This window comes from Sceloporus occidentalis, unplaced genomic scaffold (assembly GCF_023333645.1).
Source record: "Sceloporus occidentalis isolate IW3139 unplaced genomic scaffold, rSceOcc1.0.p SCAF_25, whole genome shotgun sequence".
NCBI classification, from domain to species: Eukaryota; Metazoa; Chordata; class Lepidosauria; order Squamata; family Phrynosomatidae; genus Sceloporus; species Sceloporus occidentalis.
The window spans coordinates 1,671,452-1,740,255 of record NW_028317005.1 but is presented as its reverse complement, the minus strand read 5'-3'; the positions used below and the strand labels follow the sequence as shown (position 1 = coordinate 1,740,255).

Sequence of the window (68,804 nt, the reverse complement as noted above, 5' to 3'; positions counted from 1 at the left end):
TTCAAACTACTCAAAAATTGTTTTTTTCCATCACATTTATGCCTGTTTTACAAATGTAAAAATATTTAACTGTACTATGCAACCTTCATTTCTTTATACATGCAGATATTCTTCTTCTCTGGCTAAAGTTGACATTGCATTAACAGCAATATTGTTGTATCTTGTTACACACATCATGGGTCATATAAATATTAAACTTTTTTTTCACATGTGTTTTTTAAATTCTGTGTGCTCTGCAGCAGTTTACCAAACCTGCACTGTATAGTGTGTTGTAGGTATCATCTGGGTAAGGGGAAAAAATACATTAAGGGAAGACTTAACTATACATCATGAAGATCAACACCATTGAGCTTTTGCTGAAGTGTTAATGAATAGGGTAGTGAGACTCTCCTCCTAACACTATAATTAGTGAATAGACCCCATTTTGTGCTTTTTTGTATTTTATTTAGGCTTACTTTTTCAATAATTTAATATACTCACTCACAATATCTAGTAATGATGCTCCACCAAAACAGTTTTTTATTGCCCTCTGCAGTTTTTTGGGGGGAACAACATCACTAAAAAGGGTTATTACAATCCACTGCCTTTTTTTGTTTACCCAACTATTTATCCAGCTGCATTTTTGTTATGCACATTTTGCTCACGTTGAATCACGTTTGATGTTTTCAATGAATTACAATCTAAACTGTGTTGTGTTTATAATCACAGTAGGTGTATCCATGAAACCCTTGTCACCAGGGTTTTTCAGACCTTGAAGTAGCCTTTGGGCATTGAGAGCAAATGCCTATTGGGCCACTGACCTTGCTTGTAGAGGTAGAGGCCCCGGCCAACAAAATGAATGGCTCCAGCGCTGTCATGAAGGCACCCTGGGAGAAGGGGGCAGATACCAAGGGCCATGCATTCCACAAGGGTTCAAAAACGGGTATCTGTGTGTTCGAAAGCCACTGTCATTTCTGGATGTAAGAGGAAGCTGAAATGTAGGAAGGGATGAAGGAGATGGGTTTGCTATGATGCAAATGGGACATAGGTGATGGAAGGGGGAGAGGTTCTTCAGTGGATAGAAGACTGTGTTAGATCTTTAAATCAGTTGCATATAATCTTAAAAGTGAACATGGCAATTTAACACATAATATGCATTTTAAAACATTTTATTTAATGCCTATCCCATGTAACCATTAAGGTATGTTCAGGAGATGTTTAGGTTTAATAATGTGCATGCAAATGAAAGGGTTGGATTCTCAATAAGCCGGACTAAGCATGTGCCATTTTTTTTTTAGACAAGGCAGAGTTGGCAAAGTAACAGTCATGTTAATACATGGTTAGTGATATGTTTTAAATGTTATATACCATGGTCAGCGAAAGAAGAAAATATGCTGGAACCCAAGGAACCAATGCTTCACATGGAGCAAACCCAGGGAGTTCCCACACACTGTATGATTATAAGAAGGCTGCCCACTGTATCTGCATGAATTCCCAGATAAATTGAATATTTAAAGGGTACCGAGAACCTGGCTGTAAAGGTTGTATAATATCCTAGGAGCTAGCATTAAGGGGTCTCCTTGACCACAAAATAATTCATTAAGATACAGAGTTATAGGTTAGGGTTGTTTGGCTCTAGAGTTTAGAATGTGTCCCCTGATTTGCATTATTGATAGGGCTGCATGACTGAGCATCCTCCTGTTTCCTTTCCTTGGTGTAAAAAACAAACAAACAAACAAACAAAAAAAATTTATATATATATATATATATATATATTTATCATTACAGCATATTAACCTTAAAATAAATTCCTCAAGTTGCAGACCTCATGAACCTACTACAGCTTGATGATTTTCTCTAATTAACACATTTTATTTTATCTATAATACCTGTATCCCAGGTATCGTTATCGATTCCCTGTGAATGTTAGCTATCGCACACCACCCCTCTTTTGGTGTGCTGTAAAGCCACAACCATCTAGAGGATTGTCAAGATAGCATCATGGTGATGTATTAAAATACAAGTGATGCAGATTTGGTTAAACAGACCAACCAAGGACCGCAACTCCAATCCTTAAACTCTTAAACAGATTGAGATTCTCAACAGGTTACTGTATGATTAACACAGGGAAAACATGTCAAAGTAAATACAAACATTTATATGACTTAAATTGATTGTAAATCATGTACTATTATTTATTGCACAGTTTCACTTAAATGTGCATGTTATGTGCATACATGAAAAATATATTGCGTATGTTGTTCAGATCATGTAGCATAGGCTTATATGTGTAAGGGTTTAGTTTTGAAAGCAGTGCCACCTACTGGTACTTTTACTGAATTGCAATTCCAGCTAAATAGTATCACATGCATAGACTCCATTTTAACTTGTGATATAGGGGTACATGTTGAGAGATTCAGTTTGTGGTAGGCAGCTGCTTGCAGTGTTGAACCCCACCGGTGGAAAAGTTAAACACTCCTGAAAACTGTACTGGATGTACTGCATTTTCTAAACAGGGATACAAACAATATGTTCTAAATTGGACTCCTGGAAGATTAGGTTTCAGGGTTTATAGAAATAGTCCATGTGGCACAATTCCAGTTAGATTCAAACACTTAACTATTTTCTAGCAAGAGCAGAAGACCTTGTGTCCAGGGGTCGCTCTAGGGATTAGGAGGGCTAAAGAAAACAATTTAAGGGACCATGTCATATCTGGTAATGTTTAGAAAGTTAATGTTTTAATATATGATGTCACTTTTACGTACTGTCTAGAGCTGGTTTTGGGGGAGTCTCCAATGAGCTCTTGAAGACGGCACATGGCTGTGCTAATCAGTGATGGAACTGCAAGAATAACGTTTCTAGTTGCTTTTACCATCTGTTCTTGAAAATGCTGTTTACAGCTAAGGTCTACGGTGGTCTCCAGTGAATAGTTAAGCTGAAGAACAACAGGACAGAACAACAGTATGAAAAGAAAAATAATCCTTTTGCCTCTTATATTACGTTTTAGGTATTTTAAAGATAAAGTGAGGAATCTGTCTCAACTCTCCCAAAACCTCTCAGGGTGACAACGGAGGCACTAAACATTTGATTGATCTTCTTATACGGTAGCGCAACCAAGGGGTGGGCTTATGGTAGGTACCTGGGTGGAGGATGTTTTGGTACCCATGTATAATAAACAGCTTAATATAACAAACACGATAAAATTAATTGTCATATTCCGGCGCTCAACATGAAATGCCGGCAGAGCGGGAAGACTGATGCCTCCCGGTCCCACTGCAGGACTCTGGCAACAAGGTAAGTGAGGATAATGAGAAGTAGGGAGAGGGAATAGATAGTTAGAAGGGGCAGAGGGGGGGGGTAGTGAGAAGGGGCAGAGGGGGGGATAGTGAGAAGGGGCAGGGGGGTAGTGAGAAGGGAGCGCCAGAGGTAAGTGAGGATAATGAGAAGAAGGGAGAGGGAGTAGATAGTTAGAAGGGGCAGAGGGGGGGGGTAGTGAGAAGGGGCAGAGGGGGGGGATAGTGAGAAGGGGCAGAGGGGGGATAGTGAGAAGGGGCAGGGGGGTAGTGAGAAGGGAGTGCCAGAGGTAAGTGAGGATAATGAGAAGTAGGGAGAGGGAGTAGATAGTTAGAAGGGGTTGAGGGGGGGTAGTGAGAAGGGGCAGAGGGGGGGATAGTGAGAAGGGGCAGAGGGGGGATAGTGAGAAGGGGCAGAGAGGGGGATAGTGAGAAGGGGCAGAGGGGGGGATAGTGAGAAGGGGCAGAGGGGGGATAGTGAGAAGGGGCAGAGGGGGGGATAGTGAGAAGGGGCAGAGGGGAGATAGTGAGAAGGGGCAGGGGGGGTAGTGAGAAGGGAGTGCCAGAGGAGTAGTCCGCACAGGGCACCTTAAGGCCAGCTTTGGCTATGCCGAATCATTAAGATTTCCATTCACTGGAAGTAAGGAAGCCTAGCCCAACCCCTGAAATACAGCCCCGTATCATATCCCTCCTCCACCAAACTTTACAGTTGGCACAATGCAGTCAGGCATGTAACGTTCTCCTGGCATCAGACTGCCAGAGAAGCGTGATTTGTCACTCCACAGAACTTTATGCCACTTGATCCGGCACTTAGCATTGTACTTGGTGATTGCATGCAGCTGCTCGGCCATAGAAGCCCATTCCATGTATCTCCCTCAACACAGTTTTTGTGCTAATATTAATGCGAGCAGAAGTTTGGAGCTTTTACTCACCATGCGCCTCAGCACTCGGAGACCCCACACTGTGACTTTACGTGGTCTTCCGCTTCGTGGCAACGTTGCTGTTGTTCCAAAGTGCTTCCACCTTTCAAAAACCTTCCAATAATACCACTTAGAAATATCTAGCAGGCATGAAATTTCATAAACTGCCTTATTGCAAAGATGGCATCCTATCACAGTACCACACTTGAATTCACTGAGCTCTTTAGAACGACCCATTTTTTTCACAAATGTTTGTAAATGCAGCCTGCATGGCTAGGTGCTTCATTTTATACACATGTGGCTATAGGTCTGATTGAAACACCTGAACTCAATAATTAAAAGGTGTATATAAAATACAAATATTTTCTTTTTTGAAGCAGCTTTTGCATATAATGTATGTATAATATATTTATGTGTCTTCATACTGCCTGCGCTAAACAATAGAATGGCTCAGTCTTTATAACCAGCTGTACACTATGTCTGGAAAGCATTGCAGTCGGCTCAGTGTGGTGTTTTAGGTAATGTCACCGAAAATATCACTTGACTGACAACAATGGCAGCGTCCAGGTCTGTAGGTTTTGCCATTGTTGCCATTCCAGGTCTGTAGGTACGCCATTGTATAGTCATATACAAGAAATATATATATTTTTCCCTTTAAATGTAAAACAGTCTGTTGCCCTTGAATAGTTACCAAACTCAATTTAGTAATGCTAAAAGCTGTGTAAGTAACAGTTCAGGGGAACAGATAGAGAGTTACACCCTTGACTTTAATTGGCAAAATTAAAGTAGGAAAGGCTGGTATATACTGCAGCCCTTGTGTCGTGTTTCTGGCCTGGAGCTGAGTTTACCTTATAGTTGGTCAGATTATAACACGCTTGTAATATTTTCTTTTGAAGAAATTGTAGATGAGCTGGTAGTTCCAAGAAGTGAAACCATAGGGCGTATTAGGTGAGCTTTCTGGGGACCCACATAATGTATGCCTTTAGTAGCGTAAAACATTGCTTTACTGTCCTGCCAACCAATAAAAGTCTCTCTTGAGGTTTTTTGATGTGTTTAACCTTATTGCGCGGTTAATGTGGTGGTTCCTTGTAAGGTAACTATAAATCAGATTTATTTCCATGGGATAAAAAAAGACGTCTCATTTCTAAGGTAGATCAGTCAGTTTTCAATAAATGGATATCTGTTGAATCATTGTTCATTTGGGTTATTATGTATGTATTTTTCTTATATAGAAAGTTCTCCATTGGCAGTTATAGCCAACTTTTAACTAGATTTTCCCAATTAACCTAAATTTACACTTCATGCTGTTTTTAAATGTTTTTTCCCCAAAATATCTGGCTTTGACTAATCCTGAATATTTAAGAAGGTAACATTTGTGCCTAGTGTAACTTTTATTAGCTTATTTACTGTAAATCAATTCCCAACAGAGCATTGAACGCATTTATGACTTAAGGGGAGTGTGGGCAGTATTTGAAGAAAGACATCCATCATGCCTGATAAAGGGAAATCCATGACACTATATTGGCATAAAATGTTCAGGTTCATATGATGAAAGAATTACTTTCTAGGAAAAGAGAATGTTCACAGTATGTGCTTTTCCCAAGGCTTGTTCTTTAACATTACTTGGAGGGCCAAACCATGCCACATGAAATCATCTATTTATCAGCTGAGTGCCTCATAATGCTTTTTATACAGATCAGCAACACATTGTTCTAATCTTACAGCTGGGTTGTTGGTTTTCAAAATGGTAAGGTGAAGACAAAAATTTAAGAAAGAAGATGCATGTTCGTGCAATTTAGTTAATTTGGGTGGTCCTGACCCTATTGAGAATGAGTACAATGTGGCACGTCAGTCATTTATTTTCTTATAAATACTTAGAGGGGCAGTTTATCGTCCTAAACAGCCTCGCCAAAGGCATATTGAAGTAATTTGTGAGTACTTTAATATGAATTCTTTAAAAGTTAAAAAGGAAAAAATACCATATGGAGAAGCTTGGAGTAGCCATTGGTTAAAATCATGCATGCAAAAATCCCCCTGAATGCCATCCTTGCATGCGTGATTTTAATTAATGGCTACTCTAAGCTTCTCCATATGGTGTTTTTTTTGTAAAATGTAAAAGGGCCACTCAGTTATCTTATGCATTAAAGTGCATATGATTGTCGGAGTGCCCCTTTAACCCATTGGTTAAGGAAACATACAGTTAATTGTTTACAAGTTAATGAGAGAAAATAAAGAAATCCTTGACCCCCCCCCCCCCGGCTGTGCACTTGGTACAATCTTCCTTCTAAAAGATCCAAGACAATATAACACATATAAGTAGTGTCCGTAGGGTTGTAAGGGGCACAAACGTGTAACGTCACGATCTCAAGGCGGGGGACTGGCATTTTGTCATATCTGCTCCTTACCCAGGTTATACTTACTGCCCTTGTGACGCTATTGGAGCTAGCCCTGCCTTTACCATGCCCTGCCTTTTTTAAGTAGTAGGAGAGGGAGATCTACAGAGGGTCTTTTTATCCGTGTGGCCAACCCATGTGCTATCTCCCTCCCAAAATTCAGCAGATTAAATTAAAACCCACATTACTTTTCTTTATGTTTTACCTACATCATGATACACTGCTATCGAATAAAACATTGAAAAGACAAGAATCGTGTGGATATTTTCCGGAGGTTTTATTGCATAGTTGCTCAAACCAAGAAACACAGCCAGCTTTTGGATTCCATAAGATAGTACATAGGAATATAAAGAGTATTTGATCTTCATTCAACCTCACACCTCCCTCCAAAACATTTGATCAGCTTCATTAAAGGCATACATCCGTATGCATAACATTACAAAATGAAAAACATGTCAAAAAATAAAGTAAATAAAAATACAAAAAAACAATGGCACATTTAACATAAACTGCTTCATTATAATGTAGTGTAAATTGTGTATTTCATTTAGTTAACATCTTAAATGACTGCACAGATAAATCAAGGGTCATTGTAGTGTTGAGGCTTACCACCATTCAGTGTCCCAATAAATCTTACATTACCTTAGGGTTTATTTAATACATTTTCACAAACATATGCCCTTTAGTGTTCATTAGCATCACACTCTTCTTTGAACAAACCTCATTCTAGATGATAGTCTGTCACATCTCCAGAGATACTGAGAACACTCAACTTTAATATACTGCTGCTGTTAGAATATGATCAGAAGTACAGCATTTCCCTTTAACTCTCTGGGAGACGGTGGGTTAAGGCGTCCTCAGAGATGCTAACGTGTCTTAATACGTAACCGACACTCCTTCTGGATCAATGACAACTACTTATGATGGTTGGCTGTGCCTTTTCCCAGTAGCGTCCAATACTGATCCACTAACACTTCCAACTTACTCTGGACCATTTACAAACTGAGGCTTCCACCAGCACACTTATGATCTGCGTCCATAGAGTTCACAGATAGACAAAAATGCTTATTTTTAAGAAAATAAAAAAATGTTATAGACATCAAGCAAGATTCACCTTATAAAAAATGCAATAACACTGCAGTATATATTTTTCCATAAGCTTGCCCTTTACAGGGTGGGATATGGTAGCCCTTGGGAGATCAATGTAATGTTGCATCATCAGCAAAAGAAAATAAAACTCAATGTGATGTCATGAAGAAGTAGCAAAGATTTACATTTGTCTATGATATCATAGGTTGCTGTTTATAACATATTTGTAAAACGAGTCCCAAGGTAACGTGGCAACTTGTATCATATAGTGTGCAGTATATGAAATATAGACCTGCTAGCATAATGCATAAATAAAGAAAGGGCAACTCAGTCCCCCAGCTATTGGTATATAACTCCATGACTCTCAGCCAGACTCTAGCTTGCTAATGGGGAAAATCCATCAGTTGAGCTGCCCAACTTCTGTCACAGTTTATCTGAACAGTGCAAGTAGCAATTTATAATAGCACTGACCAGTGTGTTATTATAGACTAGAAAACACACATATCCAGCTAGTTAATCTTAGTACTGACTATATTTTTAAAACACAATTTAGATGTCAGCTCTGTCTTTCAGAATGGGTTCAGTCCTATGACTTACTGTATATAGGTGTCATTAGATAATATCAGTTAAGGCAGAAGGGTATAACTCTCATAACAGCTTTAGAGGAACTCCATCATACTGATCTTTACACAAAACCTAAAATATTGTAATATTGTTATCTTAATTTTTTTATCATGTCTGAATCCCTACTGATCTCTCTGAAAACCTACCGATCTCTCTGAAGAAGCTACTCCTTGCTACAAAACAAAGTCTCCAACAAAATATTCTTCATTATCACATGATGGTGTCTAGTTAAGCAGTTTGAGTTACAGTAGAACAAAGATAGAGACAGTGTACTATCCCATGGTTTGACATAACACAAATATATATGGGGTATAATTTTCCCAGTCTAGAGTAAAGAATACTAAGCACAGAGGGCTGAGGGAAACAAAGTTTTTTTATACTTATTAAATGTAATCAGACTTTTCTTCTGATGTAGTTTTTATACTCATGTTTATAATGCTGTTACTTGGTTGTCAAGGTAGAACTGCTCCTCCTTCTCATATTTACTTATAAAGAAAGCTCGCCAGTCTGAGTTTAAGCTTGTGCCAAACATACACAAAACTATTTTAGCACTACTCATATTGCTGGACTATAAATATATTCACTTTTCTGCAGGCCAGTTGTTAGGACATTCATTCCTACGCTACATACTCTACTCTTCTTATAACCCATGCAACATCACATTTTTAGATACCAATTCCTGGCGTTAGATACTGATCAAAGCTCATAAAAAGATTCAGTTTAAAAATAAAAATAAAGCATTTCATTAAAAAAAGTTTAAAAACGTAATTATTATGCGGTGCGCGTCAACCAACAATGTCAAACTCCGGGAAGTAATTTAATAATTCAATACTAAATCTTGGTTGATCTATGGCTGCACTCTATTTAATAGGGCAACATTTCTATACTACTTTGTAACCTCAATATTTGGACAAAATTTGTATTAATACTTAATAATCATATTTAATTATTTTCGTGCATATGAAATGACACTGTGCACTTTCCAAACATTTCCATGGATTACTGGAGCAGATTATTTAATATCTTGTTATGCAATTCTGTAGAAGAGAATAGTTCAGACATTCACTCTAATCCTTCAAAGCTGTACAAATAAATACTTCCTTGTATCTCTTACTTGACCCTCATACTTGCCAACACTGGTAATGTAATGCCATAACATGTAGTCACCAACACGTTTCAAGTTGGCCGCTTCTCAGTTACCAGAACTTTGTGACTTAAACTGTCCCACACATGACATGAACTTCCTCATGTTTTGCCATGGACCCTGGTGTCCACTGAGGGGCTAACATACATACCTTGACTTGTGCTACAGACAGCCTATTCTCTGTAGTTCAACAGATAAATGATAAATATTTAATCGATAAAATCTGTAGGAAAGAAAATCCATAAAATGTCTACCGGTATATCCTACATTCTGAATAACCTAAGAGACCTTGTATATTAGAAACTTTTACTGAAAAACTTTGCTGCTTCTTATCATCTACAAATATGGCATATTACAACTATTCTGCAACGGGAGCCACTTGATCACTCCCTGGCCAACACTATCCATAACATTAAGCGGGTAGAACATCAGAAAGCTTTAGTTACTTAACAGCTGGACAGAAAATAGATTTGCCACTGAGAACCTAGTGATTCACCATCAGTTAACCATGGCAGCTACTTTTCTTTAAGTATACATGTGTTGTCATCAATGTCACCAAACCCCTTATGATACCAACCAGATTCCCTTCCCTTCTATATATGTAGATTCAATCAATCTGTCCAAATGAAAAACGTTGGGCAGGCTGCACACCTAGACAAGCATATCTACTATGAGATCTTAAAAGGTGATATTTGATGTTGGTCAACTTGCTACTTTTGCCAACTGCTAGAGACCTTGCAGGTCTTCTGCTTTTTGCTAAACACACATAAGTGCAAAATAATCTCTTGTGGATTATATAGGATTATATCAAGAGACTTCAATCAATAATGCCTTTAACAAAACAACATAATTTCAGTAAAAAAAAAAGAAAAAAGAAAAACATGTATTTTAAATATAAATATTATATGGTTTAAACACACTTAGGGATTTTGGGACGTCATTTGTATCTGCGATTGTGTTGTTGGTGCATATGCCTACTCAGTCCCACACCTCAGATGTAAAATTCTTTAATGATAATATAAAAAGTTATTAATATAGTATATAAATGTATCTCCTGTGTATGTTCCAACTGCTGAAAAAAAAGATTAATATCTCATTTGTTTACAGCATTGCTGGAAATATAAACAATTATATGATGATAATCTACATAGTGGACACATATACTATATGTAAATGAATTCCACTTCTAAAAACACCTTTTTAACACACGTTATCACTTTGAATATGATTTTCAAAATACTCCCTTTGATAGTGTCACAGACATGATTGCTTTGTGTATCAAAAAGGCTGATCTTTGTCAGTTGCAAAATTTGTAGTGCTTACTAAAACAAACAATAAAATCAATAAGGCATAAAATGGAAATAAAACAGTAAAAATGTGTAATCACATGTTTATACAAATAAGTGGTAGATAGTACCAATCTGTTGTAGTGTATAATTTTTTTGGATAGTAATGCTACTTTTAAATTGGAAATATCTATAAATGAAGTTATTGTGCTTCTGCTAAAAGAGAAAAAAAAAAGTCTAGGTAGCTTGACTTAAAAAAAACTACTTGTCAACCTATATCCAGCAAGATGTTTGAACAATACTATGATTTATAAAGCTTATGTCAAACACGTTAAAAGCATTAGGTTCTATAGTTATAAACATATTGTATGTATACTGTACAGACAGAGCTGGGTTTATATTAAAAGCGTCTTTAGGCATAAAGTCCCTGGTGTCATCACCCTGACCTCTAGAAAATTAAAAAGGCGTTGTAGGGTGGGATAGGCAAAGAGCAGGTCGTGAGCAACAAAATAGGGCAAGGTTGGCAAAAAGAGAGCATGGCATACTTGAGAGGCTACCATAAAGTCTCTCTACTCTTGCCTCCCAAGGTTGCCCTAATAAAGAAAGACAAGAATGATGGCCTGGCCCAAAGTAAAGTCCTAAAGTAAACTCCAGCCCAATGCACAGTTTTATTTCTATGCTTGTATAATGTAATGCCTAAGTCCTACTTAAAAAACAAACAAAACAAAGCTATCTGCAAAACCGAATACAGAAATGGAACCAGTAACAGCGTTAGCCTCTAGTAGGTGACCCAATTCTGAAAGGCTGCTGCTCGGGTACAGATACAGAGGATGTAAACCCACACTAGTAACAAATACATAACATCCTCACAGTGATGAATAGAATGACTACTGTATCATAACTCAAGTCAAACAAATGGCAGCATGTGGATGAACTTGCTCTGAGGCTCATTGTACATTTCCATATCAAAAGAAAATTTTGCTAGGTTATTAAACAAAAAATATACAAAGCAGTCAGAGCACCGACTAGAGCCAGGTGAGGTAGGATTCATTTTTGTTCAACACACACTCCACGTCATTGAGACTGGGAATCAAATCTTCAGACTCCAGTGTCCCCAGGTCGACGTTTGTCCCAGGAAGAGAGTCAAGGAAATCTGGAAAACGTGTTTGTGGGTTCAGATTCAAAGCTGGTTGGGCCAGAATTTCAGCTGAAAAGAAATGGATAGTAGATTGTTAAATTACGAGCAGTATTGCCTAGAATCCTGACAGATCCTATCTATCGATAACAGTAAGCCAATGTTATTCTGAGTTCTGTTCTTGTGAGGGTCTCCATAAAACAATGAAGTTAGAATGATGGTTAAACGTGGGTTTGCTGTAGTTCAGAATTATTAAAATCTAAATCAGATACTTGCATTGAGATCTAAACTATATTTACACAATCCCTACAGTCAGAATAGGGCTCATATTAACCTTTAAATAATTTGTGACTGACTATATGGCAATGAAGATGTTGATGCTCAACAATATAGCACAGTAATATAGTGGACAGCACACCCATAGCTCAATATCATGTTCTTAATACAAACATACAAAATGTATAATTGGAGCACAGAATGGGTCAAGTTATGGCATCGATACAGCCTAAACTCATTGTTGTTATAGACATTCTGGTGACTGTATGTGGAATCTTAAACATACACACAAAAAAAAAAAGCTTTTAATGGCCCAAAGTATTCAAACCTGAGCAGTATATGGGAAAAGTTTTCCTACGACTGGTAAACACATAAATGATCATTTTCCGTAGTGTTCATGAAGTCCATACCTGTGTCCATTTCCTCCATATTACTTAGAAAGTCTTCGGGAGTAGTCGGTATGCTGTAGCATCCCAGACCAAGGCCACTGTCTGTGCTTTGTTCTCTAGAGTGGTATGGCCCGCTAGTAAAGGAATGAGAAGACAAAGGTTAGACAGATTCATTAACTGTGCGCATAACATAAAGAATGTGTGCTGAAAACAGGTAAAGTTTACACTGAAAAAGGACTATTTGAGTCATAAACCATATTAAAACAAATTTATAGCTAACGCAAATATCAAAGGCTATAGTTTTTAAACTCTTTCTTTGTAGATGTTGCTTGTGTGTAGTTGCTGTGTGCAATGTCACATTCACAATTCAGAACATACGTACACACTATGACCCACTCAAAGCAGTTACAAAAATCAAGCATTCACAATAAAGTATCTGTCCACCTATGCTCTGCTATTAATGAACCCAGAATACAGGGCAGATTAATGGGGGTTCGCTGCCTATTGTGCTTTAACAAGAACTAAACATGACTGCCATCTTAAGTAATTCAGGTACGAGTCCGGACCAGAAGGTTAATAGAGGAGAATCAAGAATGCTGGTCATATGGATGCTTAACAGCGACTTGCCTGTTGAGGAAAGGGTCAGATCCATTGTTCGTTATAGATCGGATGTCCTGGGTCATGGTAGGTGGGCTCACCGTGTTCTGCACAGGAGCCATGCTCTCAGACTCCATGGGAAGTTGTCGGCATAATGCAGCTTCCTGGAAAAGCAAAACATGAGAAAGTGAATGAGACTTTCCTTACAGTGGACACCCAAAAACAAAGTCCACTAGCCTTTTATAACAGAACACCCCCTTTCCCTTAACTGCAAAATAAGTAATAGCTGCTCAAAGCTTCCATTTACAACACCGTTTTAATAAACTGCCAGTGCTGTGCCACATTTATTAGAGGACATTTCCCTTTTAAGACACTATGTACCTAAATAAAAGCTTACATTAATCTACTTAACATAATCTTGATTATGGTACACAGAAGAGAAACAGGGCCATGCGTACAGTATGGTTCATAATAGCCGATTTTCTATCGGAGACTATAGTGGGACAACTCCATTCAAAAAGAGATATATAATTATCTAGTCACATAAGGGAGCCTAAGTTTCTCACTCATTCATTTTTTTTAGCAACCTTTTATGGAACATGCAAAGCTGCTTCCCAGTTGGCTGCATGCCTTCTGTATACCTTAAATATTAATCTACTAATTACAAAGCAGTTGACCTAAATGCTGCAATTAGGCTGTCCTTATGACCTGGAGCCACTGGGTGGGGAAACAACAGTCAAGAATGATCATCTTGCACACTGAAGAATAAGGAAAGAACATGAATCATCACTGGGGAGGAACCACGGAGTACAGCATGTGAGTCTGTCTGCACGTGTTACGGGCTCTCCTAATAACAATATGGCCTCTGTCTACTCCAGCCATTGCTTCAGGTGGAAACATGCTCGTGGTCTTCGTGACTTGTAGAAAAAGCACCCATTTTTAGGTGTCAAACGTTAAAGCATCCACTTAAATTCATTGTGGGGAGAGTATAATGGTTAGACTGGTTACAGGACAAGGAAATAACGTAAAGAACCTTGACCACTAGAACATTCACAATCAACTAACCGAAATCACAAGGAGAAGGAAGCTAGAACTTCAGACAACATTTTAGGAAACAAAAGTAGAAAATGCTATTAAGCTTTCTAATAATTATCTTTTTTAAAGACATTTCCCTTAAAGCAATGTCACTCCAAGCATTGTCATTAGACAGCTTAGTTACCCCATGCAGACAGCAGCACAAAGGGAGCGCTATTATTTACAGGTAATCCTAACTAACTGATGACAATCTGTAGGCGGAGGTCGAGTGGAGAGCTTTGAGAACAACCGAGTACCTTCAGGGGGTATATTTGTGTATCTCAAGCTTCCAATATGGGGTATACTAATACTCAGCATATACTGTAGCTAGGAACTTTTTATGGTTATCAAATTATAACAAGACTTGCCTTGTTTATAGATGAGAGAGACTCAGTTTCAACCTAATAAAACTAATTATAGATTGACAATTTGACATCCATCAGCATTATAAAGATGATTATATGACAGAGTTTAGGAATACTATGGTATACTTATGTATATTTGGGAGGATTTGAGCGTACACCGACAGTATTTATAAGGGAAATAAATATATATTATACGGTGTACAATAGTACAAGACTATATGTAATAGTTCATTTCAGAACAAGAGATTTGTATTCAACAAAAGCATTTAAAAAAACTGGTGGCAAGAGGCAGATATAAATCATCATATAGATTTATAATGTGATGCATTTGGGCAATCAAGCCTGCAGATTAAACACTATATAAAACAGCTAAGGGGACAAAAATAAAGTAAAACTGCCTACTTCACAGGCTTTACTGCAGTTCATTGTTGAATATGTTGGCATTATAGTTTTAAAATAATAATAAAGCACACATTTCACAGCCCCTTTATATTACTTATTACAAATATAATTCCACTTTGCTAAAGCCATCGACGTGTAGTTTGTGATTGGTAAGACGTGCATCACAATAGTTGATCAAATCTGTGATGGCTCCATGGACAATAGTTTGAGGCCATGTGAATTAATAGGTTCTCTGTGTGGGTTGATATATTCAGCTGCTTTAAAATCAGCTTTTATAACGCCTACGATGTAACCAGAATTGTAAAATGTTTTTATATTGTGAGTGGTGTCACCTGTTTTTAGGTCAACACTCAAAGGAAACGGATGTGGCGCCCAAAAAAGACAAGTGTCGGGTGCTACAGCTGATACTAACAGGTGAAAGCACAGAGCATCACACTGTACTGGTGGTATTCTTCAAGGAAATAACATGAAAGGTAATTCCATGATGTGTCCAGAGCTATATATACATAGTGTGTGTGGTCCTACGGAGATTAGACACAAACTAAAATAAAATGAGGGTGACATTAAGAAACGGATCGAGGCGTTCAATCACTGATCCAAATAACAGTCTAGAAGCCGAAGATTAAGCTTCAGAGTAAAGATAAAAAGAAAATGATTTTAGAAAAAGGGCTACAAAGAAATCCAAATCAGTATTACCGACTAATCAGTATCACTAAACAAAAAAGTGATGGACTGCTGGCACACATGCCAAGCGTATCTAGTATTAATGCTTTAAACCAATGATAACAATACAGGGCTAAAGAATATCTTTGTGCGTCATTCAATTGCATTATAAATATCAGATAAAAACACTAAGGACTTCTTCACAAGTTCCAACTAGTTGTTTAACCTTCTATTTAAGGCTGTAGCAGCTGAGAGTCAGATGGAACCAGACCTCCTCCTGAACTTTCATCACCACAAAATACAAGTAAATTTTGACCCTAATGCTCTGGCATTATAAAGGATATTTTTTCCCCTTGTACCATATGGCGATTTTGGCATCTAACTTTTGTGATTTGGCTTCCAAACGTATCTGTAATGTTCTTAAATCTTGCTTTTTTACAATAATGTACACACACACATATATATATATATATATATATATATAAGTAAATGTAGGCATTTATGTATTTTATGTAATAAGTGTATGTAATTAACAGATATATATATATATATACACACACACACACACATACATACATATATATACACACACATATATATATTATATTCACATAATTTTTTTTGCCCTAATGAGTATTTATGTTGCTCTAGTCCTTCACGGTGTATTTATGTCACTGGCCATACAGAATAGCACCTAGTCCGTACTTTTTCATGCGTTCTTGTGGAGGCCAGCGTCTCCCGACCAGCACATTTACATATGGGATAAAAATAGACTTCCCCTGCTGCTTTGCATATACAGCATAAAACACACTTTAATTAACTTAATTGATTGTTTCAGGAGGAGTCCACTGGTTTCACCCAGTAAAAACACAAGCCCCAACGGGAAAACTCCCTGAAACTGGTATTTTGTCTCAGCTGGGTGCGTCTTTTCCCTGCACAGCAGCTGTCATGTTTGGAGTGATTGGAAAGCCAGCTAGTGAGTGTATTCGGGTTAAAAGGAGAGAGCGGAGATCTGGAATTGGAATTCCACACCCTTTCACCCAAACCCTAGGGCCTCATTCCAGTCGCTCAGCAACTACTGACTCGGCAATTTTCCTAACACAGGTCGCATTAAAGAAAATAAGGTAGAAGTGAAGGATTAGCGTGGAGTCAGCATAGCTGTTACAATAAAATAATTACGAAGGGAATTTTCCAGAGTCCAATACTCTTCCAGATGTTTGTATGTAAAAAAAACAGAATGATTACACAGTCAAAACTGGATATACTAAATAAGTTTACAAAGACAATTGTAACAACAGACAGAGCCTCTGCAACACAAAGGAGGACACCCCAACAATGTGTTTCGCTACTAAGTGCCACTTAGTCACGAGTGATGCTGTAAAGACTCTGTAGGAGGTGCTTTTAATTCTTGTGAAAGAGATTACTTTATATATATTTAAAATCCCGTGATTTTACACCATTGCAGAAGCCACAAAATCAAGGTAGCCTAGGAGCTGCTACTCATAAGTCTATGGAAAGAAAATCAAAGTATGTATATATATATATATATATATATATATATATATATATATACGATCAGGCAAGGGTTTCACGAACTGTTCCACAATAGTTATAGTAGTGCAATATATTAAATGAAGTCAAGGAAACCTTTTGCACTGCACAACTGGTGGAAGGTCAGACTTATTCATGGTTGACTACCTTATAAACAAGAGGATTTAATGGAGTCAAACAAGCTATAGGCAAATGGTAATGTGCAAGAGTCTAAATGGTTTTAGTCTACAATACAATAGTTTGGGGTCAGCTGTTTTCATGGAAAATATGGGAATTTCTAGCTATTTCACATAATTGCAAAAGGGTTTTTTCAATGATCAATTAGCCCTTGTAAAACTTGGATCAGCGAACACAACGTGCCATTGGAACACGGAAGTGCTGGGAATGATAAAGGGCCTATGTACGCCTATGGAGATATTCCTTTCAAAATCAGCTGTTTCTAGCTACATTGTTCATTTACAACGCCTACACTGTGAACCCAAATGTTTGAGAGGCAGTGTATAACTGGACAATAAGTAAATTACATAGATTGACATTGGAGTAGTAATGTTTTATATGGCATCTTAAGCATTACATAACAAGAATGAAGCGTTGGCCAAAACTGAGACAACTTAAAAGTCCTATTTGTAAATGCAGCTGAATACCTTGAAACGCCACAAAATTACACTTATGTGAAGCTTCTTCACAATGGCTTATGATTGAAGTTTATGTCTCTGGAAAGTTTTATGTACAAGAACATTACTGGAAATAGTGTGTCTATGGAAGTAGCATCAACTAAAAAACAAAACAAAAAATGCATGCCTGTAAAGTTACATACAAGCACAGATCATAACTAGGAATCCAGTAAAGTTGGATAGAGCTACTGCTTAACTGTACCAGTCCTCTATAAGCCTCAGTATTTTAATACTAAAAGAATGGCTGGTGTCTTAATTTTGAAAGCTATTTGAAGATGGATGCAACAAAATATGATGGGTGTTAAAAACATCGCATCCACCACACCTGTGGCTGGCATCACAGTGTCATGCATTGCTTACAGCAATGTTGAGCTATTCCCACATTAAAATAATATGCTGGATGTGGATAGAAAAAGTATGATGCTCTTCAGAGCAAGCCCATTGTGTAACTACACCTTTTATCCCAAAGCAAGCAAGTCACTGGATCTACAGTAGAAGGCAGGAAGACCCTCCCTATAGCGCTACTTCTATGTTTCAATGGCTGGAGTAAGAATGCTTTGAACATGGCCTGATGCAACAGGTACTTACATGGTAGATAGATGTACAGTGATGGGTTTACAGTCATGCCCTTGGGCAAATACTTTACAACAATAAAGATTTCTTATTTGCCAACTTTGTGAAAGCTCCAAACTTTGTCTTTAGTTACCTGTCTCATCAGCTCCTCTTGACGCATTCGGATCCGTTCTCTCTCTATTTGGATTCTCTGCAGCCTGAGTTTCTGCTGCTGTTGTTGCTGAGCGGTGAGGGCATTGGGCAAGTTGATTAGTGCTGTTTGATGATTCTGGCTGGGGTGGGTCTGTTGGGGTATAGCTTGGCTGGGAGTCATCTGTTGTTGATGCTGGTGATTCATCACTACACGAGAAGATAGACAGAGTTACCATCTTAGTGATGAAGGTTATAATTGCATATTATATACATCTCATCATCCAATCATCCATCATCATATTATAATATATTGAAGCTGTCACTTTTATCGAACCTGGGCCTTTTTCTCTCTGAAAACAAAATTATTAAAAATAATCTCATATTACACGTGGCTTGGTATAAAATGAATATCTAAAGCACAGTTTTGGGACACAGCGGGTCATTACACACATGTATCAAGGTCTTACGTCAAATAAACTTAGTTATACGTTGCCAATATGGACAAGTTCCATATAACTAATTCCCACAAAGAATTGAATGGACACAGAAAAGGAACAGTAAAAGACCAGTATACTGTATTTACTGTACTTATAGTGAAACCAATGGAGACATTTTTCCAATAGTGTACACCAAGCACTTCGAAGCTGAGTGTAGTCTCACCTACCATGTGTGAATTAACAGAAACAGCAGTGGTAGGGATACTTTTTCTTAATCAAGAAGGATGCATTATGCTTGAAACCGCCCCAGGCTATCCACCCTAGATCAGTACAATCCGATCTTCTGCTAAGCCCAGACATATTTCTCACTGCTTTAAATTTGTATTTGAAACCTTATCTACGGGAGTGTCCACATATTTTAACTACAGCCTGGAAAGCTGAAAAAAGATCCCATTAAGTAGTAACAGACTATGGGAGCAAGCATGCCTTAAAGGTGTACATGTCTCTTTTTCAAACTGAAAGTAATACACAGTGCATAGCTTCACATTAAGTGTCTTCAGTGTCTCATTTGCTAACCAAAACACTGTAAGATACTCAAATACAGTGGTTGTAACACTTAAAGATAAGCCTTTATAACATTTGTGATGGAAGTAATGGTAAGCGAGATGCTTCCTTGTGGCTGGCCCCAAGGGTTTACAGCATCCTGGGCACATTCTACTGAATGTCAGCACAAGAGACAACCTCATGGTAGCATCCTTTATCAGGCCAGCGTCACAGACAGCCATCTAGTTTGTCTATATGCTAGGGCCAGCCCACTGTGTCCTATGCAATTATGGAGATACCTCTATCCATTACCAAGGGCTAGCTTCCCAGCTTTTCTTGATCCACAATGGTCGTCATTCTCCACCTGTATGTGCCCAGTGAAATGCTTGATGAAATCATTGAGCTTTAGCAATGATAATAGGTTGTCACACAGCAAATGCCTTAGTTTCACAAAATCATATAAAGAACAGGTCACTTGTTGAGAACAACCTCCCCTGTCAAGAATGGACATCACACATGGCTTCTTCTGGGCTCTTACACCTTTGATTTTTGAAATGTTTCTGTCAAGAGGAAGGTCACACTGGTATAATTGGCTACTCAAGCAGATACACCGGCTATGCTGTAGAAATAATATTTTGATCGTATCCAAAGGATTCCCCAGCATATGAACAGGTTCCACGGGACAAATATAACTTGTGGTAATGTCAGACCATGCAATATATCCATGTCACCGTAAAACAGTAATTTAAAAATGGATTGATATGAAGTAATCTGGTTCCTATACAGGCCACTTTCCGCTATGTTTTTTTATGCTTGTGTCAGCAGTTGCAGTAATTCTGCAGAGAGACACATTTATCTATCCTACAATTAGTTTGTCTTCACCTTAACTTTTGTGAAATTTTCAGTGTCAAGAGTCAGGCAGCAGATCATGATGGAAAACACATGTAAGGAACTCTACATCCAGATCCCCACAGAAATGTTTATCAATTTAAGTAACAGTTATATCAGAGAGAGGCTAATTGCTTCTTACTCCATTTTTTTCTTTATTATTTTTTTAATTGGGCAACCATTCTTACAAAACGCTACAAGGGATTTTCTGAATAATAAAAAAATAAAAAACAAAAGAAACAATGCAATCCATTTTTTTTGTGGCTGCTTCAGAACCAGGAGCAGTTGTATCTAGCGAAGATATGCAGTCTCAAGCACAATTAAGTTAGGGGAAAACAATTTAATGCTTTTTAGAAAACAGTGTCAATCTTCATTTGTGCTCAGCCCAAAACTAAGGCACTTAATCCGATTCCTTGTTTCGAGGGTGCTCTTCTTCTTTGACTGAGCCAGGCTGGGGATTTTAATTGTGCTTCACAGAGTCATGGAGACTGATAATCAAGCACTAAACATAATTGAAGTTCTACATAAATGCTCAGTATACAAATCACAAATATAAAGTTTCTAAGTTCTATTCCTGGTACGAAGACTATATAAAACCACCAACAGAGACTCTTATACAGTTTACAGGGTGCTGTTCATTTGTGTTCTTCATCCCTATTTTTCTTAGAAACACAGTACTGTTGACATATCTAACACCAGCCATCACCATCAGTTATATTCATTTATAGAAAACATGTTTATTAGAAAACTCTTCTTAACTCAATGGAACTTGGGCTAACGCTGCTGCAAGTTAGAACAACCTCAACATCACCCAATATTTGCAAGGATAGTTATTTTAGGCTTCGCAGGGGAGCTGGCTCGGGAGCTGAAACGCCAGTAAGCTTGCCAAACCCAACTCAGCAATCCTGACTACATTTTTGAAATTAACCCACTGGAGTCTAATATTTCTAAGCATTCCAGTGAGTTTAGACTCTAGGATAGGACAAACAGGTCTTAAATGATGTCTGATAAACACTGGGCAGTGATCATTTTGTATATCTGCTCAGTTCAACACATTGTAGATAGACTCCTAAATATAACTTAAGGCCTTGCATTCACGAAAGTCTTTATTGTTGAGGTTAATTAAAATAAAAAAAGTCCAATGATACTGCCCCCACCCTCAATTAATCCATGGCAGGCAATCACCATGCTTCTTGTAGTTTACGTTGCATAGTGATTGTAAAACATGAATCTAGATATCCTAGGCAGCCATTATATTCCTCAACAAGAAATAAAAGGGTTAGAGATACCTGGAAGGGTGTTCATAAGGGAATTATGTAATAATTTAAGTTATACTAATTTAGGGGTTACATTGTTAATGTCCCTTTAACTGATTGTTACATACAAATATATTTTTACATATATAGTTACCAAATAGTTATAGATTATTAATCTTACTTACCGATAATGGAGACATGGAAGCAATGGGAAAATGTGAGAAATATGTTAGTTAAAATGATATTAGTATCAAGTATGCAGTTATATCCAGTAAGATAAATAAGATTAAAAAAAATACACATTTTCCCTTTAAGTGATTGTGCTGGTAAAAATAAGTGAGGCAGGAAAACAAACCCTGGGAAAAGAATATCTGTTTAATCAAAGCTTTAAAATTCACAGCCATGTGTATCCGTGAATACATCCAATATATCTCCCCACCATGTGTTGTGCTACATTTAGAAGGGGAAATCCTGGGGAGGAAGTATTCCAAGAACATGGTCTTGGGTATTTTTAAGAGAAACCTTCATCTCTACACTAACAACACAATATAAAACATGGTCATTATAGGAAACTGCAGACAGGCAAGTCAGTGTCATGCATTTGCTATACAATGTATCCATTACAATAATCCCATATCTCCAAACAGGTACACATATTTTATTAATTTTTAATAACCTAAGATAAGGAAAATGTTACCGCTTGATTAATGACCTTAATTTATAAACCCCAGGCTCTGAAAAGGGGTAATTAGGGAACACAGTAAGTATGATGTAAAAGGTCTTAAACTACTGACGCAGATGAAAAAAAGAATCATGCTCAACAGGGAATAACATGTCCTTGCTATAATTATTTCATTCGCATTGGAATTGACTTTTAAGGCTAGTGATCCAATGATATTACCGTGGGTCCCTTCTGCATCCTACAACACTAAATTGTGTAACGGTTATTATAAACAACTGCTGCACCAATCCAATAATCAAGGGCTAAAAGCAGACCACGTATTCTATGTATCTTTGCCTGAAAATAAACAGTTTGACGTACATGGTATATTTTTTAATTGAGATGTCCGTTTTCAGGTTGGGTTCCTCAAACTTTGAGGCCTCTTTGCTGCTCTTGAGAGCTGGAGTTGCACCAATAATATAATCTAAAACTAAAAGAATACAGAAAGTACAAACAACTGAATACCATTCCTTGCAGCATGGTTATGATTTAAGATTCTTCTGTTTTAACTGTGTTTGATTTATTGTCCATGTATTTCCGCAAAACATTCCAAGTAGCTCATCAGCTACTTTCTCGAGGACACATATACATTTGACATGTTGCGGACTAGTAGGTGTAGTAGCAGTATCTGGGATAGTTCACTAATTTATTAATTTCTTTTTGTGAGTAATTATAAAAATTGCAAAACTTTTTATCTTAAAATGCCACTTAAACTAAATTGGCATATATATAGGGAAATAGGACTACAAAATATAATAATTTCCACTTTTATCAAGTGTTCCACACAACTATCTGGAGCAGTCTTTCATTATATCCTCCACAAACAATAGGACAGCTACACCCTCCAGCAGGATATGGAAAAGTCTGAGGCCCGTGTTTATAACATTCAGGCCTGATTACTGTAACTCTTATTGTTTGAGGCTTCCTGGCCAGTTAGTTCCAACTAAAAGAAAAGCAGCAGGTGCAACACACAGTGATTGGTACAATCTGTTATTACATGAACTCCAATTGGAACCGACATATCCAAACAAAAGATCTTCACTTTTCAAACTGTCAAAATCATTTCTGGTGGTTAGGAGATCTGCAAGTACCAATCTAAGTGCACATGTACAAGTTACTAATAAATTTGGTCAACTGAAGGGGTATTGTTATGGGAGGGGGGGGAAGTAAAGTCAAGTGCCCCCCCCCTTACTCTTGCCCTTCCGGATATAAGTAACACACAAACTCTAACGCTGTTACCTCCTCTGTGGTCCCGCGGGTAGGGGAGCTGAGACGCAGCCCGCGCGTCCAGCCCCCTGCTCGTTCCGTTGGCGGGAGCCGCCACCAGGTCCGTCCGGCGGATAGACGCGCGTCCCCGCAGAGATCACTGGATCCTGACGGGGCGCGCGCCTCGACGTCAGGAGTGCCGTTCGCGCATGCGCGAACGGCTAACTCATAAATATTCATGTCGCTTCTTAAAGCGACATTTATCTTTTTTCCTCCTCCCCCTAATTAGGTGGGTAGGAGGATCCTGTGAGTAGAGGGATATTTAAACCCTCAGTAGGCACTTCACCTTTGCCTGTGATAGTGCCTAATAGCCTTCACTAGCGGTCCATATTCCTTTGTTATTTATTGGTTCTGACTCCGGCTAGTTTTTGACCTTGCTGTTTGCTGCCTGCCCTGACCTCAGCTCGTGACCCCGACTACTCTTTTGCCTGACCCCTGAATTTATTATTTTTTATTTATTATTTTCGTTCCTGGATTTTGTACTGCGCTACGCTCCTGTGTCCGTGATTCACTTTGGTGTTTCGTTGCTGGGCCCTTCATCTCCGCCAGGAGGCGCCTTCCCAATTTCTGCAGCGAGGATCCTCTGCTGTATTGCAGACGTGACAGTTATCACAGGCCCTACATGGATCCCGCAGACTTGGCAAGGATGTCCAATCGTCAAGACAGACAGGATCAAGTCCTGGCGGCTCATGCATCGCAACTACAGTCTTTGGAACGGAAACTGGATGATGTCGCTGACCTCCTCAGATCCATGGCCACCAATCTGTCTCCTCCCGTCGGCCAAGGTACAGCATCTGATTCATCTTCACCGGCACCTGGATTCGGCACGCCGGTCAAAGCACCCAAGATGCCTTTGCCAGATAAATTTTCCGGAGACCCCCAAGAATGCAGGGGTTTTTTGAATCAGTGCACTCTACACTTCCGAGCTCATCCTCACACCTTTGCCTCTCATAATAACAGAGTGACTTTTATTATCAACCTTTTAAAAGGAGAAGCATTAGCATGGGCATCACCTCTGTTGGAACAGAATTCACCCATTCTGGAAGATGCTGACGCTTTTATTGCTTCGTTCAGGGCAGTGTTTGATGCTCCCGGGAGACGAGAGGCGGCTGAATCCAATTTGATGGAGATTCAACAGGGAGGTAGAACGGTGGCCCAGTATGCCGTAGAATTTCGCACGTTAGCATATGAGACCGACTGGAATATCAGCGCTCTGAAATCCGCCTTTCGTAGGGGTCTTAATGGGTCCTTAAAAGATGCTCTTACCTATCGTGACATACCTCATGATTTGGAAAATCTGATTGCATTATGTCTGCGTCTAGAAGCCAGAGGTCAAGAAAGAAGTTTCGAGCGAGACAGAGAACGCGACAGAAGGCCACGTCAGTTTAGACCTCCTGTTCGTCCAATTTTTCAGACCCCTACAAAACCTGCTGCTGCTGCTGATGCTACTGTTACTGCTGATGAACCTATGGAAATAGGCCCTGTACTTCATCTAACAGCTGAGGAGAAACAGCGCCGCAGAACTTTGGGGTTGTGTTTGTATTGTGGCAAAAAAGGACATTTGATTTATACATGCCCCAGGAAGTCGGGAAACGCCAGAACTTAGTGAAGTTAGGAGGTGCTTCACTAAGTGCTACTGTTGCTACACCTCCTCAGACTCAGAGACTTTTTGTTCCCATCATGCTACAGTGGCCAGGCCACCAAGTGGCCACTCAAGCTTTCATTGATTCAGGGGCCGCTGAGAACTTTATAGACAGAACCTGGGCTCTGGAGAATAATGTTCCGTTACAGCCAAAATCTCTGAAGACTTCTATCGCTGCTCTTGACGGTTCTCCATTAGGTACTGGGATCGTGTCCCTCCAAACGGAGGTTATTGGTGCCGTAGGCGGTATCCTCCACTCTGAAGAAATACAATTTGATGTTTTGTCCAGCCCACATATACCCATTATATTGGGAATGTCTTGGCTTCAACAACATAATCCCAGCATAGACTGGAGAGAAGGACAGATTCTGGCTTGGAGTCAAAGATGTTTGGAGAACTGCTGCAAGACTCCCACTAAGTTGAATTTAATTCTAGAAGTTCCTGCTACAGATCCTCGTCAATTGGTGCCTTCTCAGTACTGGGAGTATTTAGATGTGTTTTCTAAACGACAAGCAGAGACTTTGCCTCCCCACCGCGCATATGATTGTACAATAAAGTTGTTACCTGGCACCAACCCACCCAAGGGACACACATATCCCTTATCTCAACCGGAGAATCAGGCTTTGGCTCAATATATTGATGAAAGTCTAAAAAAGGGGTTCATCAGACCTTCAGCATCCCCGGCGGGAGCAGGCTTCTTCTTTATTTCTAAAAAAGACGGCTCATTACGCCCCTGCATCGACTATCGTGGGTTAAATAAAATAACCATTAAGAACAGGTATCCTCTGCCGCTCATAACAGAACTGTATGATCAACTGAGGGATGCCACCATTTTTACTAAACTTGATCTGCGTGGGGCGTACAACCTGGTTCGGATTCAAGAGGGTGATGAGTGGATGACGGCTTTCAATACCAGATACGGACATTATGAATACCTTGTGATGCCTTTTGGGCTATGTAATGCCCCAGCGGTATTCCAGAACTTTGTAAATGACATTTTCCGTGACATGTTGCTGTCCCACGTTATGGTGTATCTCGATGATATTTTGATTTACTCTAAGAATCTGGTGGAGCATCGGCAACATGTTAACCAAGTATTACAAAGATTACGAGAACACTCATTATTTGCTAAGGCCGAGAAATGTGAATTTGAATGTGACAAGGTGAAGTTTTTGGGCTATATATTATCTGTGGGGCAACTGGAAATGGATCCTGACAAATTGGCAGCCATCAAAGACTGGAAGGAACCCTCTGATATTAAGGGTATACAGCGATTCGTAGGATTTGCCAATTACTATCGTCGTTTCATTCGAAATTTTTCTCAGATCATCGCTCCTATAATTGCTCTCACTCGGAAGGGGGCTAATCCTAAAGTTTGGACCCCGGAAGCTAAAGGAGCCTTTGAGAAATTGAAGCTGGCTTTTACTTCAGCACCTATTTTACAACGGCCTGATCCTGATTTGCCCTTTATTTTGGAGGTTGATGCATCAGAAACTGGAGCGGGAGCCATACTGTCCCAGCGGAATCAAATCTCCAATCGTCTTCACCCGTGTTCGTATTTTTCCAAGACTTTCTCTACCACCGAACAAAATTATGATATCGGAAACCGTGAACTATTGGCTATTAAATTGGCCTTAGAGGAATGGCGACATCTGCTTGAGGGGACGGCGATTCCTGTTACGATTCTGACTGATCATAAGAATCTGGTATATATCGAGAAAGCTAAAAGACTCAATCCTCGACAAGCTCGGTGGGCTCTGTTCTTCACTCGCTTCAATTTTTCAATTTCGTTTCGTCCGGGTTCCAAGAACACGAAAGCTGACGCACTGTCAAGGAAGCATGAGGCGCCTGATCGAGAGACTCCTGTTGAACCTATCATACCATCTACTAAGATAATTGCCACCATCCATAGTACACTTGTGTGGCATATTTCTAAGTCGCAAACGCCTCGGCCTAAAGGACATATAACCCCTCCTGGTAGACTCTATGTTCAACCCCGGTTTCGTAATGCTGTTCTCTCCTGGGGTCATGCCTCACCTGTAGCTGGTCATCGGGGAACTCGTAACGTCAAGTTTCTTCTACAGAGACATTTCTGGTGGCCTACTATGTCGCGGGACATATTGGACTATGTACAAGCTTGTAACGTTTGTGGTCACAATAAAACACCACGCACCAGACCTGCTGGATTATTATGTCCGCTACCGGTTCCTGAGCGTCCATGGCAACATATAGCCATGGATTTTGTCACGGATCTACCTTCCTCCAGGGGTCACACTACCATCTTAGTGGTTGTTGATCTTTTTAGCAAACAGGCTCATTTCATTGCTCTCTCCAAACTCCCATCAGCTAGTATCTTGGCGGACACATTCATGAAGGAGATTATACGTCTTCACGGAGTTCCACAAGTAATAGTTTCCGACAGAGGGTCGCAATTTATCTCCGGATTCTGGAGAGCAATGTGCAAACTCATGGGGATAGAATTGCATTTTTCTTCTTCTCATCATCCTCAATCTAATGGGCAGGCTGAAAGAACCAACCAGGTTCTCAAGCAGTATCTGCGGATGTATGTTTCCGAGGATCAGTCTGATTGGTCAATGCTGCTACATCTTGCCGAATGGTCCTACAATAGTTCATATCACGAATCCTTAAAAATGTCTCCGTTTAAAGCAGTGCATGGATATGAACCTTCATTTTGGCCTCAGGATACTAGTACCACAGGGGTTCCGGCAGCTGAAGCACAATTTCGTGTTTTACAGGACCATTGGGCAGCTCTTGCTGAACATCTGAAGCGCACTAAAAAGCTGCAAAAGAAAACGGCGGATAAATATCGCTCGCAAGGACCCGTGCTTAACCCTGGTGATTATGTGTGGCTCTCCACAAAATATCTGAAACTTCAACAAGCTGCCAGAACTTTAGGTCCTAAATATATCGGTCCCTATAAAATCAAGACAAGAATTAATGAAGTTACGTATTCTCTGGTCTTACCGAGAACATTACGCATTAACAATGCATTTCATATTTCCTTACTGAAACCTGTAATTTCTAACCAATACTCCCCCACGGTTCACACTCCTGATCCTGTCATTATTCAAGGGGAGGAAGAATATGAAGTGCAGGCTATTTTAGATTCTAGAAGGACACGAGGGAGGCTTCAATATTTTATCAGATGGAAGGGATATGGTCCTGAGGAGAGTTCCTGGATTCCTGCCTCCGATGTCCATGCTCCTGTTAAGATTCGTGCGTTCCATAAAAAATTTCCACAGAAACCTGCCCCTGATCGCCAGGATGTCTCTCATAGTAGGGGGGGTACTGTTACCTCCTCCGTGGTCCCGCGGGTAGGGGAGCTGAGACGCAGCCCGCGCGTCCAGCCCCCTGCTCGTTCCGTTGGCGGGAGCCGCCGCCAGGTCCGTCCGGCGGATAGACGCGCGTCCCCGCAGAGATCACTGGATCCTGACGGGGCGCGCGCCTCGACGTCAGGAGTGCCGTTCGCGCATGCGCGAACGGCTAACTCATAAATATTCATGTCGCTTCTTAAAGCGACATTTATCTTTTTTCCTCCTCCCCCTAATTAGGTGGGTAGGAGGATCCTGTGAGTAGAGGGATATTTAAACCCTCAGTAGGCACTTCACCTTTGCCTGTGATAGTGCCTAATAGCCTTCACTAGCGTTCCATATTCCTTTGTTATTTATTGGTTCTGACTCCGGCTAGTTTTTGACCTTGCTGTTTGCTGCCTGCCCTGACCTCAGCTCGTGACCCCGACTACTCTTTTGCCTGACCCCTGAATTTATTATTTTTTATTTATTATTTTCGTTCCTGGATTTTGTACTGCGCTACGCTCCTGTGTCCGTGATTCACTTTGGTGTTTCGTTGCTGGGCCCTTCATCTCCGCCAGGAGGCGCCTTCCCAATTTCTGCAGCGAGGATCCTCTGCTGTATTGCAGACGTGACAAACGCACACTCTAACACTCTTCACCAAACACACAATAACAAATGCTTACTTGCGACCTAATGCAACACTACCGATTAGATGCCCTCATTGAGACATGGGAACATAAGGCTTTAAGGTCAGATTTACATAGAATGTGTTATTGGAAGTATAGAACTAAAGGAAAGGATAGTAGGTTTGGCTGTTGCCCATTGCAACTGAGATAATGTTCATAAATGCACTGACTATCCCACTGTTACCACCAAAGAGGAGCAAATAACGTGATGTATTAGATAGCTGTTACCTTGTATTTGGGATTATACTGGCCTAGGTGCAGCAATAACCTACATTTTGTTAAAGACAGGAGGCTTCATATTTGCATTGACCTTCTTTACTGTAACCTCCAGCAGCAAAGAGACAGTAAACAATCCAAAGGGGGAGACGAAGTACCTGAAGACATATGGCCCAGGCCCTGCAGGAAGGCCGAGGCCTAACCACGCAAACTGGTGTTTAGGCCCAAGGTAGATAACGCCCAAATGAGTGAGAGCCGCAGCTGTAGGAAAGTTCTTGGATTTTGCGGGTAGTAGGCCGCAATCTTTGTTAGAGAGGTAGATTTATTGGAAAACCAGAAAAGAGGTAAAAAGAAGAAAGAGGGAACAGAGGGTATTGTCCCTTGCAAAACATGAAAAAACAAAGTGAGTTTTTTTATTAATACAGTAAAGCCAAAAAAGAGGGTGCTCATCTGGAAGTTAGCAGCAAAGAAGGCGGAAGAGAGAGATGCTCGCTGGGTTTTATATGTGCTGCTGGTCCTGGATTGGCTGTTTCTTTTACTGTATGTCAACTGTTCCTTTGCTGCCTGAGGTTACAGTAAAGAAGGTCAATGCAAGTATGAAGCCTCCTGTCTTGCTGGAAAATGGTAGGGTTCCATACAGGAAGTCATGCTTGCTGCTCCCAGTGGTATTCACGCACGGTGGGCTTGCCATACATGTGCATTACATTTCTGTAAACTGCATAACTTAGCTTTATTTAATGAACTAAATCACGCAATGTAATATAATTGAAAAGTGACCGATGTGTTCCAAGGAAAGCATGGTTAAACCGTGACAATTTCTTGTGTTTGTGTCTGTTATTGTCTCTAACACATTAATTACATGGTGATCGTCACGTAGCAATGACTGACTCATTGTTTCTTAATAATTATATACATGCAATGAAATAGAGAGCAATAGATATTAAATTAACAATATCAACATCAACTAACCATAAAATTAGGTTGTACGACAAGACCTCACCTTAAAAAAGGCATGAGATGTCTGCAATTAAATAATGCCCAGGACTCTACTCGAAATACTCTGGGGAATAATAAATAATAATTTCTTTAGCATATTGGAAAAACTGGGTTTGTACATTGTTTTAATTATTACTGGTACATATTTTATTCAGTTGCCTTTTAGATCATCTAAATTTGTTTATTTAAATTATTTTTGAGGGGTTCAGAAAGTTCTCCTACAACCCCAATTTGTGTGCACCCATTCTGGCTCAGCACAATGTCTATATAATCACCACACTTCCGTACCTTGTACAGTATAAGTCTGAGAGCCATCTCAGGTCCCAAAGATTTACATAACTTAACCTTTGTCTGTATGTTGGCCCAACAAGAGGTGTCCACGTCAATAAAAGCCTCCATTTTCTCTTGGGCTTACAGCTACATCCATTTTTATTTTCCCTTTGTCCATTTTATTTCACATTCTATGAAATAAATTTACTTAATGCCCGTCTCTTATCATACCTAGGTGGATAGGTTTTTGATCACTGTATATTAATGTATATAGCAAAGTCAATTACATCTATATGTAACTAGAGATTACTATAAAACGGATCAGGAATATAGAACATGTAGGTCTAGCCACCCTGTAAAAAAATGTAAAAATCCTTTTAGTTTATGTAGTTTGGCAGTACAGATATTGCTTCGAGATGTAAGCGTAAATGGGATTATATTAAAAACTGGATGTAGAATGCCTTCTAAATACCTCTCAAAAAATTGATAATTTTTGTGGTTTCTTCCACATCCTATTCAAGAAACCACATTTGCCTGTCCACAAAAAATGTATATTTCTTCATTACAAAGGAAAAATATAACTTGGTAGAAGACTTCCACGTTGCCAAAACCATTCTCCAAAAGCACTGAAATATACGTAAACCTGATTTAAAAAAAAAAAAAGAAAAGAGATCACATGCAAGGATCCCAACAAGCAAACGACTTGCTGTTAGTTTAATTTGGTCTTATGTGTGACTGTATCTATATGACAGGCTCCTCTTTTCATGAGCCAGCACTCAGGCATTTTAATATGACTTAAACAATTTCAGTTCAAACGAAACTTCATTTAATCTGGTGTTTTACCCTCAGTTTGGAAGGCACCAAAACTAGCTAAGCCCATTACACACTCACGTTGAGTCACCAGTGTTTTCCAGAATTACCAACACTTCATTTCAAACAGATGGGCTTTAAAATAAACAGACGCCGTTTGGAAGATGAAGACAAGACGTAAATCTCTAGCATCAGAAACAAGCAAACAAAAGGGGGAGAGGGTACGCTTGGCAGGCTGTGGATAAACTATTTGAAGATTAAGTGATCTCTCCCCAGAGGGTAACATTCACCCAGAGTCATGTTAGGATGTGGTAACACTAAGCCACACTTAGATTATTTTGATAAAATGTTTATAAGGGTCTTTGTATATTTAAACAAAGCCAGAAAAATAGTGTAAGCCAAAGAACGGACTGCACCTAGCACTGCATTTCTTGCGCTTAATAAGTACGTCAGCAAGAAAGACACATGTTTCTGATTTAGTGTACAGACCTAGGATCAAACCCAGGATGCATAAAGCTCCAAGCCAAGGGATGGCAGCCCTTCAAAAGAAAGACACAATTCCAGAACTAGAAAGAAAACGAGAAGGATATAGACATAGGTGTAGACTGCTATTTCTTTCGAGAAGAAATGGTTCAAAGTTGATTCTGGGGTGGTCGCCAAGACAGTTTAACTTGCTCTGCGTATTTCAGTATTTTCTTGAAAACTCTACTAAGATGTTTATCAGGTTTACAGCAAATAATGAAGCTACAGATCTTAATTGTTAATAGCCAGTGGTCCAAAAAATCATGGTCTTCGTTATTATTATTGCTGTTGTAAGTTACAATGTTTTCAATAAATAATTACTATTATTAATCGAGGCATTAGGGAACAATCATGTGACGCAATCACTATAAACATATCATTGGTTGCTATGGTGATTGCTGTAAGTGTTGCTCTTTCTAAAAAGCAACTTCTTAGCTCCTAGATTCTGTCAACCTAACTGATATTGATATGGAATATATTCTACAAATACCCAAATACTTTCAGTAATTGGATCATATGTAGAATTCACGTGGGGAAAACACACAAAACTATTCCTGTTACTAGTCTACAGTGTTTGTAATCCAAAAACACTGATTATTTATAAAGGCATGTAAAGAGGAAAGGTATACACGTGGCATATAAACAGTGATGGATGTTATGAAAAAGCCCATCTTGCACCCAGAGGACAATTCCTAAAAACATTTTCTACACACTTTCCCCATAAAAAACACACAGGCATCATACCAAGGTTGGGCTGGGACATTGCCAACGATCTTTGGCTCATAGATGTAGAAACTGGATGGTGGTTCAGATGTGCCACCGGTTGAGGCATTGTCTTCCGAGGATCCTGCCATGTTGTGATTTTTTCCATATGGCTGCAAGGAAGAAGGGGAGAAATTAAACATTTTAGGAAACAAACTCACACCTCTGTGAATGGACTATTGTGTATGCTGCTCATGAAAGCAACAAACGTAGGATTTATGATCACTAACAGGGTCAAACCTCAATTTACAAAAAAAACTGAACAAAAGCAGATGTTTAAGTTGAAATTAATAATATCACGTTTGATAAAACCATATTACCTGGAGTTTGTATTTATGATACAGGGATATATTTTAAGAAGCATTTCATTAGGAGAGAGTGCAAAAAAATGAAACGAGCACCCTAAAAGATGGAGCATAATAGGTCTATGATGGACAAGATGTAATTTGTTACTTAATTTGTTTTACAATCTGTTGAATTATTTTAATAGTTGTAACAACACAGTTTTGGTTCATTAATTAATGTATTTTTTTGTGATGAGTGTAAATGGAAAAATTGACTTCACACGTTGAAACAATTGCTTAAAGCTGTCACAATATAATTTACTAGAACAACATAACCTTCAAAATGTTTTCACAGTTTCGATGTTATGGCTACACCAACCGAGACAATTACAGATAATGCGCAGCCAGGTAAAACTGTGGTTGCTTTATGAGGGTGGTACCATCACCACAGACGCCTGGAGCGGTATCGTGGACAGCCCACACCATCATCAATTTACGTATATATACTTTCTAAGAATTCATATAGCTAAACAAACATATTATATTTGATTTATTTAATGGTTGGAGGAAGCGGATTAAGAATTAATATGTGTCTAACTAGTAACGTATTTACCCTGGTAGCTACACTAGGCCTATCCATTGGCAGCACTCCCAATTGCCCCCCTCCACGGCCGCTGTCACTCCGTGGCTAAGCACCTTTTAAAGCAGTGTTGACTCGACACGGTCTCCTTGGTGGAAATGGGCTGGTTGTGGAGCTCAGAGATCTCGCTTACGACCAGCCCATTTAGCAGCAGCACACCGGTGAGGGGTATGATGGCCCCTTGCTTTGTGGCGAAGTTGCCACCCTAGGCCCGGACCTAGTCGCCTAGTGCTGAGTATTAAGGCATTTAAATTACTTTGTTAAATTGTTTCAAGTTATAATGAGACATTCACGGGTAACAAACGAATGCCCTTTCATATCACATAAGGCGAAAAGGGTGGCAAACGACACAGCCTTTATATCATGCACGGTCTGCATAAACTGGCATGATATTGGATATTTTGGTGACCCAATCAAAACAAAGCTACTTTATTTTCATAGGATTTAAATCTGTAATGTTCCATTTGCTGTGAATCTACAGAAGTCCAGAGAACGCAAGCAGTCCTTTGTAAATGAGAATACAGAGGAACTTTTTTATTCATACTTGCTAGTAAAGGTAAATGCCCCCCTCCCCCCAAAAAAAGTATAGGGTGCCGTAGACATGAGCCTGCATGTGGTGTATAATAGAGAATTTGCCCCGGTTACCTCAGCGAGAAATGTGAGACTACTGTAAATTGAACTGTGTCATTCAATACACAATTTATACACATTCAAAAAAAACATGGCAGGTGTTCCACGGAAGGGTAATTTAACCAAACAAGTTCCAGCACTATGAAATCGAATTCGACGTGCACAGTCTTCTGGTACTCAGGGGGTTAACGCCGTTACTAGAGACTGATGATACATCCCTATTGTCTTTGCATGGGGCCCCAGGAAAGGGAAAGGAATGGAGACAAGAAAAGTCAAAGCCTTTGTTATGCAAACACACTGCAATTCTAGATAACACTGCTGGTGCCAAGATAGGAGTTTTGTAAGAGAGAGAGGATCTCATGACTAAGTCGCTTCAAAGCATGACCACCCTCAGGTCATTTATAGGAACGGATATAAAAAAAAAAAAGGAAAAGGTTAACCTGATGCAGTTTGACTCATTTATTACACTGTACTTACTGACAGCATGCTGTGTGGCCAGATCCACAACGACACCCACCTCTGGCAGAGTTGGGAAATGTGTTTACATGGCTGTTGACTAAGTTATGTGTCATATTGTAAATCTCTAGAACTAATTACAGGGATCAGAACAGTTGCCGCTATGATTCCCAACTTTCAAACTTCCTGTACATGGAAATTCCTTTAAATAACTATACATTGCAGTGCTGTTTAAAATATTCATTGGGGATAAGGGTGCCGTGTGCCAGATCCTTTTAACTCAAAACGAGCAAGGTTCTTCAACGACAGGGCCCCCGGTAAACACCAAAGTATGCTACTTAATATTCATTTTAATAGTCTTGCACAACCACCACCATATCAGTGACTAATAACAGCTGATGAGCTACTTGCAAGGATATACCTGCTCAGAAGGTCACATGTGTCCCATCCCACCATGGACAACCCTGATCAAAAAGGGCATATTCAGAGCTGGAAACATGAGCTTAGGTCCATTAAATTTGAAGAGCGTTGGTTTATGTACTGGTCTGAAGACATAGGAAACTGGATTGATGAGTACTTTTGTGTTATGCCGTATTAGCAAAGCTGAAAGTATATCCAAACCTTACAATGCAGCCCAACTGAGAAGATCTTTAGTGTCAACACTAGTAATTTTGGCTACCAATAACTGATACTGTCAGTTATCCAAGGTACATAATAAAACTGTAATGGGGAAAGAATAAATATGTGGTATTTCCTTATTAGTTACCAAGAGGTGTACCTGGAGCAGCAGTTGTGTTATTATCCTTTTAGCTACTCCTATTCCAGGGACAGAAGAGGACATGTATGAGCCTGCTCAGCTTGTAATAAAGTCTCCTAGACCTGCAAACACACCCAGCCCAGCAGGGGGTTACTGAGATTAGCCGGCAGGTGCGGGGATAAACCCAAATGAAGCACTGGAGTGTATACACATTCACGTCTTCAAAAGAAAGAAACTCTGCCCAGCCTCTACCTTAGGACATGGTGAAAAACAGACTATTCTTGCAGTGAGAAATATAAGAAAAAAACACATAGAGGTGAAGTGCAGTCACAATATAAAATCAGACGGGTGCAGGAATAAACAAAATCCTCAGTTCCTTTGTACTAAATAAGTTAGTTAGCTGCCAGTAGCTCAGCACAATACCTCTTCCTGAATATTAAGGTAAACAACATAAGGGTCAGTGGGGGTAGAAGAGGAGGTGTGCAGTCAAACAAGGTCACAAAGGAACCTTCAGTACAGCCTCAATTACTAGTCTGACAGCTGACTGAAGTAAACTCATGCTGGTTCACTACTATGGAAAGAGATGAAAATTCACATGAATCAGTAGTCAAAGACTTCCAGCCAAAGATGGCAATACCATATAATCAGATTAAGAAGCTCCTTGGGGACCTCATTGATCTATGAGCCCTTCTAAGGGGTTGGAGAGAGAGACTTAACGAAGCATGACAAAGATTACTCATAAAGGTATATTACTTTAATGTATATTATTCAATATACTTGAAAAATGTATTTTTTATATTATAGAAATACATATTATCATAATTTATTATCATTGCCCGCCCCCAAAAAAAGATAACACCCCTAACCATTGTTACAGAACATGAAGGATAAAGGAAGATTGTAGGAGAACTCCATTTAACTCACCTTACCTTGTCCCTCACCTTCCTTTGGACAATACTTATACTACTTCCTTACGGTGTCACTTTTATAATAAACCCTAACTCCTTCTAGATTGTAAGCTCACTTGAGCAGGACCCACCTTGCCTCTTGCTTCTGTAACTTAAATTGTTGTTATTTCCTACCTGTTATGTCATATTTCGCTGCAGAATATGATGGCGCTATACAAAACAATAAATAATATTAAAACCGTTGGACCATGACTCCCAGTATTCTTTGCCTCCTAACATATACATAGATGTTGGTATGCTATCAATAGCAATCAAGGGCTTTACAGCTCAACATTTCCCTGACATAAGACATATTCATAATGCTTCCCAAGTGAAAACACCAATTCACAGGTTATATCAAAGCTTGTAATTTATGATTTGATACTAAAAGAACAGGATCTGTGCTAATATGAAACCTACTTCTAAACAGCCATAGTTGGGGTGCTTATAAGGATGTCAGATAGGCCAATAGTGTGAACATTAGCGATGACCTTAATGGAGCTCTGACTTTTCATTTTGTTACTTACTCAATTTTATTTATTAAATGAAGGTACTCCAAGCTCTGGTCTTTTTTTACATCACCCAGCCCCCTAGACTTTATGACGTGCCGGTGGCATGGACAATGGTCCCTTCAAGCTAGGTACCAAAGTACAAGTGAAGTGCAGGTTAATTTACTGAACCCACAATGTGAGGAGGCTGGAGCCTGTTAACTCGGAGAGCTAAGCTTCATTTATAAAAATTGCTCAAATTGTACTGAAACTATGACAATAAGGTACGAATCATAGCTTCACTGATCCCCAAGAAAATGGACATGACTGCTCCTGAAATTGGATGGTTCCAATCCATGTTTTAGTCTAAATGCTTTGAGTCCTAATAATGATGAAAGATAGAACAACTGCCTCATTAATATCTTATTTGTTAATTAATAATCACTCATTATGGGCCATGGTTTTAAATGTGGTACAATCACTATGGAAATCAAAGGATTGCCCCAATACATCACTCAACTCTAAGGAAATCCTAATATAATGTGTATCTAACCATTGTGGTAAAACAGACAGCTAAAAGCCATGCGTGCTTGCCGAACATTACGCTTGTACAAACTGTCTATGTGTTTAATGAAGTGGAACGTGGCGTTTACTCTGTGATTAACTGGCATTCCAACCCACATTTCACTGCCAAATTCTCAGATCCTGCAGGTATGCAATGCAGAAAAGTTTCATAATGTTGGTAAAAACGGCATATACCCATTTCTGGTCTAACATAGGATGATGAAGCGTGCCATTTAATTGGGGGCCTGTTACTAAACAGATCATGCAGGGTGGCAGTAATTTATAATATGGCCTTGCTATATATTATCCATAAGTGCCCCCAGCTAATAATGCTATATAGATACCCCTGTCTATAGGAGGGGATGCATAGGTGCTAACAGTTCTGACAGCAGAAACACATAGAGATGTATCCAGTAAGATGTATCCAGTAATAGTCCGCATATGAAAATATATATATTGGTGTATTCCCTCTTTACATACTTTATTTAAAAATACATTTAGGAAGAATACTGATAACATTATCAGGTCTGAACTAAAAGTCTTATTTCATATTTTTCTGGGTTGTTTTAATACATTAAAAAATTAACAGATACAGACACCTCAGTATAAAGGTTGGCAATAGCCATACCTGGGAACTCTCCAAGTTGAACCCAGAGTCTACAGGTGAATTGCTGCTTCCCTGGGTCTCTGGGGTCACTCTTGTCTTTCTCCAGGGCAGGAGAGTGGCATTTAGCCATGCCCCCCCAACCCGCTCATTTGCCTTCCCATACCATTTAAAGCTATGTGGGGCTAGCCTGCCCTTGTCTCCAGCTAGCCCTGTCCTTGTGGCTGGCCATTCTCTTTTATGAAGCCTCTCTCAAAAGTAGCCGCTTTGGGAAGTTCCCAGGTAGAACAATAATCCTCCAGATATTGAGCTACGCCTTTCATGATTGTCAGCCAATGCTTGGACAGCCAAAGTCTGAAAAAATAAGATGTTTTAGTTCATCAATATCTGGAGGGCTATTGCCTTCCCTTGCCCTAGTGTTTAGAGTGTAGTAGGTGTTACAATCTATAAACGAAAGCCGAGAGGCTCCAGGCGTTCATGAGCACAAGAGCCGGTAATACCACATCACTGACCTACTTGTAGTTCTGCAAACGTAATAACAAACATGATTATCATGGAACCAGTAATCTAGCTTTTGGGACAGGAGAAACCGAATGATGGAATGTCTACCGTCTACAGAACAGGAAACTAAGAAAAGCACGGAAGAAAAAAAATGCATGGCAATCGTAAGAGGTCACTTGTTCATTTAATAATATGTGCATTAGGCTTCTATGTTATATCTTGACCGTTTAATTCTCTGTGAAGCAGATCCCGTCATTCAAGCCACTAGGATTATCCTAGAAGGTACATGAAACCGGTCTATATCTGTCCCCTTAAATCCCAGAAGATTAGGTAGTAGAAAGAGAGTACAGGGAATCTAAAGTCAAATTATGTTCCTCATTATGTTCCTTAAAATTCTGCATTGGACTGCCTATAGCACAGTATCATCACACAAAACATCTTTGTTAAGTAAAGGAGAGTATAGCATTTTTACATGAAACATATATTTTACATATCATATATAACATTTCTAAAACCAATCTTCAGTATTTCTAGTGTAGCATTACGAAATGAAACATGAGTAAGTTTGTCCCTCACAGGTTATCAGGAGTTGGTCAACAGGTCTGCACTGATGTCAGTTGAGATCAGAAAATGAGGAGCAACAAGTGTATTAAGAAATAAACAAACAATCACAAAAGTGGTTCATAAACCAAACTGAGCATTGGTTTCTATTCATGACATTCTTCCTATGATTTACAAGGTGCACTACCACAGGTCCAGACTCAACATTTGCTTAGGTTGTCCTCCATCCCCAAGGCGATAACCAGCAATGCCTCCACCCTGTACCTAATTGCACTTTGATTTGTGTAATACATTCATCATCATGGCAGCTAAGGCCACTTGTGTGGCCTGAGAAAGCTAACATGATTCAGCTCTTACCAAATATGAGTCCTTTAAATTAGTTATTATCCAGAGGAGGGATTCATGAGAACCCCCTTCTATGCATTTGTTCTATGTCACTGCCCTCATCTCATAGGCATACAGAAGATGAGTTTAGCTGAAATCTATCAAGTGTGCTGTTCTGCACATGCACATTAAACTCTTTGGAGATTTCCAAGAGGTCTTATAAGGTGCATGCTCAGAAGCAGCTCCTATTTATTTCAATGGAAGTGCTTTCCTGCAAGTGATTAGCTGCCAAAACTGGCAACAAACGTTGGTACAACAGTGGTTGGCAGCTTCAGCACTGCTACATTTTAAGAAGGTAAGTCTTTGTACAGAAAAATAATGCACATTAAAGTACTTACAAAGTACTTTATTACTCTTTCGTTCAGTGAGGCTGCATGGGACATTACACTTTCATTTTAAGTTAACAAAGCAATAGAGATGTTATTGTGAGTCCATTCCAAGGTTAACCGCCTGCACAATCCAAACGGAACCATTGGTTTCCATTTACTACATTCTTCATATGATTTACAAGGTGCACTGCCACAGGTCCAGACTCAAAATTTGTTTGGTTTGTCCTCCAACCCCAAGGCAATTGCCAGCACTGCCTCCACCCTGTACCTAATTGCACTCGGATTTGAATAATACATTCATCATCATGGCAGCTAAAGCCACTTGTGAGGTTACATGGCCTGAGAAAGATAACAAGATTCAGTTCTTAGATTTTATACAGCCTTAGAAACAGAGGATGCTCAGGGGAAAGAAAACGGTATGCATACATATACAGGTTTTTAAGATACTTATTTAAGTAAATTTTTTTTTTAGTAACTTCTTCAAAAATTACCTTAGTATTCAGAATCTCGTCACCTAAAAGCCATTGACTTGGCTTTGTTTCACGAATAATAGTGCAATAAGAGAGAGGCTCCAGCCATCAAAGAAAAGCCACAAGGCCCTAAATCGCAAACCAAGTAGTGATTCATGCTTTGCGTGACAAGTTTATCCATTTCTTACAAAAATAAGGAATTTTCATAAAAATAAGACGCAAGTACACTATGTTCAAATATATCATCAGCAATTCTAAACAGAAGATGGAACTCCGAGTTTTTTTTTTTGCAGGATGGACACATACCACTCCTTTCAAAAACCTGGAATAGGGACATTTGAGTAACATGGCTTTAATCTGAGTGCGTTAAACAAAGTAAGTAATAGGGTTGTAAAATTAGGAAGGTATTGTACCCATGAAGATGATGTCAAAGGGAAGTGAACATCACCTCCACAATATTCCAGAATGTGATAAAATATTGTTAATCAGTTCTTGATGTACTGCAAAAGAAAAACCCTTGGTGCCGTGTATTGTGATATCCTTTCATCTTTGGCATCAAGGAAGGGACTTTTCAGGACTTTTTAAAAGTAAGCACAAGGCTGTGTTGGCGTACAGGCAAATGCTGGACAAAGAGCAGCCAAGAAATAGCCCCTGCCAAAGAACGGTGAATCTTTACTATTTCCAAACTACTGGATTTCCCCAGGGCAGGCCATAAAAGGCCTAGAGGTAAACCTGTTGACTTAATGGGGGATGCGTTGACAAACTACTGATGACCGCGAAGAACAACAGCTCTGGGTAGCAGTCACTCAAAACATTGCCTCGTTTTTTACAAGGTTACTCCTTTACAACTCATGTATTCCTTGTTCTGCGTTAACAATAAGAAGCACAGGAATGACAGTAATTTGTCTGGGCCACCATCACTGTTGATTTAAAGTGAGAACAGGACAACTATTGTAAAAAAACCGTATCCTTACATATTGTTCTCTCTAGAGTACAGCACAACCTTCCCATTTGAGTAGCTTGATGGTACAAATGAATGATGCATTTTCCAATGACACATTTATATGCTACTAAGCCTATAAGAACTCATCAAGAAGGCTGGTCATCCAGAGCAACCTGGTCATTTTGAGACCATGTTTCTTTTTCAAAATCCCCATACATATACATTTTTTTTCAAACGTTTTTGTTGTTCTGATATACAGTGCCTCCCCCACAGCATGTTCTCCATTAGAAACACCGTTACAACCACTTTTGTCCTAAAGTACATTGTTTAAATTTAACTGGAGTAGACTGTAATGTCCTCGCATTAAGGGACCTCAAGATTCCAAAGCAGAGACTTGTTTGTGTCTATTCTTAGTTTGCTCTTAAAATACTTTGTTGGCACACACTGTAAACTTGTTCATTTCATCCCACATTTACAGCTGTTGCAAAGGACTCTGGGTGGCTCCTCTTTATACCCTTGAAAACAACTGCTGGGAACTTTGCACCGGTCTCTAAACACAACTGTCAAACTTTCCTTTCTAACTTTAGCATGAGAATTATCTCTTGGAGGCCATCACTAGCAGCGAGCAGAAATCCAGTAGGCAACTAACAGGGTCCTCCACCCCACAGTGTAATACCCATATTGCAAAAAGGAGGGTTCTCTTCTTAGGACTTTAAAATTAGCTATTTACCATGTATTTAATTGGTAAAGCAAACAAAGCATTCGATGAAGATCTTAGCAAATTATTTCAGCAACTTTAATTTGGTAACTCTTATTTCTTGTTAAAATATGTTTTCTCCTTTTTTGACCGGCAGGAAGATACAGTTCAAAGTCCAGGGACACAAGAGTTAAACATATCTAGCTAAAATCCCAGCTGATGACTGGGTTCATTGTTAGTATACAGAAAGCTCTAGACTTAACACTTTAACCAATGACACAAATGAAAACAATACTCCCTTTTATTTCTATTGGAAATTTAACATTTAAGATTTGGACAGAACCCAGAAAAAGAATCAAAAGATAATGGCTGGAACAGACAATTCGCATTGTGTTTTCGACGGAAAACAGGCTGGCTGTAGATTATTAGCACAAGTGTATTCATCGAACTAATAATGGCGTTACTGCTCTAGTTTCTTCTGGAAACAATGCGTAACGCTTAATTACGCCTGTCCCTATAAAGTATATCTTTGCATAATACTTCCTTGATGCAGGAGCCATAGATCCGTGTGCTATGTATTATTTACATATTATTATTTACAAATTAGTTGTGTTTACAGTTAGAAGTTGGCAACGTTACCCATTCAGCTCTTTCTTGGTGTATTTCACAGTTTGTAAAGGTGTGAATTTTAACTCTTTACTGCTCTTACTGCAAAGAGAGACCCCCTTGCATGTGATGAATGTGACCCCCTCTGTTCCTTGTGTTACCTTTTATATCTAACAGCAGGACTGATCATACCTTTATTATACCATTGTTTGTATGGTGGATATGATATGATGATGTGATGATATGATATTAGAACGAGTAAAGCTACAAAACTGTTGTGTGTCTTCAGGAGTTGCCACAGAATGCAAAGTTCTTGAACTCAGAGGCCACAATGTCTGTGTATCTCTGCTTGGACATGTGAATTAATTAGAGTTTAGGATTTTGACTGAACCACCTCTGCTCAAGCAGGGATAACATTGGCCTTTGGGGCCTGGAAATACAAAGCTCTATGACACAGTTTTACTTCAAAAACGCAGATGAAATATTGTAAATTATTTCGATTCAGTATTACAACTCTACAGCAGATATAGGGTTAAATAAAATAGTTGTGTGTCTGTAATACAATATTAAATAGAGGTTTAAATAAAAGAGTCCTGTGTCTGTGATACACCAAAAAAGTCCTGTGCCTGTAGTACATCATTACATAGAGGGTTAAATTAAAGAATTCTGTGACAGTAGTGCATCATTACATAGAGGGTTAAACAAAAGAGTCCTGTGTCTGTACTACATCATTTCATTGAGGGTTAAATTAAAGAGTTCTGTGATTGTAACCCACAATATATATGTGTCTGTATGCGCTCATTTCATAGAGGGTTAAACAAAAGAGTTCTGTGTCTGCAATACATCAATACATAGAGTTGGCCAGGTTATAGTCTCCATTCCTCTTAAGGGAACTTAGTGACAAGCTGACTTCTCCCTTTGCTCAGAGTTTCCAGTAGATAATACGAGAGGTCTTACAAAGTTCAGCTGTCTGACTGACTGTGTCCCCTTCTGTGGAAAATTAGCACCATCGCTCCAAACGCATTTGTGCAAAGCAAGTCCTGGCACGGCAGCTATCGCTAATCAATCTCATAGCCCAAAACTTAAAGTTAGGAAACCATTAACCACCCCACTGCCAGATTCAGTTGCGATGGCTGCAATTTTCATTATATGCATATGGTTTTAAATATTATTATTATCTTTTATTGATATAGCGCCAGCAATCTACACATCGCTTCATATCATATGTATATTCAAGAGGTATGACAAAACTGGAACTGGCAGACTAAGACAAACCCATACATTAGGTAAAGAGAGCTCTGCTCGCAAGCTTACAATCTAGAAGAATGTATATTGCGATCAATCTTTTTGAACGCAATATACCGCAAGGGGCAACTCCCACCACACTGTTACATTCTTTAACTAATATGTACAGTATATGTTACATTTGTTGCAAAAATTCTCATTAATAGTAACTATCATTTACATCGATGCTTCACATGAGTACTCGCCTACCCATGGTCCTCTGCTACTTGGGAAGCTAGTTATCAAGATGAAGAGGCCTCTTGGAAGCTAACTACGCAACCGTGTCAATATTTATGTCGCAAATGCAGAGGAAATAGCAAAGCGCATCTTTTTTGTGATTAAAATTTTAAATTCCATTTTTTTTAAAAATAGTAAAATATGACCCACACCTGCCTGTGTATATTAATGGCGATATAAATAGAGGACACTGTTTTATATATAATGGTCATCTGTGATGATACACAGAGCACACATATACCTATTGCTTAATGAAAATTCTTTCCTGAAAGTCACATCATCCATGTAATAGTCAGATCGTAACCCATAATAATAAAAAAAATCAAACTGCCTCGAGAAACCATCTTAAAAGTTCAAAAACTTGGCCCCCAGCTATTCTACTGTCTGCTGTATCCAGGAAATCCTGCCAGACAGACACTATTTGCAAATGGCTGGAAAAAATGGTCCACTGCCATGAAAAACACATGTAAAAGCAAGATCGGCTTTAAAGAACCAGTTTTGACCCAACTGCACTCTGTCCAAGATAAAGAGACAGTTGTCTGCATGCGATTTGCTGGTGAGGAACCTCAATTTCAGAACAAGACTGCTTTAAAAAGTGAGCTTATTTTTTCAAGATCTTTACAAGGTTCAGGGGACAGCGAAATACATAAACATTAACTTTCTGCACCCGCAGAGACTACGTCTTTGCCACGCGGGCAAATGATTAATAAACAATTGAACCAAGAAAATCCGTAATACACAACCATCACCTCCTGCACTGCCATTCACTTTCTTAGAATGTTTTTAAAATGATCTTGCAGGTTGTGTCTGTATTCTGCGACAAGAGGCTTAAAGCCAAGGAAATTGAAACTCCTTGCACGGGATTTGAGTTTGGCTACTGTGAGCGGTGATACCACAGCTTGTTCCAATGCACAGGTCAACTGTCAGCATATCTTCTGCGCTAAACACCGAGAGTGAAGGATATGGCAAAAGAACATAGCTTAACAACATCCACTACTGCTCGGTGCATTGTTCTATAACACTTAAGAACTAGACACATTTTAACCCCTTCTTTTCAAGAACTTCAAGAAAATCTGTTCTTGGTATTGATTATATCAACCATACTAAAATTTCCCAGCCTTATCTTCACGCCACCTGTCACCTCTATATATTCCCTATTTCAAAAAAACGCACCGTTATTTTGTGTTGAGCTCTATGTGATAGCTGCCATCTTGCTGATGCATCTGGTGTTAAACTGGTGTCTCATTGAGAGGTTGATAATGTATTTGCAAAGAAACCTTCCCGTTCTCAACAAGCATTTGGTAGAGAGGAGTTTCGACTTTCGACTTCAACGCTCTCTCTCGCTCTCTCTCTATATATAAGTATATCTCAAGTAAAATAGTGAGTGCTTCCTTGAAGAGACAGCAATGCTTCAATTTAACTTCTGTATATGTGAGATAGAGAAATTATAGAAGCTTAAATGTATGTGTACATGTTACAGAGCTTGGGCATTAGTTTCTCTTATCTGTTAATGTTCTGGTCGGTGGCCGTGATCTTGATTTGGCCAAAAACTCCAGAATTCCGAATGCCATTTTCTATTCTTTTTAGTGGCATCAACCTATGCCGCTTTCATTTCAAAACCACAGAATTTGATGGCAGATAAGACCCATTCGGCCCGTTTTGCCCTGCTCTAAAAACTTCAGATGTTATTCGGTCCTTGGTCTTGTCTTAGATTCAGGACAGCTTTATGCCTCTCCCATCCATGGTTAAATTCCGTAATTTGTGTTGAATATATGTTTACTTAGCAGGAAATTTCCTTTGGAAAGTTTTCTTCTCTTGCCCAGAACAAGAAGTTCTAGTTTCTAACACTCTTTGGGGATGGTGCCTTCTGATAAGCTCTGTTTCTGTAACAGGTGCTGGGCTTCTGATAATCTTGGAAGATCTCTACACTCAAAGTTCAAAAAGATGTTAAACAGTCATGAATCAATTATACCAACTTTATGAGCTGATACTTATCCATCTCTCAGTGTGACATAAAAAGTACCAGATGCTCTTGTGAAATGGTCTAATTTATCCCAGTTTTTTTAGTATCAGGGTCTCCCAATAAAGGTTCCTCTTTTTAAAGAAATATCTTTAACTAGCTTGTGTCGATATACACCTACACTCATGAAATTGCAAGTTTTTTAAAGAAAGTGTATGAAAGCACCATGTCCACCAGTGAATTTTAGTTGTCTAACAAAAAAATCTTATTCTATATGCATATTTTGGCAAGTAGGATGGCTATTCTCTTAAGGCACACATATACATTTAGCATCTTACTGACCTACAAGTGTAAAGTGCTGTCTTGTAACATATAGGATATATAATTGAGTAGTAGATTTCCTTTCTATGACTTTACGTATCCTACATACTGCAGGGCAGTATTTTTTATGCTGGTCAGCAACATGTGAATGAGTGTATGTCCGAGGAAAAAAAGCCCATGTGGTCAACCTATTTCCAAGCAGGAGGTAACCCTCTAGTAATTTCTCATTGGCTGTCAGGAATAGGTCTGTCCCTCAATGTACTCTATTGACTATGTAAGTCGGCCAGGTACAAAGCTACTCAAAGCCTTGTTGTCTTCAGTGCCTCTGATTTCAATAGGGGTATTTTCAGCCAAGGAAGAATGAGCCATCACATGTTGTAGCTGCAGGAGCCTGCCTATCTTGGCTAAATCATCAGCTTTCAATGGACTCATCATGAACATATCATTATTTGTGTTCATGAAGTTCTGCCCAGAAATAGAATAGAATACCCAGGCTGACAAGTTGGATAGACCCCAGTTCAGCCATTCTGTCCTAATATTACAAAATACATTCACAAAAATATTTGGACAAGTTTTGTATGTTAAAGGCTTGACAGATCCCCAGAGCCAGGTAGCCATGGCTCCTAGATTTTTAGATCTGGTTTCTACGTTTTTTGTCCCATTTTAGTCAGATTGGTATTTATACCGATGACCTCTTTCTGGCTGCCAAAAATATGAAGCTGGCTCCCAGATGTGTCTGTCTCCCTCCTGACATCTACACAAATGTGCTCAGCCCTCTTAACATTACAGTCATTAAGTCATTACATCTTTAGAAGGGGCCGCTTGGGTCTTGAATGCTTACGTGACCTTACAACTTGGATATCACAAAACTAAAGGCCCAAGGGACCAATCCAATAATATCTATTTTCACACAAGTGTTAATGTTTTAGGCCAAAAAGGTTAAGTGACTCCCAAACGCCACCCTGCCTTTGGGCCATTTTTCATTCTGAAGCCATTGACTATGAGAACATGTTTATTAACAAACGTTGATAATTACATCTGTGGTAGCGTAGTTTGCCAGTATTATTTTTGGGAACGGTATACGTTACATTTTCAGTGTAGTTTTAAGCTTCCTGTTTTTCCTAGGAACATTTATCGGCTTTCTGCTTATTTAAGATAAAACTGGAAACAGAATCTGGGAAATATATTGTTGTTTCAGAACTCAATTTGACAGGAGATGGAAGGCCTCATGAGTCAATATCCTGTGCTAGTGATCTACTCAAAAACTAGTATGCGTTGGAAAGACAATGGGTATGACCAATATTTACTAAGCAGTGCTATTTCACAAGGCTGAATTTTGTAGCCCGTCCAGTTAAATTGTACAAAGTGTTTATATCGGTAAGCAAAAATATACAATTAGCCCCATAGAATCACCTGCATATGTTTACATTATTAGTATATCATGGCAGTGGTGTGTTTACGCTGGTGGTCACCCTAGGCCAGCCCAGAGCAATGCCCTAGCACTCGCCTCTAGGCCACTGTCCTCTCTGGATATGGAGTCATATCACATGTCTACTAAGGACAAGCAGATACCATATGTTATAGCCTCAGTTGGTATGTTACAAGAGAGATCCTTCCAGCCCATTAAGTAAGCAATGCACGGGGGGGCTAGATTGCCCATTAGGCCAACCAGTCTGCTTCTCCATGGTATGTTAAAAAGGCCACATGGAGTTTTTGACATGTAAGATTGTTTGGAGTTATTATCTCATAATGTTCACTATGAACTATTGCTAAGCACAGGGGCTGAAATCATTCCAATAAGAAAGTTTCTAGCCTTCAAAAATTAACACCTTTCCTCCCATCAGAACTTTCTAGTATGTACCAAACTAGTTAAAACATGGCTTCACTATTGACAGCAGTGGGTGAGGCACCATAGTTAACAAAACATGATGTCAACCAACATTGAGAATGATAGAGTTGTGTGAAAAAACCAGAACAATCTTTATTAATTATTATTATTATTATCTTTTTATAGCTTCAACAATTTAGGCAGCGCTTCTTCCACGACATATATTGAAGGGGAACAACAAGACTAGAAATACCAGACTAAGACAAACCGATACATTAGGTAGAGAGGGCCCTGCTTGCAAGCCAACAGTCTCACCCAGAATAACTTCAAAGGTAGACATTATCTGACAAAATCTTTTCTGGTGGAAAACAACTGGAATCTAGCTAAGACTAAAAGTGCAAGATGGTTTTCAGATAAAGCCCTTGCCCGGTTGAGTCTACAGGGTGCAATTATCTGAGAGCGCAACTATGCGGTTCTACACTGCGGTGCTGACATCATTGTCAAAACCATATAAAAGTGATGAAAGGGTCTGTGACACGGCTAAATCCGAGGATCTTAGAGAGCTCTAGACTTCGACATGGTAACAAGCCTTTGAAAAGAAGTAGTATTTCTTATCTTCTATTATTGTTTACAACTAGTGGAACACCGCAGAGATAAACTAGGTGCTTTGAAGCTATTATACAGTATGTGTATGTCAACAAAGGACTATTAAAACATACAGACAGAAAAAGAACGGCAGAAACAAGAGGAGCCAAAATGTCTTAAATAAGATTGTTTTACCTACCTCTCTGTTTGTTTATTTTACATCATTTGTAAATTTAATTTCTAAAAAAAAAAAAAAAGTCACAAAATTAAATTGTACTTTTTTAAACCCATGTTCTGGTGTTTGTGGATTAAAATAAGCAATATTTCCTTTACCTTATGCAGACAAATTTCAAAGTACAGTTCCTCCTACTAACTAACTAAATGCAGCATTACAAACATCCTTCTCCGTACGCAGAAATAATAATTGTATTGTGTAAAATGTTGTCATAATTATACATTTTGCTTAATTGTCATGCGAAACACAATCGATAGGTTGTTGCCATAGAAACGGAATATGATCGTTAAATGCTTGCACGGAATATGACGGTGCTTTTTAAATCAATAAATAATATTATAATAATGAAGCCAGTCAGTGTAGCTCAATGGAACAGCACCTTTAAGTGTCTTCCTGGTGTTGGTGTTGTGATGCTGACAGTAGATTTATTTATTATTGATGATAAGGTTATAATGGTTACGCCATGAAGAAAGTATCAACAGTTTAAACAAATATATAATGGGCTGGTAATATTGCAATACTGGCATCCTCTTCATTTATGGACAAGCAGGAGGTCATTGCTTTTATTTTCCTAGCCATAGGTCTCTCATATCCGCCTGCTTCATATACCTGCCACCCAAAGATAATCAACGATGAGCACAGCATTCAGGTACAATGGCTGACAAACACGAGATGTACGTTAAATATAAAACATGCCAGGAACAAGCTCTTGTGCAGCTGCAGCCTTCCACTTTTTGGGCACGATCGTCATGGCCAGTGGTGTCTGATGCTGACAGAGGATAATAGGATAAGAGGAAAAAATAACTAGAGGAGAACAGCTGAATATTCACGTAATAGATCATCTGTTTAACTTATGGAAATCTCATTTTAAGAATAAGTGTGCCAGTCAGTGAAATTATTAACATTCTAAGAAAGACATTATATTGTCTAAAACTGGGATTATAACATTATCCGGTTTTCAGAAGTGCCCTTTAAAAAGGCCATCTGGGGGCCATATCTTTTGCTTCCTCTTGTGTGTCCTCTTTTAGTTAAACGTGCAAACTGTTCCTTTTTAACATCATCTCTATAGGTAGATCCATTTACCTGATAACCAGTCAACAAATGGAAAGAAGCTTGTTTTTTTTAAGTAAATTCAGCTAAACTAGTTTCCTAGCATGCAGCATCCCAAAGTATTACTGTGCTTGCATGAGCTAAGTTGCATGGGGAGGCATCAGGAGAGGATGCGGGATTCAGAATTGAACCATGTAGTTACCCAAGAGGCACAATGGTACACAACGGTGCACAAAGCAGGCTAGTGCGTTAAATAGGGGTCTTAGGCAGGGAAGAAGTAGCTGGAAACATTGATAGACAAGTAAACAAGCTTGTCAAAAAAGTTCTAAACTATACTATTCCGTTAAACTCTCCAATTCTGTACGGCACCTACAATCTCCAAGAATTTGACAGACCCCATACAAGCATTTTCTAATGTCGGCCACATAGGAAGAAAACTTTATATTTTTATTAAAAGGATTGCCAACACATACACGAAGGAGAAAGTTCATAGCAGCTCAACAAGACCTTTATGTGGCTCGTAAAGCAGGTTCTCTTTCATTGAGAGACCTTTATTGCGCATATATCTAGGTATATCTGGAGCCCCATCCCTAGACTAAACTGAAAGACATTATAAAATAACTTAATGAAAAGGCTCGAGAGAGATGATCGTAGGTTCTACAACAAGTAGATTGTCGCTTTCCTATTTTGATCTGGATTAGATGGGCCATTTGGTTCTTTTCTGGCATCACTAGCCATATTTGTTTGTAAATGCCATTAAAATGACACATTATATATAATTATAAGGAGCCACCTGTCCACTTTACTCTGTGTGTGTTTGTGTGTGTTTGTGTGTGTGTGTGTAAGGTGACTAGACATCACATGTCTTTATTCAACTAATGCAAAAGCAGTCCGGGTACTATATAATCCAAAGATCAATGAAACATCAAATCACTATAATGTTTGTACAGCTGGCATTGCTGCTACGAGAGCATTAGGGATTGATTAAAAGTTCAAAATGACTTTCTTTATATAAAGCTAGAAGAAAGGGGGAGTATTAATCAGAAGTAAGGGTTTGTAGGTTTAAATCTGGCCAGTGTGACATTTCCTTCGGCGTTAATTGCTTCCATACAATTTATATCTGGTAGTCACGCTAGGGTTTTCTAGTTCTAACACACGCTATTTCAAAGAAGCTCTTGTCCTTTAATAACCTCCAGAAGCAAGCTCAATGAGCTATGGGTAAGACCCACAAGTCTTGAGTAAAACAAACAGGTTTTTTCACTTTATCCAGGGCAGATTCTTACAGGAAGTGAGTCAAGTCTAACCGCAAAATTGTCCACAGGGAGCGAACGGAAAATAGAGGGGTCCAAAGCTGCTTGCAGTGAGAGGCAACATTACAACACTGACCCAAACACATGTGCACCCTTTCACTGTCACACCACGAAAAATAATTACAAGCAATTGCTAATCAAGTGCAAGCTCCAGTGTGACTGACTCAAGGACTCAAAATATAGTCCTGCCAGTCTTTGTTCACTGCCCAGATTCTCAGCAAGGGAGAAGGCATGGTTTCACGGTCTTAATAACGTACAGAATAAGCTCTTAAAAGTAGCTGACAAACACATTTAATAAAGTAGGCATTGACAGAAGAATTCTTTAGATCTTCATACTAGCTCTATGGATATAATGTTTTCTAATCATGCTTTAAACTACGAGTTATTTTAAGAGTTGGGATATATTACTTTTTAACAGCAACATCTCACAGATGGTCTGCATCTCAATTTAATGAGCCACCTAAAAGCTAGATGTTTGCAGAAAAAGACAATTGCACACTGAAATCTTACTTACAAGTAAGCCATTCAACTAATCTAATACAAAAATAATGTAGGAAACGTAACTCGTAATACCAGCTCAGAGTGTGCTGATTCCATATTTAAACCACTGCAGATCTAATAAGATCAAAGAAAATATCGGTGTCGGTCACTGCCACAGCAGAAGCTCATTACATGCTATGTGCTACTGCCAGCAGTGGGAGAACTTTTATGTAGATTGATGTTTCTTTTGATGTCTCTATACCTCTGTGTTATTTTGCTATTTATTTAATACTATGTATCAACTAATAAGGTTAAGGATGGCTACATCACTCCTAATTCATTCACTGTGGCTTCTTCAGACTTCATACTTCATCTTACTCTATGGTGCAAAGGTTTTTAACACAGTTTTTTGGCAGTTGCATCCTAGTATCCACAATCAATTTGGACATCAGTTTGGGAGCTGAATTGCAAAACCACGTAATTCCACCGCAGTTAACACCAACAAAGTTTTTAATGAACCACCAAATCAAGCTTTACAGTCTGTAACAGCAAGAGAACTCCTGACCGCTCAACTTTTTCAAACTTTTTAAAGCGAAACTAAGCAGTTTGAGATCTCTAGCTCTTATGATGTGAATTTTGAGAATTGCTAAATGTTGTCCAGAGAACAAATAGAAACTAACCTGACAGGTTAAACTAAATAGGGAACAAAGGGCCACTGGAAATAAGTTCAGTGAAAGAAGAAAATAAAGGCATCAGTTTGGTGTGTCTTCTTTGTTGGGCAAAACTTGTTTGTACAGCACAAAGCACACTTTGTTATGGAGCATTAGAAAATCGAGTCTGTGACTTTAAAATCTATGTCTGGAATCAGATTACAACATTACCAAAGAGCAACCATGGCCCCTCAGTATGCTGCAAGTTTACAGTGAAGACCAAAATAGAACTCAAGAAGTCATCACCATGAACATAATGCAGAGTGATTCTGTAGGCCCCCGAGGCCACACTGCGACTCCAATAACATCTAAAACTTTTCTGATCCGTTTTTATGGAAGAATAACCCCCTACCCTGATCCTGGCCAATACGCACGTACTGATTTAATTTATTTTCAGGATAGTTTTACTTTTCTTTTCGACAGTTATTCACAATTCAAAGGAAGGCTATCTGCCTTTTTATGTCTTTAAAGAGAACTGGTGGACAGAGAACGCAGAGCACAGAAGACATATAATCATGATGCAAACAAATATGCAGGACTATAAATCGAGGAGGAAAAAAGAAATGTACTTGATCAGTTTCTAGCATCATCGTTTACCATATGCAAATTGTGTACCATAATGTGATCTGTTAAAACACATTGCATAGGTCACTATTTAAAGTCCCATGCAAAATAATCTCTGGATACAGAAATTAACAAAAACCTGGTTTTATCTCTTTTTGTTCCTATAACCCAACCTGGAGGCCGCCATTTTTGTGACTTTCCCTGCTCAGACACCACACTGAACGACACTAATGAAGTCCTTTCCTCCACAGACTTTCTTTAGTCAGACTGGGTGATTAAGACTGAACCATTCTATTTCCCACCGTCATTATGGTAAGGAGTCAGAGTGTTTATCTAGCAGATAAGGCTATGGTAACAGAGCTAGATAACACACAAATGGTTAATATGTAGGTGCATTATATTATGCCAAAAATAAAATTGTTTTCAAACAGAAAAACAGTACAATGTTTTGAAAAGTAGTAGGAAAAGACACAGATGTGTCTGTGTGTATTAATGTATATTCGTTATGTATGTGCTAACTGCCCTAAGTAATTTGTGCACGCTTAATAAATAAAAGATAATAATAATAAAGAATAATATTGAACATGTGTGAATGTGAATATCGACTCTGTTGGCTACTGTACACCATCATTATGTCCTCCAGCACAGTGACAAGCTCTGTAATGGACACGTGGATTAGTCTGCATTTAATTTTAAGTGGGGTAGCCTACTCCTGAAAGTGTGTCATCTCTGCTTATTCTGAAGCAGACGTTGGCGTGCCGGTTTCCAAGCATTTCTGTAGAGCTTGACAAATTCCAGAACCAAGGCGCCACTGTTCTGTTACAGAACTCGATGGATATACCTCTCTGTTGACACTTGCATGACAACATCCATATTTTTCTTTTTTGTCTTAAAGGGGAAATCATTTTCTTCTAGATGTTTCCTGAAATTGAAAGCGGCTCTTAAGAGGATGACCCTTTTTAAAGTGAAGGGGCATTATCAGTCACTTGTTGGTTCCTTCATCTGGAAACCACTTCTTGGGTGCCGCATGTATCATTAACTAATCTATTCTACACAATAATCCAATGTACAAGCCGATGCCGCATATTCACCAAGGTGTCCTTACAACCGCATGTTTATTTGTTACATTATACACATGCACAAGCATCTTGGGGCTTCAGTCCCTTCTTCTTCTACCCTACATCCAAAAACAGGCGCTTAAAAGAAACTGAGAAAAAGGTTATTTAAAGCTTTTGTGTTATTGTAACATAATTAAACCTACTGAAGAAAGAATACAATGATCGATCTCCCTATTATTTGCCTATTATTCTAAGGAGTGCAATTAATATTTTGTCTCAGTGGAACAGCACCTTTAATACACTTCCAGCTAATGAGTTTCCAAAGAAATACCAATAAATGTTCTGCCAATTTATGACAGTGAATGCCAGTATCATGTTGTCCTCAAAAGTACTGGAATGCAGGTTTCTTTTTCACAATGCTAAACACAATCTCAGTTAATAATCAGCGGCTACTCAATAATTATTAAAATGTAAGCAAAAGGCAAACAGTGGAAACAATGCAAGCTCTATGCGCGCTACTGGATCTGTCTCCCAGTCATGGGCTTCAAATTCCAACTTTTTCAAGCTTTTCACATGCAAGTTTATTGTTGGCTTGTAACCTCCTGACAAAACCACCATTAATACACTGATGGAGAACACGACCCTCCCCCGACGCGTATAAATGGGTAATGCTTATCTGTTCCATAGAAGTCCATCTGCAGGCTCTCGTGCCAGTGGTGGCCCCATAAGCCTACGTGAAACCTCCGTACGTCACTATGACTTCAACTGGTGCCCTCTAAATGGAAGCCTGGGGGCAGGAAATCTTGCACAAGAATACTTCATGTTCCCATTTCGCTATAAGCTTTTATCATACTTAGTTTTGCTTGTTTTCCTTTTTATTGTTCAGAATAAAATCATTATTACGATTTGTAAGTAATTGAGACTTTTGGATAGCTCTACAAGAGAATATTCTAACTATTTGCTATACGCATTCTTTGTGTCTTCTCAATACAATCAGGACAGACATTGTGCAGATCTTCTGCTACTATTGGGCTACAAATCACCCATCACTCTCAGCCATTGTTGGAGGTGCAGTTCAACACCATGTGTTCCTCCTTGATCTAGAGTATGTAACAGCTTGAGGTATAAATATTAACTTAATGTTAGGATGGACCACTGCCCCTGTTTGTCTCTTCCGTTGCTTTGGAGAGGCAGCATCTGCTATAGGATGAGCAGCTACTCCGCATTCCACCCATCTCCACTTCAAACACAAGACCGGAGGAGCTTTGCCAACTGGGCTATACAGTTGTCACTCGACCTCTAGTGTGAGTCTTGTAATTATAGAAAGACCACTCTGGGACACTTGCCTTTCCCATCCCTGCGTCTCGGCTTACTGCGGGCAGCGCGAGCCGATCCTCAAAAAAGGACCAAATTAAAGGCAAAATAGGAAATGCCATAGAATCGGCTTTGTGATCTCTGCACAAAGAAACTTTTGTGTAGATCAAAATACGTCTAATGCCCTACCGGCTCATCACTGTAAATTATTTAGCCAAAGGGATACTTAGTATGACCCTCTGCTAGAACTCTATAAATGTAATTAAATGTTATATATATATAATATAATATATATAATATATAATAAATATTTCATTGTTACATTAAGGTGTAATATATATATCCCCAAATGTCCATTGACCAGAAAACACACGTGACCTGGGGGGAGGGGGGCATTTCTATAGATACAAAGGTAGGAATTCCATATTCATCCAAGACCGGTATAATAATATAACAACAATTTATTGCATGGAGTGGGGTAGTAGCACTCTCAATCTTACTGGAGTATTCGCTAACCCAGCTTTTTTAAGAAACATAGAATTTGACAGCAGATAAGAAGCATTCGGCCCGTCTAGTCTGTCTGTATTTATCCTCAAATCAGTGCTTATGACCACTCCATGCATGTATAAATTCCCTCACTGTATTAGCCTCTACCACGTCTGATGGGAGGCTGTTCTATTCATCTACCACCCTCTCTGTAAAGTAAAAAAAAAACTAAATGCAGAAGAGTTCAACGTTTCGATTCTAGCGAGCAAGAAGTGCTGAGTAGGACTGGTATAGTGAATGGAGGTAAAAAGGAGAGAGTTTGTTCCCTAACTTGTGGGTTAGTGAATATACACAGTAACTGTTTTCTTTGTGACCATGCTTTCCCAAATGATAAATGAATTTATCAGACAAGACCAGACAAGTGGTTGGTTTTTTTTTGCCATGTCAGCAGTGGAAAGAAAAGAGAGCAAATTTGGTAAAGACGACAACTTTTTTTGGCTAACCTAAGCGTCATAGATTGCAAGCTTTTGAGACTACCCAGGTCTTCAGGCATATTATGCTAGAAATTTAATGATAAATTATCAAAATTAAAAGTAAATCTGTAACTACTAGACGTCAAGCGTGCTTAGAAAGCAGGTAAAACGGGGCTGTCCGTATACATGACTACATAACATAGGAATATGATCCGGCCTGAGAAGGGACTCCTACATATGAGTTACTCTTAGGATATCCCTTACAAGAAAGCGACACTCCGGGCACGGAGTAACCGGGGAATTTTCCATCACAAACTCTAATCTTACGTATCTAGCAGCGCTCCACAATGCTGCGTGAAACACTTGGCAGAATATTCGTTAAGCTCTAATAGTTCCCATTGGGGAATTAAGGCAAAAAAAATAAAAAAAACCCTACAAATGAATTGTAATTTTCCATTGACTATTACCCCAGCCGGTGCCACCGGTGTCTTAGAATGTGATGTTACGTTGTGATTTAAAGACGTTGACAGAAGATGAGCACATTATGGAGCATGGTGCTGTACCAAAGATACCAAGGGAGGGAAATACAGACTACTTTATATAGAAGGCTACGGGTAGGGCCAGGGGCCGGATTAACAACGGAGTACGAGGAGCAATAGATTTAGGGTCCGGCGATATGAGGGCCCTGCACTAATTGCTCCAAAATATGTATGCGTGTATACATATGTGTTTATGTATGTAAGCGTGTATACGTATGTGTTTATGTATGTGTGCATACGTATGTGTGCATGCGTATGTAAGCGTGTATACGTATGCATTTATGTATGTAAGCATGTATACGTATGCGTTTATGTATGAAAGCGTGTATATGTATGAGTTTATGTATGAAAGCGTGTATATGTATGAGTTTATGTATGAAAGCGTGTATATGTATGAGTTTATGTATGAAAGGGTGCATATGTATGCGTTTATGTATGTAAGCGTGTATACGTATGCGTTTATGTATGAAAGTGCGTATATGTATGCGTTTATGTATGTAAGCGTGTATACGTATGCGTTTATGTATGAAAGCGCGTATATGTATGTAAGCGTGTATACGTATGCCTTTACATATGAAAGTGTGTATATGTATGCGTTTATGTATGAAAGCGTGTATATGTATGAGTTTATGTATGAAAGCGTGTATATGTATGAGTTTATATATGAAAGCGTGTATATGTATGAGTTTATGTATGAAAGGGTGCATATGTATGCGTTTATGTATGTAAGCGTGTATACGTATGCGTTTATGTATGAAAGTGCGTATATGTATGCGTTTATGTATGTAAGCGTGTATGCGTTTATGTATGAAAGCGCGTATATGTATGTAAGCGTGTATACGTATGCCTTTACATATGAAAGCGTGTATATGTATGCGTTTTTGTATGAAAGCGTGTATACGTATGCATATATGTATGAAAGCGTGTATATGTATGCGCTTATGTATGAAAGCGCGTATATGTATGTAAGCGTGTATACGTATGCCTTTACGTATGAAAGCGTGTATATGTATGCGTTTTTGTATGAAAGCGTGTATACGTATGCATATACGTATGTAAGCGTGTATATGCATGCATTTATGTATGAAAGCGTGTATACGTATGCGTTTATGAAAGCGTGTATACGTATGCATTTATGTATGAAAGCGTGTATATGTATGCGCTTATGTATGAAAGCGTGTATACATATGCGTTTATGTAAGAGTATATATGTATGCGTTTATGTATGAAAGCGTGTATAAGTATGTGTTTATGTATGTAAGTGTGTATATGTATGCGTTTATGTATGAAAGCGTGTATAAGTATGTGTTTATGTATGTAAGTGTGTATATGTATGCGTTTATGTATGAAAGCGTGTATAAGTATGTGTTTATGTATGTAAGTGTGTATATGTATGCGTTTATGTATGAAAGCGTGTATATGTATGCGTTTATGTATGAAAGCGTGTATACGTATGTGTTTATGACAAGACAAGGAAGATAAAAAGAAAAAAGATAAAGAAGATTAAAAAGTGAGGAAAAGATGCCAGTGAGTGAAATGCAAAAAGAGATGTGCAAAAGAAAGACTAGAGCAGAAGAAAGACCTGAAGAGGCAAGAAGCAGAGAGAATAGACTAATTTTAGCTTTGATCTCTCAATTAATGGCGGCCGGCTACCGTTTGCATGGAAAGCCGTGAAGCTGCTGAACAAAGTAGAGGAAGAGTTAAAAACAAAAAGCAGTTTCATTATCATGCTTAGAAAAGAAACTGTATGGAAAAAATAAACAAAACTTAATTACTGTTACAAATTAGGAAATATTTTTGTGGTCAGTTGTATAGTTAGACTCTTCTACTACCAATTAACACAAATAAAAGGATTACATTTAAAGAAGAGACCTCTGAGGTTCCTAAAACCTATGTGAATATGTCTTTTTAGTATATTTTATACCCAAGTTGAATTAAAGGCTAGCTCCGTCCTCTTTTAAAGGGGCAGTAACACTAGATGTTTTTTTTTTCAGGGGTGCACAAACTCATTCAGTTCTTTCAAAGCTTTCTCCCCCAGCAACAGAGTCTGGCACTTGTTAGGCACAATGGCAAACTAGCCCGATATGCAGACTAACGCGACATCAAGATGAAAGGGCTTAGGCTTCCTGCAGAGCGTTTCACGTAAGGACACTTCAGGGGAAGGAGGCGCTCGTGGACCTCTACACACAAAATTGCCGTTTCTGTTCCTTTAAAGCGGTGTCTGATAGTAGAGGTCCATGCTCAGCCTGCTAAAACAATCCACAGCGTGTCACAACTTCTCATTTGTGACGACAGGATTACAGCGCAGTCTCTCCTGTGGGATGATGGGACGTGGAGGACAATTTAAAACGCCCCAATCTATGCCTTTGGAGAATATCAGAGCCGAGAAATCAAAATACGGCTGACTATAAAACTAATACAAATAACACAAGCGAGAGATAATTATCTGTGCTCAATTTGTGTTTGTTTTTCATTTGCAAAAGCATTTTTAACCTCTTCAATCCCAGGGGTTTTTGGTACCTCAAAGCCCGGAGCAATTTTGCCATTTTTGCGCTATGTCGGTTCAGCGATTATTCACTTTTCCTGTGAATAGCGTACCCATGTAAACTATATATTGTTTTTTCAAGGAAAGATAGAGATAGGTAAAGTGACAGAAAATTCCATCCAAATTTATCAATTCAGGTGTCCTGATTTCAGAAATACCTAATTTATATAGAATTTTCATACTTTTCCAGCACATATAGGCAACATACTATAAGGTGTACATTACTTTATACAAAGCCGTAAAATGTTTACATTAGGTATGATGGGACTGTAACTCTAATTTTAAACAAATAAAACAAAAACACCCACAAAGGTATATATTTCTGTAAAGCAGACAACCCAGCCTATCCTATCAGGGGTATTTGGGCATTCTACATGCAGGTAACCAATCACTGTTAAAGGTGGCCACAGAAATTAGTATAACGGAAATTTAATAATCTACCTTGGTGTGGTAGATCATGAAGCACTCATCGATGCAGAGTCCTGGCAAAGAGGGTCAGGAAGGGCAGTGGTACCTGGAGTCCTTCCTAATACCCTTTTGTAACAGACTCTGCATCTTTTCTGAGGCTTCTGTTTGGCACCAGTGGTGGAGATTGCAGAAGGAAAATGCCTGCCGGTAAAACGCAGGACATTCTCTTCCTGCACATTAGGGATTGGCTGCTCAAAGAGGATATCCCTCAGGATTTTGAGCTGGAACTCTAGGAAGGTGTAGATCTTCCCAGTGGCACATTTCTTGTACAACACATATGTGTTGTACATGGCAACCTGGGTGAGGTAAATGGCCACCTTTGTGTACCAGGTCTTGGTCTTACGCAGCACCAGGTACGGCTGCAGACACTGGTCAGAAAGATCTACACTCCCCATGTTCTTGTTGAAATCGGTGATGCACTGAGGCTTGAGCCCCTGAGCATCACCTTCCCCACGTACACTGGCAGGTACCACCTTCTCGTTGTGTATAGTGGAGAGGATATACACATCCTTCCTGTCAGTGTACCTGAGGGCCAACAGTTCCTGACTGTGCAGAGCCGCCTCTGCTTTGGGTATGTAAGGTTTTTAGGATAACCCTTGCGGGTTGGCCTAACAGTGCCACATGCTGGGGTCTGCTGTAAAAATAAAAAATGAAACAAATCTGGGCTGGTATAAAAGTTATCCACCCAGAGGTGGTAGCCCTTATTCAAATAGGGGGACAGCAGGTCCCACACTATCTTCCCACTAGTACCTACAGATTGTGGGCAGCCAGGGGGATCAAGGAATGTCCTTCCCTTCGTAGATTCTGAAGGAAACAGTATATCCCGTCCCACTCTCGCAAAGTTTATATAACTTTACACCGTACCTCGAGCGCTTGGACGGGATATACTGTTTGAAGTTCAGTCTACCCTTGAATAGGACCAGGGACTCGTCTATAGCCACATTTTAATCGGGGGTATACATTTCAGGGAATTTACTTGAAAAATAATTAATAATGGGCCTCAATTTATATAAACGGTCAAATTGGGGGTGCTCTCTAGGGGGGCATTGGGAATTGTCACTAAAATGTAAAAATTTCAGGAGCCCAAAGTACCTGTTCCGGGGCATTATTTGGGAAAAAGCAGGGGTGGATATTATGGGATCTGTGCTCCAATATGATCATATAGTGGGCTTTTTCACAATGCCCATCATAAGGGTCAGGGCCCAAAATTTTCTAATTTCTTGGGAGTCAGTGGGGTACCAGGTCTGGCTTCTGTCTCCTTGGTCAGCTGCCTGACGCTGGGCTGCATAGATGTTTGTTTGAGCTGCTAGCAGCTCAAAAAACTCGGGGGCAAACATTAAATTGAAAAATGACTTTGGCTCACTAGCATCAATGTCACATCTGATGCCAGGAGTCCCAGTAAAAGCAGGGATTACTGGGTCTATCATATTTGGGGGCACCCAATTATATTTAGAGTCAGGCTCTCCACGCCTGGCTTTAGCAGATGGACCCTGGCCATCATCTTCTTCCTCTGACTCGTCATTATCTGACGCACAGCTAGATTCATCAGATATTGGATCAATATCTGATGCAGTCAGAGTGGCATCGGCGTCTGACGCAGTCAGAGTGGCTTCGTCATCAGACTGAGTGAGGAAGTCATAAGCCTCCTCAGCGCTGAAGACACGTTGCGCCATTGTACACGACACCTACCTACCCAATTTCTAAAACACTACACTATCCCCAATTCCCTCTAACCACCCACCAAACTAAACCCAATGGGTTTTTTTGTATTTTTTTTGGAGGATTGTGGGGAGGAAAGGGTGGGTTGATTTTGGGTATGACAGGTATTTGGGGGTTTATATATGATGTGGTTTTGCACTAAACACTGCAGCTCTGCAAGATGATCTCTCTCTCTCTCTCCGATCACAATAATGGCAGAGAGGAAGAGCATCTGCAGTAACGGTTACACGATCGCTGTGATTGGTCATCACAGCGATCATGTGACATTACTGCCGGATGTGTGTCACTGGGGGACTGCCCCGGATGTGGGGCAGTCCCCCAAGGCTAATGACACACTGGAGGGAATGTATCTGTAATAGTTTACCGGCATTCGTGCTGGTAACTGTTACAGCTCCCTCATCGGAGTGATCGGGTAGCCCAGCAGGGTCTAGACAGACCCTGCAGGGATACCCTGTCCTCCCGTGAGCTACCAGGTCATGTCAGTAGTGACGTGATTCGGAAGGGAAAGCGCGATCGCGCATTTCCAACTGTAACAGTTTACCAGCATTCGTGCCGGAAACTGTTACAGCTCCCTCATCGGAGTGATCAAGTAGCCCAGCAGGGTCTAGACAGACCCTGCAGGGATACCCGATCCTCCCGTGAACTTCCAGGAAGGGAAAGCCCGATCGTGTGATCGGGCATTTCTATCTGTAACAGTTTTCCGGCTTCGCGCTGGAGATCGGGCAGCAGAAAGCCAGCAACGCTGGCTTCTGCTGCCAGGGGGGAGTCCAGGCTGTCAAACAGCTAGACGTACCGGTACCTCCATATCTAGACAGCTAGACGTACCGGTACCTCCATAGGGGTTTCTTAGTGGGCGGTTTTTGGACGTCCCGGTACGTCTATAGGGGATTGAAGGGGTTAATGAAAAGAGTAGAGAGAGACTGTGGAGTAATGTAAGAAAATCCTACATTACCTAAAGTGTAGTAGATACCTGAAATAGACTTCCAGTGGAAGCAATTCAAGAAGGCTCGATATGTGCATAAGCCTGTCCTAAAGGATTAATAATTAAAAAAAGTAGACTAGATGGACCAACTGGTTGTTAACTGCTGACATCCTCTATGTATCCATTTGTAACCTATGGTGACCAAACTCATTCTAGAAAGAGCCTGCAGACTATATGTTATATAAATACACACACACATATATATATATATATATATATACGTAAACATACTATGTGTGTGGCTGGGGAGGCAAGAATGTCTGAAGTGTCAGAGGTTAACGATTTGCTACACAGGAGTGCCTACAGAAGTAAAGCAGCAGACTTCTGGCATGGTATCTACACGGTACAGGGTCACCTCACCACAAGTTCACTTTCTCAGCTGTTTAATGTAAACATTGACAGACCATGAGAAGAAAAACCTAACAAGCACAGCACTGGCTGCAGATCCAAGCAATCGCTAAGGTTACAAATCAACGCCAGTTCTTTAAATACCCTCTGCGATCATGGAGGAAAGCTCAGCACTTGGGCGCCAAGGTGTTGAAAGTAATAGTGCTGCGTGCGACACGGTACCAAGTAAGGTCAAGAAAAAACCTTTTAAAAGCAATGGATGGTTATTTCTTACAAGTTATACGTTTATCTTACAAGTTTATCGCTTCACTCTGAAGGTGGTAGATATATAGAGCAAACCTCTAGTAGATGTGGATCTCATGAACTTAAGACAACACCAAGGACCAAGTAAGGCTTGATGTTTAGATTGGCTGAATGGTTCTTATCTGCCATCAAATTCCATGGTTAGGTGTTTACATTCTATGTGATCCTCAGGATTCAGGGGAAATGTGGATCAAAAGTCTTAGCTACTGGTGTAGAATCCACACTCTATAGATTGCCCACTCTTAGTCCTCCATGTCTAATTTGGCCCCTAGGTAACTTTTTGCGTGCGACTGACGTGATGTTCTGTAAAAGATGGTGGCCCTTTTATAAATGAACTGGTAACAGGAAGATTTAAAGACACATTATGATCCGAGACATAGCCTAGGACTCAGAGCCAAAATCAGGCACTGTTCCTGAAGTTGGCAGGTGTAATGGGACACTTGTGTTCCTAAAAGGACTTCAGATTGCAAATACCCAGACCCAGACTTGGCTCTGCTTAGCGGTTTGAGATCATCATCCCCACTTCCAGTAATCTGTATCAGAATCTCAAAAGGAATCAGATAAGTAGAGGTTTACTTCTAATATATGGGCTGGGGGTCTTACTGAACACATGTTTAGTGAGAATGACCAGGCTCAAGTGACCCCAATACTTTTTATATACTGTAAATATGTCTCATCTACAGAATAAACGTTTCCATGTAACACACATAAGCTCAAGAGTATTGCGCAACCTCATGTTTGCTGTAGGTACACAGAGCATGTATGGAGATCCTTCCAAACTTTAATGCCTCCTTTAGGATCACAGCCCCAGTGGTCGCCTCCTAGTCTAGAAAGCATTAGAGAAATCTGGAACCCTATAACAGCATTAATCTACTGACATGACATTATTATTTGTCTAACATATTAGCCACACTTCTTCCATGTGGTTAACCCTGTGAGTGCCACTTGTGTAATAAACACACTTTAAAAATTAAACTTGTGTAAAATTGTGGTTCAAAATAAAATCACTGCCAACATTGAATTCAGTGGTAATGTGGGGATAGGGGGTTCCATGTCTCCCACCCCAACCTTTATTTTCTTTGGGGAGTGTTTTTCTGTTCTCTGTAAAACTCTGTAGACATCATAGGCATTAGCATTCCATGGCCCAGCAGTGGTTAAGGGGTTAACTGACTGAACTCTTGAAAGTCTGGCCTAAAGAAGGAAGAACAGAGACAGTGGAGGAGAGGGGCAGCAGCCAACTTACTTGAGGAAGTATCTCTGGCCGGTGTGAGTGTATGCCATCTCCCAGCCCGGTGGAAGAGGCAGCTCATCTGTCACATCGTACGACTGCTGGCGGAGGTGAGCGTGCTGCTGAGCAGGACTCGGTGCGGTCCCGGTACCGGCCCCCAGCTGCAAGGAAGCGGGGGATGAGTGCGATCGGACGTGCTGAATCCCAAGCCTCGGAGGGTGGCTTCCAGAATCAGTGCTGGACTGTCTAGAGTGAGATCCCGAATCGGGCTCTTTGAAGAACGACTCGGGGAGAATCTTCTTCCTCCAGGAACTGGGCTTCGGGTTCATCACGGAGTTGAACAGAGCCTCCAGATCGGTGTCTAGATCTTGGGTGACATGGATCACTTGCTGTCCCGGCGGGGGGATACCTGGATTTGTGTTCATTTTCTTTTATTTCCAATCGAAATACACCGACCCGTGACAAACTACCGTTACACCGAGCGATCAAACCACTGTTCGCGGTGTCAGGAAGGGACACCGGGGAAAAAAAAAGAGAACAGATGGAGTCCGGATTTCACTCTAGACGAAATAAATAACGGCTAAATGCGTGCAGTAACCGCAATCACAACAATGCTTCTAAACAGCAATCAGAATGTTGAGAAACTCAAAGTTCCAATGAAGTCCAGGAGCATTGTGACGTCAGCAGAGGGAAAAAAAGGGTTCTCTTCTCCCTGACCAGGATCGGCTCCCGGGGGTGGGGGATAATCGGTTAAAAGTTCATAGCAATTGGGGTATTTCGGTGCCTTGGTCCACACGTCCTCTCTGACGATCTGAATGTCTCAAACTGAGAAGGAAAATGTCTCAGGACAGGGAGAGGCGTCTCTGGGCTGAAACCTTTCCCCGGCCCTGAATTATGCATGAGCTGCAATCTGTGTGTAGGACGGGCAACAAGAGCCTGAGCTTGCCCTGCCCTGCTGAACCTCCTTCTTCCAGACCGGGACTTTACCTTACAGGGCAACAGCCCGAGGCTTCCACTCCCACGTACAGTTCGGGTTACAGTGTGGGTGAAAACGTGCAGGAGTCTGCCTGGAGTCTCCAAACCACACTCCATTAACCCTTCCCTGGCAAATTACTATTTTTATTATTATTATTTATCTAGTGCCAGCAAAGAGTCCAGAGGGGCTGCAACCCCCCCACTGCAAAACTCTGGGAAAGACCCACAATGGGGTTATAAGGGCGGTCTCTGATACCTCTAACCGACCCATTTCTACTATACCGCTTATGCTTTTAAAGGAGCTGTGTATCTTTAGGTAGCAGGCGGGGGTCCAGACCCATACATCCATAAAGGGCCCCCAAAATCCTGATTAAGGCCCAGGCTCTGGTGGGATAGGCTTTGGGGAGCGATATACACCCCTGCTCACATTTATAAAAATATTACTGATTTTAAAAAAGCATATTTGCAGCAACCAGGCCGAAATAAAAAAGGTGATTTTAGCCAGGGAATCTGTCATAGGAATTGGATTAGTTTCTAGCACCCACTTTATATGCGATATTAGCTGTACTATGCATAAACAAGGAACAATGTCAGAATAAAGTCGGTGATGTCATAATACTAACTGAAACTGATAATAATAATGACACAGCTATACTTAACATACAAAAATCAACAACAAAAAACTAAGGGGATCATTTTTAGTTACAAACAAATAGTACCGTATTTGCTTGATTATAAGACGACCCCGTAAAATCTGAATATTCATTTAGAAAAAAAACAAAAGCCCTTAATATAAAACTACCCTATAGGAAAAATGTTTTACTGGTAAATATTAATTCACATGTAAACTATTTTTTCATATTTAATAAAAACTATGATTGAGAAAAATCCATTTTTTGGTTTTATTTCCTTTTATTTGCCAACCTGCCCACCAGAGTCTCCCTGCTCTGCCACGGTGCGTGCTGCTTTACTGCTGAGCACCGGAAATGACGTCATTTTCCGTCGCTCAGCATTACTAGCCGGCACCGAGACCGAGCTAGAGGGCTCGCAGAAGAGAGGGGCGCCGAGTGGGTAAGCGAAAACCACTCGGCGCCCCTCTCTCTCCTCCGCTTTAAAAAAAAAAAAAAAAAAGGCGCTTGGGGAGGCAAAGTGCCGCCTCTTCAAAAGTGCCGCCTAGGGCAATTGCCCCACTCTGCTCCATGGTAGGGCCGGCCCTGCTTATACCCCCTAAATGCCACTTTGCCTCCAGGATATACCACTTTGCCCCCCTATATGCCTTTGTCTCCGGTATATGCCACTTTGCCCCCCCGGTATGACACTCTGCCCCCCAGATATGCCTTATTCCTCAGGACCTGCATGATTATTCCTACACACTCTCTTCCCTGTTGTTAGGTTGCTGATTGTTGTTGATAGGTTCAGACATTATTTGGAAGGAGGAGTGAGGAGAAGAAACATAACTTAATGAAATGATTGATTAGATAAATATCAGTCAATGCTGTGCTCTAATGGACCATCAGCATTGAAAAGAGTTTAAAAAAATTAAATAAGAGCACTGACCTGGAAGTCAAGGGTGCATCTAGGTCAATTGCTGTGAGTTAGGGATCTGCAGCAGTTCAAACTGCTGCAGAACCAATCGAAAATGGGCTGATGATCAGATCACTCCTGGCTAATAGGAGTCTTCTGATCATTAGGGCAGCCCCTGGATGACCATACCCTAGAAAGAGGGGTAATCTAAGGTAATAATAAAAAACACAAATTATTAAAACAAATTGAATACATAATTATTACTTGATCACCTGATATTTTTCACTGATTATTGATCGGTCTTCTTGGTCAATGTCGGTGGTCTAAACTTGTAATAACTTACAATATATATATATGGATCAAGGGTAGAAAGGTTAGGTAGAAGGGTTAAACTTGATGGACTTATGTCTTTTTTCAACCTTATGTACTATGTAACTATGTAACTATATATATATATATATAATACTATATTTATTGGACCAAATAAAATGCTATTTGGCCATTGACTAATGACCTTTGTGGTCACTAATCATTGATCCATCTCACTTCAATAGCCAGGGACCTAATTTTATCATCATCCCTAACACTATACAGTACTGTAACCTAAAATCTAAAGGTAACCATAACTATCCATCAACACGATCCTAGTGTTACCCCTTATGCTATCAGCTAACCCCTATTTTCGCCAAACTGAAAGGTAAGGGGGTGACTTTGAGGTCCTTGCGCTGTGTGCTTTCAGGGTGTTTCTGAATAGAAATCACAAGTTGTTTTAGTAATTTCATGTAACCAGGGAAAGAAATGTACTCAAATACTGTGTTTGGATAGAATGGGTTTGTTAAAAAAAAAAAGAAATTTTACTGCAATGTTTTGGACAGACTGGCACTAAAATGGTTAAATCAAAAGTGTTAAAATGCCCCTAGTAAAATACTTTAGGATGTCAACTTTCAAAAAATATATACTTTTGTTTAGCTACATATGTTTAGCAGTTTTTCTTTTTCTGGCCGCTATTGGAGCGCAACTCCCAGCATACCACATTTAAAAAAAATCTTGTTTAGAAACAGCAATGCGCTTCATTTCTATTTAACCCTGTAAGTGCAAAAATAAATGAAAATACCACGCATATGAGGTGTTTCCAAAAACAGGACAAATAACTAAATACACTTCTGTTTTTTCATTTGCACTGGTTCTATATAGCTTTTATAGATGAATGAAACTGTGAAATAGTTTTCCTTTTGTCCTAATTTTCCCCACATTTTTAGATATTTTTCATACTAAATAATGGTTTATACCGTATTTGCTCGATTATAAGACGACCCTGATTATAAGACGACCCCCCCAAATCAAAATATTAATTTAGGAAAAAAACAAAAAGCCTGAATATAAGACTACCCTATAGGAAAAAAGTTTTACTAGGAAATATTAATTCATGTAAACTAATTTTCATATTTAATAAAAGCTATGATTGAGAAAAATATATTTTTTATTTCCTTTTATTTGCTAACCTGCCCCCCCCCCCAGTTATGCACATC

At 39.6% G+C, this 68,804-nt stretch overlaps 1 protein-coding gene across 1 annotated transcript; it reads right to left on the bottom strand.

Moving 5' to 3' along the window:
• Window positions 1-11,753: 11,753 nt before the first annotated feature.
• On the bottom strand, window positions 11,754-65,201 carry LOC149300242 (WW domain-containing transcription regulator protein 1-like). The gene is made up of 6 exons (XM_089485397.1): window positions 64,792-65,201; window positions 32,871-33,001; window positions 18,561-18,766; window positions 13,156-13,289; window positions 12,550-12,662; window positions 11,754-11,935 (listed from the first exon to the last, which is right to left on the bottom strand). Exons 1-6 carry the CDS (start codon window positions 65,199-65,201, stop codon window positions 11,754-11,756), a joined length of 1,176 nt encoding a protein of 391 aa, XP_089341523.1.
• Window positions 65,202-68,804: the final 3,603 nt, after the last annotated feature.

Coding starts and splice junctions, on each gene's coding strand:
- LOC149300242 (XM_089485397.1), bottom strand. CDS start 65,201: ATGAACACAAATCCAGGTATCCCCCCGCCGGGACAGCAAGTGATCCAT. Junction 18,767..32,870: donor AATGTCCCAGCCCAACCTTG/GTATGATGCCTG, acceptor CTTCTCGTGTAG/TGATGAATCACCAGCATCAA. Junction 12,663..13,155: donor TCTGACCCTTTCCTCAACAG/GCAAGTCGCTGT, acceptor TTCCTTTACTAG/CGGGCCATACCACTCTAGAG.